Source organism: Grampus griseus (assembly GCF_964374135.1).
Source record: "Grampus griseus genome assembly, chromosome: 15".
NCBI classification, from domain to species: domain Eukaryota; kingdom Metazoa; phylum Chordata; class Mammalia; order Artiodactyla; family Delphinidae; genus Grampus; species Grampus griseus.
The window spans coordinates 29,269,650-29,341,738 of record NC_139009.1 but is presented as its reverse complement, the minus strand read 5'-3'; the positions used below and the strand labels follow the sequence as shown (position 1 = coordinate 29,341,738).

The following is a 72,089-nucleotide window of genomic DNA, read 5'->3' as shown; positions in this document are numbered from 1 at the left end:
CCATCATAGCAAAAGTTAGCAGGTTAGCAAAGTATAAGACAGAACAGAGAATTCACCAAAAGATAGTATATATGCAGCCAATGATATATTGAAGAAGAGCAAACTTAAATTTCAGAATGATATGGATCTGCACAAATAGAAATTATAGTACTATAGCCATACACTGGGAGGAAATATAATTGTTAAGGTTCTGGTGTTAGTGACAAAATTGAGAGGAAGGGGGTGAGTCAAGAATGTTGAAAGTCATCTCTTAATTTTAATTTCTTAAAACAGTGAGTGTATATGATTTGTAATATGCCATACAAAATCCCATGTAAATATCTCTTCGGTCTTTTCTAGATACCAGTGAGCCCACTGGTAATGCACTTACTTGATGAGAGGTTACATTCTAGAGTCATAAGTCTTCATTACAGCTCCGATTTATTGAGTGCTTGATAAGTACCTTACAGACATTATCCCACCCAGCTTCTCAAGGTCGGTGTCCTCATCTACAAACAGGAATAACTATCTCCAATAAGTAACTCCAGGGTTGTACAGCCATTAGGTCCCAGAGACAGGATTTTAGGCTAGGGCCAACCAATGCCAGTGGGCTTCAACACTCCTATACTACCTATCAGGAAGAAAGACCTCCTCATTCTACTTGTCATAGAAAAGACATCAAATTGCCTTTTCAACAATGCTAGTTACTCCATTAAATCTTTCCTACTCAGCAAACCAGATAGAGCAAAAAAATCATTAAGCAATTGGTTACCCCATTCTTGCTTTTTTCCTTATCAGCCTTAGATAGGGGAACACATGATAGACAGAGCATCTGAGGAGCATCCAGAATCTCCTCTGTGATCAAAAGAGACATCCTTGGACTCCTCTGTTTGAGTTCAAGACTGACCTCATTGTTGCTGATAACACCCTCCAAACTGATTATATTTTTGATCTTATTTTATTTTATTGTAAAGATGCTACTAGACAGTTTCTGGAAGGAGTGAGCTATTGAATGAGGAATGAGCTTGGAGTGCTAAAGATTTTCTCTCAGTTTCATGATTTAAACCTTGGGATGAGAAATGGGGGGTGGGGTGGGAAGGAAGTCATTTTAAATGTCCTGAGACTAACCGAATAATAAAAAAGGATTTATTCTTATCCAATGTTATTATACTGTTGGGTAATATACTTATGAAAAAAATTATTGGAGTTTGAGAGGATCCAATAAATCACACACTCTCCTCTGCCAGAGTTCTAAATTTATAGAGAGAGACAAAGGAGTAAAGCACATGGAGAGCATATTAACACCTCTATTATTAATAAAGGCTCTGTTGAACAATGACAGTTTTGCCCCCAGAAGGCTCTAAAATAGGCCCTAGGAGTTCACCAAGTAAACTGATCCCAATGCACTTTTCTTTCCTTTCTTTTTTTTTTTCTAATTTAATTTATTTTTTTTATACAGCAAGTTCTTGTTAGTTATTTATTTCATACATATTAGTGTATATATGTCAATCCCAATCTCCCAATTCATCCCACCACCACCACCCCACTTCCCCCTCTTCCCATGCCACTTTTCATCCAAGAGAGAACATTCATACCTTATTCTATTTTCCACTTTAAGCTAGTCCATCCACAGTGTCCAAAATATCTTATCAGCTGTTTTGCAAATAAATAAATAAACACCCTATGTACAAATTTAAGCCTGCTTACCATCATGTTCCTAGAAAGAAATTTAAATCCTCAAATGAAATCTCTTTACAAATTTAAGGCTTACAAAAGGAAAATTCCAAAGAAATTCATGTTTAATATCAAATTCACATTCCTCTGTATGTTAAAAATTCAAAGAAACCCAGGGAGATTGGTTCAAGATGGCAGAGTAGAAGGATGTGTGCTCACTCCCTCTTCCAAGAGCACCGGAATCACAACTAACTGCTGAACACTCATCGACAGGAAGACACTGGAACTCACCAAAAAAGATAATACTCCACATCCAAAGACAAAGGAGAAGCCACAATGAGACGGTAGGAGGGGTGAAATCACAATAAAATTAAAACCCATAACTGCTGGGTGGGTGACTCAAACTGCAGAACAATTATACCACAGAAGTCCACCCACCGGAGTGAATGTTCTGAGCCCCACGTCAGGCTTCCCACCCTGGGGTTCCGGCAACAGGAGGAGGAATTCCCAGAGAATCAGACTTTGAAGACTAACAGGATTTGACTGCAGGAGTTTCTCCCTTGACTCCACTCTTAGAGGGCACACACAAAGTAGTGGGCACATCAGGACCCAGGGGGAAGGAACAGTGACTCCACAGGAGACTGAACCAGACCTACCTGCTAGTGTTGGAGGGTCTCCTGCAGAGGCTGGGGTGGCTGTCGCTCACCACGGGGGCAAGGACACTGGCAGCAGAACTTCTGGGAAGTACTCCTTGGCATGAGCCCTCCCCGAGTCCACCATTAGCCCCACCAAGGAGCCTGTGGGCTCTGTGGTGGGTCGCCTCAGGCCAAACAACCAACAGACTGGGAACTTTGCCCCACCCGTCAGCAGACAAGCAGATTAAAGTTTTACTGAGCGCTGCCTACCAGAGCAACACCCAGCTCTACCCACCACTAGCTCTTCCCTCCCATCAGGAAGCTTGCACAAGCCTCTTAGATAGCCTCATCAACCAGAGGGCACACAGCAGAAGCAAGGAGAAGTACAATCTTGCAGCCTGTGGAACGAAAACCACGTTCACAGAAAGACAGACAAAATGAAAAGGCAGAGGGCTATGTACCAGATGAAGGAACAAGATAAAACCCTGGAAAAACAACTGAAAGAAGTGGAGATAGGCAACCTTCCAGAAAAAGAATTCAGAATAATGATAGTGAAAATGATCCAGGACCTCAGAAAAACAATGGAAGCAAAGATGGAGAAGATGCAAGAAATGTTTAACAAAGACCTAGAAGAATTAAAGAACAAACAAACAGAGATGAACAATACAATAACTGAAATGAAACTACACTAGAAGGAATCAATAGCAGAATAACTGAGGCAGAAGAACGGATAAGTGACCTGGAAGAGAGAATGGTAGAATTCACTGCTGCAGAACAGAATAAAGAAAAAATAATGAAAAGAAATGAAGACTGCCAAAGAGACCTCTGGGACAACATTAAACACACCAACATTCACATTATAGAGTTCCCAGAAGGATAAGAGAGAGAGAAAGGACCCAAGAAAATATCTGAAGAGATTATAGTAAAAAACTTCCCTAACATGGGAAAGGAAGTAGCCACCCAAGTCCAGGAAGAGCAGAGAGACCCAGGCAGGATAAATCCAAGGAGAAACACACTGAGACACATAGTAATCAAACTGACAAAAATTAAAGAAAAAGAAAAATTATTAAAAGTAACAAGGGGAAAAACGACAAATAACATACAAGGGAACTCCCATAAGGTTAAAAGCTGATTTCTCAGCAGAAACTCTACAAGCCAGAAGGGAGTGGCATGGTATATTTAAAGTGATGAAAGGGAAGAAGCTACAACCAAGATTACTCTACCTGGCAAGGATCACATTCAGATTCGATGGAGAAATCAAAAGCTTTCCAGACAAGCAAAAGCTAAGAGAATTCAGCACCACTAAACCAGCTTTACAACAAATGCTAAAGGAACTTCTCTAAGTAGGAAACACAAGAGAAGAAAAGGACCTACAAAAACTAACCCAAAACAATTAAGAAAATGGTAATAGGAACATACATATCAAAAATCACCTTAAATGTGAATGGATTAAATGCTCCAACCAAAACACACAGGCTCGCTGAATGGATACAAAAACAAGACCCATATATATGCTGTCTACAAGAGACCCACTTCAGACCTAGGGACACATACAGACTGAAAGTGAGGCAATGGAAAAAGATATTCTGTGCAAATGGAAATCAAAAGAAAGCTGGAGTAGCAATACTCATATCGGAAAAATAAACTTTAAAATAAAGAATATTACAAGAGAGGAGGAAGGACACTACATAATGATCAAGGGATCAATCCAAGAAGAAGATTAACAATTGTAAATATTTATGTACCCAACATAGGAGCACCTCAATACATAGGCAAATGATAAGAGCTGTAAAAGAGGAAATTGACAATAATACAATAATAGTGGGGGACTTTAACACCTCACTTTCACCAATGGACAGATCATCCAACAGAAAATTAATAAGGAAACACAAGCTTTAAATGACACAACAGAACAGATAGATTTAATTGATATTTATAGGACATTCCATCCAAAAACAGCAGATTACACTTCTCAAGTGCACACGGAACATTCTCCAGGATAGATCACATCTTGGGTCACAAATCAAGCCTTGGTAAATTTAAGACAATTGAAATCATATCAAGCACCTTTTCCGACCATAACGCTATGATATTAGAAATAAATTACAGAGAAAAAAACATAAAAAACACAAACACAAGGAGGCTAAACAATACGTTACTAAATAACCAAGAAATCACTGAAAAATCAAAAAGGACATCAAAAAATACCTAGAGACAAGTGACAATGAAAACACGACAATCCAAAACCTATGGGATGCAGCAAAAGCAGTTCTAAGAGGGAAGTGTATAGCAATACAATCGTACCTCAAGAAGCAAGAAAAACCTCAAATAAACAATCTAACCTTACACCTAAAGGAACTAGAGAAAGAAGAATAAGCAAAACCCAAAGTTAATATAAGAAAAGAGGCCATAAAGATCAGAACAGAAATAAATGAAACAGAAACAAAGAAAACAATAGCAGAGATCAGTAAAACTAAAAGCTGGTTCTTTGAGAACATAAACAAAATTGATAAACCTTTAGCCAAACTCACCAAGAAAAAGAGGGAGAGGACTCAAATCAATAAAATTAGAAATGAAAAAAGAGAAGTTACAACAGACACTGCAGAAATACCTAGCATCATAAGAGACTACTACAAGCAACTCTATGCCAATAAAATGGACAACCTGGAAGAAATGGAAAAATTCTTAGAAAAGCACAACCTACCTAGACTGAACCAGGAAGAAATGCAAAACATAAACAGACCAATCACAAGTAATGAAATTGAAACTGCAATTTTAAATCTTCCAAGAAACAAAAGTCCAGGACCAGATGGCTTCACAGGTGAATTCTATCAAACATTTAGAAAAGAGCTAATGCCCATCCTTCTCAAACTCTTCCAAAAGTTGCAGCACAAGTAATTCACCCAAACTCACTCTATGAGGCCACGATCACCCTGATACCAAAACCAGACAAAGATACTACAAAAAAAGAAAATTACAGAACAATACCACTGATGAATATAGATGTAAAAATCCTCAACAAAATACCATCAAACAGAATCCAACAACACATTAAAAGGATCATACACCATGATCAAGTGGGGTTTATCCCAGGAATGCAAGGATTCTTCAATATATGCAAATCAATCAATGTGATACACCATATTAACAAACTGAAGAATAAAAACCATATGATCATCTCAATAGATGCAGAAAAAGTTTTGACAAAATTCAACACCCATTTATGATTAAAAACTCTCCAGAAAGTGGGCATAGAGGGAACCTACCTCAACATAATAAAGGCCATATACAACAAACCCACAGCAAACATCATTCTCAATGGTGAAAAACTGAAAGCATTTCCTCTAAGATCAGGAACAAGACAAGGATGCCCACTCTTGCCACTATTATTCAACACTGTTTTGGAAGTCCTAGCCACAGCAATCAGAGAAGAAAAATAGATAAAAGGAATCCAAATCAGAAAAGAAAAAGTAAAACTGTCACTGTTTGCAGATGACATGATACTATACATACATAATCCTTATGATGCCACCAGAAAACTACTGGAGCTAATCAATGAATTTGATAAAGTTGCAGGATACAAAATTAATGCACAGAAATCCCTTGCATTCCTATACACTAACAATGAAAGATCAGAAGGAGAAATTAAGGAAACAATCCCATTCACCATTGCAACAAAAAGAATAAAATACCTAGGAATAAACCTACCTAAGGAGGTGAAAGACCTGTACTCAGAAAACTATAAGACACTGATGAAAGAAATCAAAGATGACACAAACAGTTGGAGAGATACACCATGTTCTTGGATTGGAAGAATCAACATTGTGAAAATTACTATACTACCCTAAGCAATCTACAAAGTCAATGCAATCCCTATTAAATTACCAATGGCATTTTTTACAAAACTAGAACAAAAAATCTTAAAATTTGTATGGAGACACAAAAGACCCTGAATAGCCAAAAACAGTCTTGAGGGAAAAAAACGGAGCTGGAGGAATCAGACTCCCTGACTTCAGACTATATCACAAAGCTACAGTAATCAAGACAATATGGTACTGGCACAAAAACAGAAATACAGATCAATGGAACAGGATAGAAAGCCCAGACATAAACCCACACACCTACAGTCAACTAATCTATGACACAGGAGGCAAGGATATACAATGGAGAAAAGACAGTCTCTTCAGTAAGTGGTGCTGGGAAAACTGGACAGCTACATGTAAAAGAATGAAATTAGAACACTCCCTAACACCATACATAAAAATAAACTCAAAATGGATTAAAGACCTAAATGTAAGACCAGACACTCTAAAACTGTTAAAGGAAAACGTAGGAAGAACATTCTTTGACATAAATCACAGTAAGATCTCTTTTGACCCACCTCCTAGAGTAATGGAAATAAAAGCAAAAATAAACAAATGGGACCTAATGAAACTTAAAAGCTTTTGCACAGCAAAGGAAACTATAAACAAGATGAAAAAACAACCCTCAGAATGGGAGAAAATATTTGCAAATGAATCAATGGACAAAGGATTAATCTCCAACATATATAAACAGCTCATGCAGCTCAATATTCAAAAATCAAACCACCCAATCCAAAAATGGGCAGAAGACCTAAATAGACATTTCTCCAAAGAAGACATACAGATGGGCAAGAGGCACATGAAAAGCTGCTCAACATCACTAATTATTAGAGAAATGCAAATCAAAATTACAATGAGGAATCACCTCACACCAGTTAGAATGGGCATCATCAGAAAATCTACAAACAATAAATGCTAGAGAGGGTATGGAGAAAAGGGAACCCTCTTGCACTGTTGGTGGATTGTAAATTGATACAACCACTATGGAGAACAGTATGGAGGTTCCTTAAAAAACTAAAAATAGAATTACCATATGACCCAGCAATCCCACTACTGGGCATATACCCTGATAAAATCATAATTCAAAAAGAGTCATGTACCACAATGTTCACTGCAGCTCTATTTACAATAGCCAGGACATGGAAGCAACCTAAGTGTCCATCGACAGATGAATGGATAAAGATGTGGCAAATATATACAATGGAATATTATTCAGCCATAAAAAGGAATGAAATTGGGTCATTTGTAGAGACATGGATGGACCTAGAGACTGTCATACAGAGTGAAGTAAGTCAGAAAGAGAAAAACGAATATCATATATTAACGCATATGTGTGGAATCTAGAAAAATGGCACAGATGAACTGGTTTGCAAAGCAGAAATAGAGACACAGATGTAGAGAGCAAACGTATGGACACCAAAGAGGAAAGTGGCAGGGGAAGGGGGGAAGGTGATGGTTGTGGGTGCATTGGGAGATTGGGATTGACATATATACACTTATATGTATAAAATAGATAACTAATAAGAACCTGCTGTATAAAAAATAATTAATTAATCAAAAGTACCTTCTGTATAGCACAGGGAACTCTACTCAATACTCTGTAATGACCTATATAGGAATACAATCTAAAAAAGAGTGGATATATATATATATGTATAACTGATTCACTTTGCTGTACAGCAGAAACTAGCACAACATTTTAAATCAACTATACGCCAATAAAAATTAATTTAAAAAATATTCAAAGAAACCCTTCAAAACTTCTCGTTCTGGCAATATAGCTGACTAAGTATAATGAAAATTTCTCCTAATAAAAGACACTTTCTAATGCTGAAAAAAATATACAAAGCACTTTTTTTTTTTTAACATCTTTACTGGAGTATAGTTGCTTTACAATGTTGTGTTAGTTTCTACTGTATAACAAAGTGAATCAGCTATACGTATACTTATATCCCCATAACCCCTCCTTCTTGCGTCTCCCTCCCACCCTCCCTATCCCACCCCTCTGGGTGGTCACAAAGTACCGAGCTGATCTCCCTGTGCTATTCGGCTGCTTCCCACTAGCTATCTATTTTACATTTGGCAGTGTATATATGTCCATGCCACTCTCTCACTTCGTCCCAGCTTCCCCTTCCCCTTCCCCTTCCCCGTGTCCTTAAGTCCATTCTCTACATCTATGTCTTTATTCCTGCCCTGCTCCTAAGTTCATCAGAACCATTTTTTTTTAGATTGCATATATATGTTAGCATACAGTATTTGTTTTTCTCTTTCTGACTTACTTCACTCTGTATGACAGATTCTAGGTCCATCCACCTCACTACAAATAACTCAATTTCATTTCTTTTTATGGCTGAGTAATATTCCATTGTATATATGTGCCAAATCTTCTTTATCCATTCATCCGTCGACGAACACTTAGGTTGCTTCCATGTCCTGGCTATTGTAAATAGTGCTGCAATGAACATTGTGGTACATGACTCTTTTTGAATTATGGTTTTCTCAGGGTATATGCCCATTAGTGGGATTGCTGGGTCATATGGTAGTTCTATTTTTAGCTTTTTTTTTTTTTAACTTTTAAAGGAACCTCCATACTGTTCTCCATAGTAGCTGTATCAATTTACATTCCTGCCAACAGTGCAAGAGGGTTCCCTTTTCTCCACACCCTCTCCAGCATTTATTGTTTGTAGCTTTTTGATGATGGCCATTCTGACCAGTGTGAGGTGATACCTCATTGTAGTTGTGATTTGCATTTCTCTAATGATTAGTGATGTTGAGCATCCTCTCATGTGTTTGTTAGCAATCTGTATATCTTCACAAAGCACTTCTTTAAATGCCTAGCACCTGAGTTGGCAAGAAAGTAATGGAAATCCTTCATGGTCAAAGCTGTTTAAAAAAAAAATGCACAAATTCAGCAAGATAACTAAACATTGAAGCAAACAGCTGCCCCCAAGGATCTACTGATTTCTGGTAACCTAGAACGTAAGTTTCAATGAGCTATAAGCAACAAGGCTTATGTCCTGAGGAAGATAAGATGCCAGATGAAGGTCTCCTAATAAAGGCTGGACACCCATAGGATGATACCCTCAGAGAAAAACAGCAATAACTCACAGAGATAGACCGTAAAGAACCTTGACTCTTAGTAATGGACCTAGAGGGAAAAGGCATATTCTCTGAGAATTCATATCCATAAACTGATTCCAAGTTAGATCTAGGACTTGAATTTATAATATGCATGTGACCAAAAAACTCCCAAGTTAAAAATTTAGTTTAAAGTTGTCCCATATTGGTAGTGCCACAAGTGACATAAAAGAACCAAGTACCAATCCTCTCTGAAGGAATGCAACATAATCCAGTCCTCAAAGAATTTTCACAGATAAAAGTTTTCAGGAATACAAGTTCATACATACAAATCACCAAAAAATAAAAATAAAACCAAGAAAACAAGCCAATGAAAATGAGAGTTGATAGAAAAACAAACCACTGATTCACACCTACAATTAACATAAGTATTATAATTATTAAATATCAAATATAAATTATGTTAAATATGGTTAATAAAATAAACAATTCTGAAATTATGATAAAGTCAAAAAAAAAGATTAGGCAGCCTTGAAGATAAAATGGCTATTATCTAAAAGGCAAGAGAAAATTAATGCTGGCAAGTATGCAGAGAAAAGGGAACCCTTTTCTTGTTGGTAGGAATATAAATTGGTGCAGCCACTATGGAAAACATTATGGCAGTTCCTCAAAAAATTAAAAATAGGTACCCAGCAGAACTCAAAACTTACGTCCACACAAAGTCTTATTCCCAAATTTTCATAACAGCATTATTAATAATAGACAAAAAGTAGAAACAACTGAAATGTCCATCAGTTGATGAATGGATAAACAAAAAATTGAATATTCATACAATGGAATATTATTTAGTCATAAAAAGGAATAAAGTACTGATACATGCTACAACATGAATGAACATTGAAAACATTATAGTAAGGAGCTAGTCATGAAAAGCCACATATTGTATGATTCCATTTATAGGAAATGTCCAGAATAGGCAAGTCCGTAAAGTCAAAAAATAGATTTGTGTTTGTCAAGGACTAGAGAAGGAGGGAATGGGAAATGATCCTGATGGGTATGGGATTTCCTTTTGTGCTGATGAAAACGTTCTTAATTTGTATAGTGGTGATGGTTACACAACTCTATAAATACCACTGAACTGTACACTTTAAAAGGATGAATTTGTAGTATGTGCACCATATCTCAATAAAACTGTTATTTAAGAAGATAAAAGAGAACCTAATCAAGCTGTCAGTTGCTAAAAAATTCAAAATATTTTTAATGATATCTAAAACATTTTAATATTATTGGTTGAGGTAGATAAAAGGACCAAAGTCCTGGAAATGAAAGTGGACCATTTCCACACATTTATGCATAAGAAAGGGGTAGCTTTTGCATAGCATCTAGATAAAGACAGGGGACTTGAATCCTAAGTCTTATGTTGATATGCAATCTGAAAATAGTATATATTGAAGATTTTTATACACGTCAACATTTTCTGTGTAAGGCCTTTACATTCTTAGTTATAGGCAAGAGTCCAAGTTTTCTGAGATTCCATAGCCAAACCATCAGTGAAAGAGGAGGAAAAATAATAGCCTATATATTGGGAAGAGTTCAAGAAATTGAGTGACTTGCATATAACAATACTTGATCCACTCTTCTATTTATTTATATGAATAAAGTTTCTCAGTATTTAAAAGTTATAAACATTTGCTCATTAAAAAAACTTTATTAATAAAGCTACAAATTAGGAGGCGAAATTTTGCAAATTGTATATCTGGTAAAGGATTTCGGTCTAGGATATGTAGAGAATTCGTAGAACTCAATAATAAGACAAACTGCTCAATTTCCCCAATTTTTAAATGGGGAAAAGATTTCAATGGACATTTTGTTAAAGAAAATATACAAATTGCTAAAAAGCACATGAAAAGATAATCAATATTGTTAGTCATTAGAGAAATGAAAATTAAAACCAGAATATACCTGTACAAACCCACTGGAATAGCTATAATCCAAAAAAAAGACAATAACAAATATTGGTGAGATTTTGTTGAAAATACTGGAGTCACGAATGTATAAACAAAATGTAAAATATCCATATAATAGAATTTTATCCACCAGTAAAAAGTAAAGAACTACTGACACACACCACAACATGGATGAACCTCAAAAACATTATGCTGAGAGCTTCCGGGAAGATGGCGGAAGAGTAAAACGCGGAGATCACCTTCCTCCCCACAGATACACCAGAAATACATCTACACGTGGAACAACTCCTACAGAACACCTACTGAATGCTGGCAGAAGACCTCAGACTTCCCAAAAGGCAAGAAACCCCCCACGTACCTGGGTAGGGCAAAAGAAAAAAGAATAAACAGAGACAAAAGGATAGGGACGGGACCTGCACCAGTGGGAGGGAGCTGTGAAGAAGGAAAAGTTTCCACACACTAGGAGGCCACTTCGCGGGCGGACACTGCGGGTGGCGGAGGGGGGAAGCTTCGGAGCCGCCACGGAGGAGAGCACAGCAACAGGGGTGCGGAGGGCAAAGCGGAGAGATTCCCGCACAGAGGATCAGGGCCGACCGGCACTCACCAGTCCGAGAGGCTTGTCTGCTCACCCGCCGGGGCGGGCAGGGGTGGGAGCTGAGGCTCGGGCTTCGGTCGGAGCGCAGGGAGAGGCCCGGGGTGGCGGCGTGAACACAGCCTGCAGGGGGTTAGTGCGCCACGGCTAGCCGGGAGGGAGTCCGGGGAAAAGTCTGGACCTGCCGAAGAGGCAGGAGACTTTTTCTTCCCTCTTTGTTTCCTGGTGCGAGAGGAGAGGGGATTAAAAGCGCTGCTTAAAGGAGCTCCAGAGACGGGCGCGAGCCGCGGCTAAAAGCACAGACCCCAGAGACGGGCATGAGACGCTAAGGCTGCTGCTGCCGCCACCAAGAAGCCTGTGTGCGAGCACAGGTCACTATCCACACCCCTCTTCCCGGGAGCCTGTGCAGCCCGCCACTGCCAGGGTCCCGGGATCCAGAGACAACTCCCCCGGGAGAACGCACGGCGCGCCTCAGCCTTGTGCAACGTCACGCCAGCCTCTGCCGCAGGCTCGCCGCGCACTCCGTGCCCCTCCCTCCCCCCGACCTGAGTGAGCCAGAGCCCCCGAATCAGTGGCTCCTTTAACCCCGTCCTGTCTGAGCGAAGAACAGACGCCTTCCGGCGACCTACACGCAGAGGAGGGGCCAAATCCAAAGCTGAGCCCCTGAGAGCTGTGAGAACAAAGAAGAGAAAGGGATAACTCTCCCAGCAGCCTCAGAAACAGCGGATTAAAGCTCCACAATCAACTTGATGTACCCTGCATCTGTGGAGTACATGAATAGACAACGAATCATCCCAAATTGAGGAGGTGAACTTTGAGAGCAAGATTTATGATTTTTTTCCCCTTTTCCTGTTTGTGAGTGTGTATGTATATGCTTCTGTGTGAGATTTTGTCTGTATAGCTTTGCTTCCACCATTTGTCCTGGGGTTCTATCCGTCCGTTTTTTTTCTTTGTTTTTTTAACTTTTTTTCTTAATAATTATTTTTTATTTTAATAACTTTATTATATTTTATCTTACTTTATTTTATTTTACTTTATCTTCTTTTTTTTTTTTTTTTTTTTTGCTCCACAGCACATGGGAGCTTCCTAGACCAGGGATCAAACCCGTGTCCCCTGCATTGGCAGGCGGATTCTTAACCTCTGCACCACCAGGGAAGTCCCAACAATGTGAATATACTTAATGCTGCTGAACTGTGCACTTAAAAATGGTTAAGATGGTAAATATTGTTATTTGTATTTCACCATAATTTTCTTTGAAAAAGTGGTTTCATGAAGTTTTAAATGGGCAAAAGCATGGTTGGACTGCATTTAAGTGAGAAGGGAAGAAGAATTGGAGAATCTAGATAAAGTCAATCATTTGAAACCTTAAAATATATACGAAATCAACAAAAAGCATTTAAAAATTCATGTATATGCTACTTAAAATTAAGCATTGTTATTTTTATATATTTTCTTCATATATGTGTATATTGTTAAAGAAATTCATGTCATTAAAAAATCCATAGGAAACATTTTCCCCCTTAGTATTCTTTTACATTTTTTTTAACATCTTTATTGGAGTATAATTGCTTTACAATGGTGTGTTAGTTTCTGCTTCACAACAAAATGAATCAGTTATATATATACATATGTTCCCATATCTCTTCCCGCTTGCGTCTCCCTCCCTCCCACCCTCCCTATCCCACCCCTCCAGGCGGTCACAAAGCATCGAGCTGATCTCCCTGTGCTATGCGGCTGCTTCCCATTAGCGATCTACCTTACCTTTGTTAGTGTATATATGTCCATGCCTCTCTCTCGCTTTGTCACATCTCACCCTTCCCCCTCCCCATATCCTCAAGTCCGTTCTCCAGTAGGTCTGTGTCTTTATTCCTGTCTTACCCCTTGGTTCTTCATGACATTATTTTTCTTAAATTCCATATATATGTGTTAGCATACAGTATTAGTCTTTCTTTCTGACTTACTTCACTCTGTATGACAGACTCTAGGTCTATCCACCTCATTACAAATAGCTCAATTTCGTTTCTTTTTATGGCTAAGTAATAGTCCATTTTATATATGTGCCACATCTTCTTTATCCATTCATCTGTTCACGGACACTTAGGTTGCTTCCATGTCCTGGCTATTGTAAATAGAGCTGCAATTAACATTTTGGTACATGACTCTGTTTGAATTATGGTTTTCTCAGGGTATATGCCCAGTAGTGGGATTGCTGAGTCATATGGTAGTTCTATTTGTAGTTTTTTAAGGAATCTCCATACTGTTCTCCATAGTGGCTGAACCAATTCACATTCTCACCAGCAGTGCAAGAGGGTTCCCTTTTCTCCACACCCTCTCCAGCATTTATTGTTTCTAGATTTTTTTTGTTTGTTTGTTTCTAGATTTTTTGATGATGGCCATTCTGACTGGTGTGAGATGATATCTCATTGTAGTTTTGATTTGCATTTCTCTAATGATTAATGATGTTGAGCATTCTTTCATGTGCTTGTTGGCAGTCTGTATATCTTCTTTGGAGAAATGTCTATTTAGGTCTTCTGCCCATTTTGGGATTGGGTTGTTTGTTTTTTTGTTATTAGGCTGCATGAGCTGCTTATAAATTTTGGAAATTAATCCTTTGTCAGTTGCTTCATTTGCAAATATTTTCTCCCATTCTGAAGGTTGTCTTTTGGTCTTGTTTATGGTTTCCTTTGCTGTGCAAAAGCTTTGAAGTTTCATTAGGTCCCATTTGTTTATTTTTGTTTTTATTTCCATTTCTCTAGGAGGTGGGTCAAAAAGGATCTTGCTGTGATGTATGTCATAGAGTGTTCTGCCTATGTTTTCCTCTAAGAGTTTGATAGTTTCTGGCCTTACATTTAGGTCTTGAATCCATTTTGAGTTTATTTTTGTGTATGGTGTTAGGGAGTGATCTAATCTCATACTTTTACATGTAGCTGTCCAGTTTTCCCAGCACCACTTATTGAAGAGGCTGTCCTTTCTCCATTGTACCTTCCTGCCTCCTTTATCAAAGATAACGTGACCATATGTGTGTGGGTTTATCTATGGGCTTTCTATCCTGTTCCATTGATCTTTCTGTTTTTGTGCCAGTACCATACTGTCTTGATTACTGTAGCTTTATAGTATAGTCTGAAGTCAGGGAGCCTGATTCCTCCAGCTCCATTTTTCGTTCTCAAGATTGCTTTGGCTATTCGGGGTCCTTTGTGTTTCCATACAAATTGTGAAATTTTTTGTTCTAGTTCCTTGAAAAATACCAGTGGTAGTTTGATAGGGATTGCATTGAATCTGTAGATTGCTTTGGGTAGTAGAGTCATTTTCACAATGTTGATTCTTCCAATCCAAGAACATGGTATATCTCTCCATCTATTTGTATCATCTTTAATTTCTTTCATCAGTTTCTTATAATTTTCTGCATACAGGTCTTTTGTCTCCTTAGGTAGGTTTATTCCTAGATATTTTATTCTTTTTGTTGCAATAGTAAATGGGAGTGTTTTCTTGATTTCACTTTCAGATTTTTCATCGTTAGTGTATAGGAATGCCAGAGATTTCTGTGCATTAATTTTGTATCCTGCTACTTTACCAAATTCATTGATTAGCTCTAGTAGTTTTCTAGTAGCATCTTTAGGATTCTCTATGTATAGTATCATGTCATTTGCAAACAGTGACAGCCTTACTTCTTCTTTATTATAATAACTTTATTATATTTTATCTTATTTTACTTTATCTTCTTTCTTTCTTTTGTTCCTCCCTTCCCTCCTTCCTTCCTTCCTCCCTCCCTCCCTCCTTTCTTTCTTTCTTTGCTTCTTTCTTTCTTTCTTTCTATTTCTACTAATTCTTTCTTTCTACTTTTTCTCTCTTTTATTCTGAGCCGTGTGGATGAAATGCTCATGGTGCTGCAGACAGGAGTCAGTGCTGTGCCTTTGAGGTGGGAGAGCCAACTTCAGGACACTGATCCACAAGAGACCTCCCAGCTCCACATGATATCAAATGGCAAAAATATCCCAGAGATCTCCATCTCAACCACAGCACCCAGCTTCACTCAACAACCAGCAAGCTAGAGTGCTGGACATCCTATGCCAAACAACTAGCAAGACAGGAACACAACCCCACCCATTAGCAGAGAGGCTGCCTAAAATCATAATAAGTCCACAGACACCCCAAAACACACCACCAGACATGGACCTGCCCACCAGAAAGACAAGATCCAGCCTCATCCACCAGAACATAGGCACTAGTCCCCTCCACCAGGAAGCCTACACAACCCACTGAACCAACCTTAGCCACTGGGGACAGACACCAAAAACAACGGGAACCACGAACCTGCAGCCTGCAAAAAGGAGACCCCAAACACAGTAAGATAAGCAAAATGAGAAGACAGAAAAACACACAGCAGATGAAGGAGCAAGATAAAAACCCACCAGACCTAACAAATGAAGAGGAAATAGGCAGTCTACCTGAAAAAGAATTCAGAATAATGATAGTAAAGATGATCCAAAATCTTGGAAATAGAATAGACAAAATGCAAGAAACATTTAACAAGGACCTAGAAGAACTAAAGGTGAAACAAACAACGATGAACAACACAATAAATGAAATGAAAAATACTCTAGATAGGATCAATAGCAGAATAACTGAGGCAGAAGAACGGATAAGTGACCTGGAAGATAAAATAGTGGAAATAACTACTGCAGAGCAGAATAAAGAAAAAAGAATGAAAAGAACTGAGGACTGTCTCAGAGACCTCTGGGACAACATTAAATGCACCAACATTCGAATTATAGGGGTTCCAGAAGAAGAAGAGAAAAAGAAAGGGACCGAGAAAATATTTGAAGAGATTATAGTTGAAAACTTCCTAATATGGGAAAGGAAATAGTTAATCAAGTCCAGGAAGCACAGAGAGTCCCATACAGGATAAATCCAAGGAGAAATACACCAAGACACATATTAATCAAACTGTCAAAAATTAAATACAAAGAAAACATACTAAAAGCAGCAAGGGAAAAACAACAAATAACACACAAGGGAATCCCCATAAGGTTCACAGCTGATCTTTCAGCAGAAACTCTGCAAGCCAGAAGGGACTGGCAGGACATATTTAAAGTGATGAAGGAAAAAAACCTGCAACCAAGATTACTCTACCCAGCAAGGATCTCATGCAGATTTGATGGAGAAATTAAAACCTTTACAGACAAGAAAAAGCTGAGAGAGTTCAGCACCACCAAACCATGTTTACAACAGCTGCTAAAGGAACTTCTCTAGGCAAGAAACACAAGAGAAGGAAAAGACCTACAATAGTGAACCCAAAACCATTAAGAAAATGGGAATAGGAACATACATATCGATAATTACCTTAAATGTAAATGGACTAAATGCTCCCACCAAAGGACACAGATTGGCTGAATGTATACAAAAACAAGACCCATATATTTGCTGTCTACAAGAGACCCACTTCAGACCTGGAGACACATACAGACTGAAAGTAAGGGGATGGAAAAAGATATTCCATGCAAATGGAAACCAAAAGAAAGCTGGAGTAGCAATTCTCGTATCAGACAAAATAGATTTTAAAATAAAGACTATTAGAAGAGACAAAGACAGACACTACATAATGATCAAGGGATTGATCCAAGAAGAAGATATAACAATTGTAAATATTTATGCACCCAACATAGGAGCACCTCAATACATAAGGCAAATACTAACAGCCATAAAAGGGGACATCGACAGTAACACATTCATAGTAGGGGACTTTAACACCCCACTCTCACCAATGGACAGATCATCCAAAATGAAAATAAATAAGGAAACAAGCTTTAAATGATACATTAAACAAGATGGACTTAATGGATATTTATAGGACATTCCATCCAAAAACAACAGAATACACATTTTTCTCAAGTGCTCATGGAACATTCTCCAGGATAGATCATATCTTGGGTCACAAATCAAGCATTGGTAAATTTAAGAAAATTGAAATCGTATCAAGTATCTTTTCCGACCACAACGCTATGAGACTACATATCAATTACAGGAAAAGATCTGTAAAAAATACAAACACATGGAGGCTAAACAATACACTACTTAATAACGAAGTGATCACTGAAGAAATCAAAGAGGAAATACCTAGAAACAAATGACAATGGAGACAGAACGACCCAAAATCTATGGGATACAGCAAAATCAGTTCTAAGAGGGAAGTTTATAGCAATACAATCCTACCTTAAGAAACAGGAAACATCTCGAATAAACAACCTAACCTTGCACCTAAAGCAATTAGAGAAAGAAGAAAAAAAAAACCCAAAGTTAGCAGAAGGAAAGAAATCATAAAAATCAGATCAGAAAGAAATGAAAAAGATATGAAGGAAGCGATAGCAAAGATCAATAAAACTAAAAGCTGGTTCTTTGAGAAGATAAACAAAATTGATAAACCATTAGCCAGACTCATCAAGAAAAAAAGGGAGAAGACTCAAATCAATAGAATTAGAAATGAAAAAGGAGAACAATTGACACTGCAGAAATACAAAAGATCATGAGAGATTACTACAAGCAACTATATGCCAATAAAATAGACAACCTGGAAGAAATGGACAAATTCTTAGAAATGCACAACCTGCCAAGACTGAATCAGGAAGAAATAGAAAATATGAACAGACCAATCACAAGCACTGAAATTGAAACTCTGATTAAAAATCTTCCAACAAACAAAAGCCCAGGACCAGATGGCTTCACAGGCGAATTCTATCAAACATTTAGAGAAGAGCTAACACCTATCCTTCTCAAACTCTTCCAAAATATAGCAGAGGGAGGAACACTCCCAAACTCATTCTACGAGGCCCCCATCACCTTGATACCAAAACCAGACAAGGATGTCACAAAGAAAGAAAACTACAGGCCAATATCACTGATGAACATAGATGCAAAAATCCTCAACAAAATACTAGCAAACAGAATCCAACAGCACATTAAAAGGATCATACACCATGATCAAGTGGGGTTTATTCCAGGAATGCAAGGATTCTTTAATATACGCAAAACAATCAATGTGATAAACCATATTAACAAATTGAAGGAGAAAACCCATATGATCATCTCAACAGATGCAGAGAAAGTGTTCGACAAATTTCAACACCCATTTATGATAAAAACTCTGCAGAAAGTAGGCATAGAGGGAACTTTCCTCAACATAATAAAGGCCATATATGACAAACCCACAGCCAACCTCATCCTCAATGGTGAAAAACTGAAAGCATTTCCACTAAGATCAGGAACAAGACAAGGTTGCCCACTCTCACCACTCCTATTCAACATAGTTTTGGAAGTTTTAGCCACAGCAATCAGAGAAGAAAAGGAAATAAAAGGAATCCAAATCGGAAAAGAAGAAGTAAAGCTGTCACTGTTTGCAGATGACATGATACTATACATAGAGAATCCTAAATTGCTACCAGAAAACTACTAGAGCTAATGAACAAATTTGGTAAAGTAGCAGGATACAAAATTAATGCACAGAAATCTCTGGCATTCCTCTACACTAAAGATGGAAAATCTGAAAGTGAAATCAAGAAAACACTCCCATTTACCATTGCAACAAAAAGAATAAAATATCTAGGAATAAACCTACCTAAGGAGACAAAAGACCTGTATGCAGAAAATTATAAGAAACTGATGAAAGAAATTAAAGATGATGCAAATAGATGGAGAGATATACCATGTTCTTGGATTGGAAGAATCAACATTGTGAAAACGACTCTACTACCCAAAGCAATCTACAGATTCAATGCAATCCCTATCAAACTACCACTGGTATTTTTCAAGGAACTAGAACAAAAAATTTCACAATTTGTATGGAAACACAAAGGACCCCGAATAACCAAAGCAATCTTGAGAACGAAAAATGGAGCTGGAGGAATCAGGCTCCCTGACTTCAGACTATACTACAAAGCTACAGTAATCAAGACAGTATGGTACTGGCACAAAAACAGAAAGATAGATCAATGGAACAGGATAGAAAGCCCAGAGATAAACCCATGCACATATGGTCACCTTATCTTTGATAAAGGAGGCAGGAAGGTACAGTGGAGAAAGGACAGCCTCTTCAATAAGTGGTGCTGGGAAAACTGGACAGCTACATGTAAAAGTATGAGATTAGATCACTCCCTAACACCATACACAAAAATAAGCTCAAAATGGATTAAAGACCTAAATGTAAGGCCAGAAACTATCAAACTCTTAGAGGAAAACATAGGCAGAACACTCTATGACATACATCACAGCAAGATCCTTTTTGACCCACCTCCTAGAGAAATGGAAATAAAAACAAAAATAAACAAATGGGACCTAATGAAACTTCAAAGCTTTTGCACAGCAAAGGATACCATAAAGAAGACCAAAAGACAACCCTCAGAATGGGAGAAAATGTTTGCAAATGAAGCAACTGACAAAGGATTAATCTCCAAAATTTATAAGCGCTCATGCAGCTCAATAACAAAAAAACAAACAACCCAATCCAAAAATGGGCAGAAGACCTAAATAGACATTTCTCCAAAGAAGATATACAGACTGCCAACAAACACATGAAAGAATGCTCAACATCATTAATCATTAGAGAAATGCAAATCAAAACTACAATGAGATATCATCTCACACCAGTCAGAATGGCCGTCATCAAAAAATCTAGAAACAATAAACGCTGGAGAGGGTGTGGAGAAAAGGGAACCCTCTTGCACTGTTGGTGGGAATGTAAATTGATACAGCCACTATGGAGAACAGTATGGAGGTTCCTTAAAAAACTACAAATAGAACTACCATATGACCCAGCAATCCCACTACTGGGCATATACCCTGAGAAAACCATAATTCAAACAGAGTCATGTACCAAAATGTTCGTTGCAGCTCTATTTACAATAGCCCGGAAATGGAAACAACCTAAGTGTCCATCATTGGATGAATGGATAAAGAAGAAGTGGCACATATATACAATGGACTATTACTCAGCCATAAAAAGAAACGAAATTGAGCTATTGGTAATGAGGTGGATAGACCTAGAGTCTGTCATACAGAGTGAAGTAAGTCAGAAAGAGAAAGACAAATACCGTATGCTAACACATATATATGGAATTTAAGAAAAAAAAATGTCATGAAGAACCTAGGGGTAAGACAGGAATAAAGACACAGACCTACTAGAGAATGGACTTGAGGATATGGGGAGGGGGAAGGGTAAGCTGTGACAATGGGAGAGAGAGGCATGGACATATATACACTACCAAATGTAAGGTAGATAGCTAGTGGGAAGCAGCCGCATAGCACAGGGAGATCAGCTCGGTGCTTTGTGACCGCCTGGAGGTGTGGGGTAAGGAGGGTGGGAGGGAGGGAGACGCAAGAGGAAAGAGATATGGGAACATATGTATATGTATAACTGATTCACTTTGTTATAAAGCAGAAACTAACACACCATTGTAAAGCAATTATACTCCAATAAAGATGTTAAAAACAAAAAAACATTATGCTAAGAAGCCAGACAGTAAACACTACATATGGTATGATCCCATTTTTATGAAATGTCCATGAATGGAAAACCTATGGAGACAGATAGCCGATCAGTAGTTGCCTGAGGCTGAGGGTAACTGATGGAAACAGCAAACAGGTGCGAGGCAATGCTTTGGGGTGATGGAAGCAGTCAAAGTCTGGCTTATGGCAATGGTTGCACAACTCAATAAATTTACTAAAAATTATCAAATTGTACACTTACAATGGGTGAATTCTCTGGTATGGATGTAAATATACCTCAATAAAGCTGTTTTTAAATAGCTGGAAAAAAAGTCAGCTATCTATGTTTAAAATAACTTTTTTTTCCTCTCCCTGTTATTTAATCAAATGGTTATATTTTTTCCCCTGTTATTTTCTGGTCACCTATTATGAGACAAGTGCTAGTTATCTCACCTCTTGTTAGTAACATGTAATATTCACTTCAAGTCTACGAAGTTGGTGTAAATACACCCATTTTTCAGACTTCAAGCTTAAGTCACTTGGCCAGGATCAGACAGATCAGCAGTAGCAGAGGTAGAATGCAAATCTAAACCTGTCTGACTTACATGCACAGGCCCAGTCCGTAAGCCACGCTGCTGATCTGCTAAGGAATTAAAAGAGTTTCAAAGAATCTTTTTAGCAAAAGAAAGGAGAGTGGTTGCCCAGGCAATAAAGTTCTCAATTTCAAAACGTATCATATGCTCTGAGCCAAGCCACCCTAGAGTATTTCAAGACCTTTGCTGCTGACATAAAATGGGGACTGCACAAGTGACTCAAGACTCAGACCACCCAAGGTCAACCCAGCCTCTCTAGTCATGGCTTCTAGTTGGTTCAGTTAGTCACTTAACAGATGAAATGGGCATTTCCCTTTACTGCCCATACAAATCTCCCAAGGAGGTCATTTATATGCAAAGTCTAAGCCCCTGGGCCCAGATATTCTAGTCCAATAAGCTTGGGACGGGGCTTAGAATCTATATTTTTTAACTAGAATAGGAAAATTGTTAAAATTACAGGCTTCAGAAATAAATGTACCTGGGTTTGAATGCTGCCTTAGGCCATTAACTAGTCATGGCCCCTTGGCCAAGGTAGCATCTCTGAGCCTCAGTTTCCATATCTAAAATAGGGTGTTGATAATCATTATCTTTTTTAATTGTTGTGAATTTTTAATTAACCCCATGCTTTTAGAAAGCAGTAGCGCTTTTTCCACACTTTTGTGTGTTTTTTTCCCTAGAGAGTCTAACAGGGTGGCGCTTTGCCGACAATCCAGATGGCAAGCTTTTTCTTAGAATCAGGTCAGAAGCAAACATGCTGCTGGGTTGGATGAAATGAACCCAACAGAGAAAACAAAATAACCAGGCCTGCAGCCCTCAAGGCACTGTTGATTTGTGTCTCTTGTGGGAGACTTTAATATTTGGAGTTGAACTCCATTGACTCACAAATGTATTCTATTCCTGGCCTTCAAAAACAATGCTGAGAAAAATAGGTAAGAGCAGAAACCATGAGGCAAAGATGACACCTACTGGCAGAACAAGGCCCCTGCAAAAGCCCTTTCTGTTGCTCAGCTGCTTCCAACAAGGATTAATCCTTGCTATTCATCCTGCTGCCCTCTTACATTGGAAGTGTTGCCAATGAAATAAACAGAGATGTGGACAAAGGTTCACATTCAAAAGTTTTCATCAGGTATTATTTATAAAATGAAATGTTGGAAAGAGTTAGTCCAACATTTGGGAAATGGGTTCAATACATTTTGGTATATGCATATAATGGGCCATTAATCATCCATTTTAAGCTGTTTTCAAACCATTTTAATGACATGAGGAAATGCTCACATAAAGATTTTAAATGCAAAAGTAAGATTATAAAACAAACATATATAGAATATTGATTAAGTAAAATTGATGTATTGATATATGATCATAGGAGAAATCTAGCTTGAAATGTAAAAATGTTAATAGCAGTCATTTCTGAGGTTAGTATTTTCTTCTTTATATATTTGTGTATTTTTCAACATTTCTGCAATAAGCATGTATTACCTTAGTGAATAGAAAGCAAAGGAATAAAAATTATTTTTTAATTTTTCCATCTTTATAGAGATATAATTGACCTATAACATTGTGTAAGTTTAAGGTGTATAACTTGATGATTTTATACACATATATTGCAAAATGATTACCACAATAATGTTAGTTAACACTTCCATCACCTCACATAATTGCAATTTGTGTGTGTGTGGGTATGTTGTGAGAACATTAAAGATCTACTCTCTTTTAAAAATATTTTTTAAAAAAGAAAAAGACTCTCAATGCCATTTTAAGTGAGAAGAGGGGCCTCAGAAGAGATACAGATGGAAAAGTGGCAAAGATCAGAGGTGAAGAGTTGAGTCTCAGAACTCGGGAACTATGATCAGAGAGGCTGATGAGAAACAGTCTGATCCCCATGATGACATTAGCAACATCCGATACTGCAATGTGTCAGGACAGTGGAACAACAGAAGGAGAGAAAGAGGCTATTTCATTGTCTGAAAAGTAGAAAATGTTTTGTTCTCCCTGACCTCATCTTCAGGCTTTTTACAACTGGCTCTCCTTTGATATAATCTCTGGGGAATTTTCTTACATAAATGACTGTGATTGAAGATCTGTCCTGCTGGGTAGGTGAGTACAGCTCCGCCTCCTCGATGAATGCCTGACCGATGCACTTCTTGCTTCCCCACCATACCTGGCAAGGCCCTGGTACTGTCACAGACCAGCTCTGTGAAATCACCTGACTTCTCTGCACTTCACTCCTCTCACTGATAAAATACAGATGACAATAGCCACCCTGCTAATGTTCCACAGCTGTGAGCTTTGCATGAGATCATGTGTTTTGAAAGCAATCCCATGCAAATTACAACCAAGATCATAGTAGCCAACATCCCCCATTGAGTGATCATGTGTCAAACACCCCACAAGGTGTTTTATCACCTATTTCATTGAGTCATCATAAAAAGCTTGAGTGAGTGTGAAACCCATTTTACCCACAAGAAAACTGAGTTTATAACCTGCTCAAAATCGAATGCCATTTACATTGCAGAGCCAGGATTTGGATTCAATTCCATCTCCAAAGGCTGGGCTCTTAAACACTATGCTGTACTACTGCATAGAATCTTAGCACTCGAAGGGACCCAACAGATCATTAGGTTAAATCCCTATAGTTTACGGATGAGGACACCAAGGCCCAGAGAGGGGGCATGACTTGCCCATATGACCAACAAAAACGCCACAAACTTCACAGAACACCAAGATCCTCTGCACAATCTGCGAGCCAATGTGGTTCCTGGTCACCCAAGCCCAAAGAGTGGGCTGAGGCTTCTGTTCTCGGTTAGCCCTGCTTCTCTGTTGCTGGTAACTGGAAACTTTTGGATCCACCCTGTTATTCAATGGCCAAATTACATATTCTGAACTGAGTGAAATTTTGAATTTCTGGAGAAAGTGAACTTCCACACCATCAAGTTTTCACCACAGCCAAAGCCAATGGGAGGGGGCATAGGGGCAAGGGGCAGAGAGGCCACCAGAGGAGGCTCCAAGGTTACCAGGCAATCTGAGCTCTAGACGTAGGATGTTCCCCCAAATTATCATCTTAAGTAAGTCCCTTGAGAGTGGAAGGGGATGCTACTGATAATTACAGTGACCGTATCCACAGGGTAAAGCAGAACTGAGTTGAAGGAGAAGCTAGCAAGGGGAAGAATACCAGAAATCAAAGGGTCTGAGACTAGAGGCAGAAAGATGAAGCTGGGTTTGGGCATCCCTCTAAGTTGTCCTGAAACAATCAGATGATTTGTTCTTCATCGATACATCACTGTCACTTCTCTGATGCTATGCCCTAGCCCATAGGCTGTGGCAGAAGTGGCTGTAGTATATGCAGAGATCACAAACAACTTAAAAGTCAACTTATACACCAAGTACATATGGGAATCAAACTCACCACAAAAAAATTTCCATTTGGTTTACTCCAGCTCCAATTCTATGACTGCAGCATTTCCCTCTGAAACCTTCACTTTCCCTTCCATCTTGTATGTCTGTGTGAAAGTGAGAATATATAACAGGTATCCATTTCCATATCCTAATCAAGAATCGTATTAGATTATTTTGCATCATGAAATATGATGCAGCTTTCCAATAACCAAGGTGAGGAGAAAGACTAATTTACAAGTCATGTCTCTACATGGGGACTAACTAGTAGGATGACTAATTTTGCTTTTAGTCAATTGGCTTATTATCAATGACCATGAAGCAGACCCCAGAGGGTTCCTGAACTGACCATTCTAGCCCATAGCATTGTCTCCAGTTACAACCTTGAATCTTTCTGGTCCTCAACCATACCTGGCCACAACTTAAACTCCTGTGTTCTGTGGCCTCTACTGCTCACTTTTCATTTGGCTGCCTTGTAAGACTGTTCTTGTTTCCACTGCATTTCATTCATTCATTCATTCATTTAACAAACCCACCATATGCCAGGTACTGTTCAGATGAACAAAGATCCCTGCCTTTGTGGAACTTACATTTTAAAAGAGGAAAGCAGACAATAAAAAACAAACATATTATGTAAATTGTACAGTATGTTAGAGGGTAATCAAAGAAAATATAGAACAGAACAAGATTAAAATTTTAAATAGAGGGGTCAAAGAAGACTTCACTGAAAAGTTACATTTTAGCAAAGCTTGGAAGAACATAAAGAAATTAGCCATGAAGGTATCTGGGGGAAAAGTACTCCAGGCAGAGGGAACAGCCCGTGTACAAGTCCTGAGATAGAATCCAGTCTGACATGTTCCAGAAACATCAAGGAGACCAGTGTTATTGAAGCAAAGTGAGCAAAGGGGAAGACTGGTCAGAGATGAGGTCAGAGTGGTGTTAGGGCACAGATCACAGGGGGTCAAGCAGGCCACTGTAAGGATGCTGGCATTAACTTTTGAGTGAAATAAGAAACTGTTGTAGAGTTTTGAGCAGAAGAGTGACACGATCTGACCTACTTCCTTAAAGGATCACTCTTGCTGCTACATTGAGAATAGATGGCTAGGGTAGAAGCAGGAAGACTTGATGAGGGCATCTTACAGTCATCGAGACAAGGGGTAATGATGGCTTGGACCAGTGTGGCAACAATGCAGGTGATAAAAGGTGATTGGATTCTGGATGACTTTGAAAGTAGATTTGATCTGGCTATTTCCTGACTAATTGGATGTGGTATGTGAAAGAAGGTGAGAAATCAAGTGTGACACCAATGGTTTTGGCTCAGCCACAGGAAGAATGAGGCTACTGGAAGAAGGCCATAGGCGGAGCAGGTATGTGGGGAGAAGACCAGGAGCTCATTGAAGGCATGTTGAGTACGCCCTCCAAAAGGAGCTGTTCAATAGGCAGTTGGGGGTCTTCCCTGGTGGCGCAGTGGTCGAGAGTCCGCCTGCCGATGCAGGGGACACGGGTTCGTGCCCCGGTCCGGGAAGATCCCACATGCCGTGGAGCGGCTGGGCCCGTGAGCCATGGCCGCTGAGCCTGCGCGTCCGGAGCCTGTGCTCCGCAACGGGAGAGGCCACAACGGTGAGAGGCCCGCGTACCGCAAAAAAAAATAGGCAGTTGGATACACGAGACTGGAAGGCAAGTTAGAGGCCTGGAAGTCATCAATAAGTAGGTAAAGACTTGGAGCTGGATGAGGTCAAGAATGGACGAAGAGAGATAGAGAAGAAAAGAGGACCAACAACTGAACCCTGGGCCCTTCAATATTAACCAGACTGGAGACGAAGAGGAACCAGCAAAAGAACCTGGGAAAGATCCATCTGGGTTGGAGGAGAACCAAGAAAGCACAGTAAGACAAATTCCAGTTTCAGTGGACACACAGGCCAGGAATATTCTGTTCTCCAATAACTTTTTTCTTTAGTTCCCTGAACCAATGCAAATAAATCCCACACCTCTGAGTGCTTTTTCTTTTGCACTTGATGCCCAACCATTTCAAGCCCTCTCCACATGATTACTGTGTAGGTCTGAAAGCAGCCAGAGCAGTAGCCCTGATGTCAGAAAAATGGCTCAGACAGGCAGCCTGTCTGCTGCTTTGATACGACCCGTGTCCAGAGGGAGAACCACCAATCCAAACAGATCCCATGGATTGTGCCCTAACCAACACTGTCAAAACACAGCATGAGAGAAACTCAAGCCAGCCTGCCTGGGGCAAACTGTCAGGGTGTCACACAGCTTGTGGGAGCTCAACCGCATATAAAAGGTGAGGCACTGAATTCGGGGAAGGAGACACATAGACTCAGGGGCCCAGAGCAACCTACAACTTGAGCCTTGTAGCCTATTGCCTCTGCAAGGGTCCTGCCTTTTATCTTCGTGAGTAACATGCTGAAGTTGCCCTAAGGAGGAAACAATGTCTAGGAGTTCACGTCTGCAATTCTGAGAACGTGGAAATATCTTTAAAGCATCAACTCTACAATCTGATTTATACACTGACTCATGTATGAAATTCAACTGTTATCAGAGTTTAATCTCTTGATTTAAAAATGTTTTCAATAAACACTGCTATCCATCACTCTCAGCTCAAAATGGAAACAGAGTTTGGTAGAGAGGAATGGGAAGAAGGGAGAGGGCATGGGACCATGAGGATGCAGAATGCCCCCTCCACTTCCACCCCACCTCTCAGGGAGGAACGTTGTCCAGAACAGGGAGGTAGGAAACAACCTCATCCCTGGAGTTTTCTCTGTTGGCAGATGTAGGAGGGAGTCAGAGGGATAAGTCAGAAACTTTTGAGTTGATGCTTTAGTGTTGCCTATGCAAATTTTCTTGGACCTTATTTACTACCACAAAGGAACAACCTAGGCCCAGAGGCCTTGCTAGTACACAGAAGCCTAAAGGAGATGGAGTATGATTATTCTGAGGATATGAGGACAGGTTTCTCACTTAAAGCCTAAAGGAACCTCAACTGTCCCTTCCTCTCTTTTTCCCTCTATCATCTTCTGGCCTTTTGCTCCCCAACCAAGTATCATCCAAAAAACATGACCCAATGCTGAAAAATACACAATAATGTGGTTCTTCATTCCACTTTATTTATATCCCATATTTCTCATATCTCTTCCCTGGGCTTTCTTAAAATATCCATCTTTTGAAGGAGAGAAGGGAAGGGAGGCAAGAGACAGACCTAGGGAGTTTTCTGGACCCATTGAGAATTCTCTGGACACATTGAAACTTGTTGCTGTTCTGTTTCTAAGTCAGCCTCATCTCTAAGGGCAGCACTCTCAGAACCTGCTGGAAACTAATGGCCACAGCCCAGCATTGAGCCCAGAACCTCTTCAGTTGGCCTTGGGAAATAAGACCAAGTGCAGACCGCTCACAACCCAGCTTCAGGCTCCTGGCTGGTGAGACTTCATTTATTGCTACATCTGCTCCCCAGGTGATTCGGGAATATGCCCAGCTTGTTTAGGAAAAGCCAGGAAGTCAGTGTGACTGGGGTGAAATGAGTGAGGAAGAAAGTGGTAGGAGGTGAGATCAAAAAGGTAAAAGAGGTCAGGTCCTGTGGGGCCTGGACAGCCCCACAAGAAGGCACTGGATTCCCTTTCAAGTGAAAGGAGAAGCCATTGGAGGGTTTTAGGTAGAGCAGTAACGTGACATGACTGTAATTTGAAAGGAGGGCTCTGGCTCCTGTGTGGAGAAGTGAAAAAGGAAACAAGGATGGAGCAGGGAGGCCAGGTGAGAGAGGGATGATGGTGGCCTGACCCAGAGTGGGAGCAGTACTCAAAAATGGACAGATTTGGGACATGGTAGAAAGAGAGTCAACAGGATTTGCTAACGTGCTGAACTGAGAGAAAGAGGAGTCAGTAAATGGGTCAAAATTTTCCATTTACTGAGTTGAATCGATCGCCAGTGGCCAATGATTTAATCAATCGTGCCTATGTGATGAAACCCCTAAAGGACAGCATTCTAGAGCTTCCTGGTTGGTGATGAACACATGGGGATCTGGAGAGAGAAGCATGCTCAGAGAGGGTATGGAAGCTCCGCCCTCCTTCCTACATGCCTTGCTCTATGCATCTCTCCAATCTGGCTGTCCTGAGCTGTATCTTTTTATAATATACTTGTAATCTAGTAAGTGAAATGTTTCTCTGAGTTCTGTGAGCTGCTCTAGCAAATCAGTAGAACCCAAGGAGGGGGTAGTGGGATCCTTTGATATATAGCCAGCTGGTCAGAAGTCCAGGTAACAACCTGGACTTGTGATTGGCATTCTGAGTTGGAGGGTGTCATTGGAACTTCCAATCTACTGCCAGGGGGTCAAAAACACAGGTGATGATATGGGCTTTAGACTGGCATCTGAAGTGGGGAGAAAAGGGGCCAGTTTGTGAGACTGAACCCTTGATTTGATGCTACCTCCAGGAAGATCGTGTCAGAATTGAGTTGAATTGTAAGATACTCAGCTGGTGTGCAGAGCATTGCTTGGTTGTGTGGGAAGCTCCCCTTTCACCCCTGCACAATGGAATTGGGTCCAGAATCCCAAATAGTAAGTGATCAGCCAAGTCATTGTTTCTAAGTACTGAGTCAAAGAAGACTGAGAATGAAGTCATAATTCCAAGCTATGCTCTGCAGAACCCTAGGTTTCATGGAGTCCCTGTGGGGTTAAGTAGAGATGTTGGGGGAGGCAGGTGGTTACTGAACAAGGCTTAGCTGACAAGGTTCCAGGACTCTCTCCCCGCTTCAGTCAGACCTGCTCTTTTAGCTTTAGGGTTCCATGTGAGATCTCCTCTGAAGAAAGTGTTCTACTATTTCATACACAAACTTTAAAATCTGTTGGAGCCCATTCTATCACTGAGACGGGGCAAGAATGTGGAGAGGAGCTCTTTCTGCAGTACCACCTGCAGGGAAAAATCTAAAGCTGAGGGCAAAAAACCAGAGAGTAGATGATTTCTATGGCCTTTTCAGCTCTAAGAGATTGGAATTCTACTCTCTTATTCCCAACCCCTGAACAACAATCTCAGTTCAGACTCCACTCATGCCCTGGTCTGATAATGACTTTGATGGAGACATATGACCTGGCTAGCCCTAATACATGGGTCTGATAACATTTACGGGCCTTTGAGGAGGGGTATAAGAAACATCTATTTGATCAAAGTGCCTTGAACCTTTTGATTTTGAGAACTGCTGGACTGAAACATTCACTGTGAGTTAACAAACCCTTCCTTCTGCCGCCCCTGATCTTCATGAGTTTCACAGTCTTTAGGGCCTCAGGCAGTGTCTGGACAAGGTCTCATCCATGACTGCCAGCCTCCTGCAGCACGGAAGTTTACCTTTCCTGGTCAATTTCTCAGTACTCTCAATTTTTCTTGGTTTCTCAGATAATGTCATTACTCTGTCTTTTGCCCAGAGGAAGTGTTAACAAATTTAGGTATCCAGAGATGCTCTTCCCTTGAATGTAACTTTCTAAGCTCTACCAATTTGCAGTATAGGTCTGGGGAAGAAACACAATGATCTTGAAGAAAATCTGATTTTAGGGAAAGCAACGTTGTTTTCCTATGACAAACTCTCATTTCCAACACTAGGGTCCAATTGCAAAGAAATGAAGCATGAGCAGCTGGATTTAGGAATCTTCTAAATCCAGATGTTCAAAGCCTGAGGTGAAAGCATACTGCATAGAGTTAACAGAAGCTGATAACTATAGAAATTCTTGAGCTTGTCTTACAGAACAACAGATGAAGGAACAGTTTGTTAAAACCCCTTGGCTTATAAACTGCCTTCATTGATTAAGCTCACTTTAGTTATTTTCCTTTCCTTCTTTCTTTCTTTCTTTTCTCTTTAATTACATACCTTCTCAGCTTCACACAGCTCAGTTGTTTTATAGGAACTTGGAGTCAACTCTTGTCCAGTGCAAGGCAGTTGGAACTGGTTGGGACCACCGACCCTAAAACAGGGCCTGCCCAGGTGTCCTGTCAGACATCAGTGGGCTGGAAAACTCCACCCTTTCATCAAGCTAAGTGCCTCTATTTTGAACATGCAAAAGCATGTAACCCAGATGCACCTGCACAAAACACCGATTACCTCATCTTTTCCTGACCTCCAATCACCTTTCCCCATGCCTAAGACACTCTGCTTATCCAATAAATATCCCAACACCCTTGCCTTCCAGGAGGCAGATCTGGGACTTATTCGTCAGTCTCCCGATTGGCTGCTTTGTGAATAAACACTTTCTCAGCTGTAAACCTCAGCATCTCAGCATTTGGCTTGCTGTGCATCAGGCAAATGGAACTGGTTTGATAACAGAGCCATAAGATACTCTTATAACATCTGTGCTCCTCTTCCAAGATTTTCACCCTATATTTTAAGAACTTTGATGGAGGATCAAGTACATCTTCATTCTAGGGGAACATTATAATGCCACATCCTTTGTAAGACAAGAGAATGGCAGCATTGTGCATAAGTCACCTAACTCATTCGCTCACCATGGTGAACATTTGTTGCTCTTATCTGTACAGCACCATTATTTTTCTAGACCTCTTTAATTACATCTCCAGTAAGAGCAATTGGCTTAGGAGATGGGGGGGAGGCATGCATTCATTTTTTTTACAAACAAATGAGTTTTACTACTTTCCAAGTGTTAGTGCAAGGATGACTAGAGAATAACAATGAAATTGATGGCTGGAAGCCAGCTAGGCTCATCCACTTCTCCATGCTAATCTCTTAGCTCAGATAATTCACTGCATGTCATTCTTTGTTCACCAAAACCACAAACGTTAAATCCTTGACTGCCAAGGACCTCTTGTACCCTGTAGTAATCTGTAAATATAATAGTGCAAAGTTTTCAGTGCTATTTATAATTTAACAGCTTTAAAATCTATTTTTAATGTTACCTTTGTAGGGTTTTAATTTGGTTGGTTGGTTGGTTGGGATTTTTGTTGGTTTACTTGCTTGTCTGTTTTTTGCTTTAAGTCATGTTTTTTTTCTCTTCTTGACAATTCTGTGCTCTTAATATTAATTCTTAAACAAATGGTCTAAATTCTCCCTGGCAAATTTGGATGTGTTGGGAGATTGGGCTACGTTCCATGTGTTGCCTTTGAAATATGGGCAGAGTAAGATGATTTCACATCACGTGAGCACACCAACCAAATTCAGGCTGAGGGCTACAGCCATGACACAGTCCTTTCATATCAGCCGTCTTCAAAACTGCCATAAATTATTGCTGCTGGTTGTAGTGCCAGGATCCTAGGGCCCATTTTCATGTTTAAGAGGATTTGAAGGGTGTCCCATACCACCCTACTGGCTCAACTAGCTAATGACGTCTCCTCTCCACCTCAGTCCTTCCGTGAAATATGGCGGTGACTTTCCACAGTGGGACCTGCTCCTCGCAACAGAGCAGTAGGTTAGCTATTTGAAGGCTGAGAAAGATGTAGCAGAGACGACAGAGAAGGGAGACAGAAGGGAGAAGGGGAGGCCATTAAACCACTTCAAATGACTTTTAGAGTTTGAGACTGCGTAGAAAGTGGCTCTGAAACTCAGAGTGAAACCTCAATCTTTCGTACATTCATCTTTGAAGCCAAAAGTTGGTGAAAAGACGGGCTATGAAAGCAAGCCCCATACTTTCATAAACAGCAAATTTAAGTAGTTTCCCCAAATTTCCTATGTTAGCTTTGCTTTAAATTACTAGGGCTGCCATAAATAGTCTCCCGCATCTTCTCTTTATATCCTTTATCCCCACACCTTCTTTCCTCAGGTTTAGGGCTTACAAAGAAACTGAGATTTCATTTTCAGCAGAATATATCGTGATCAAGCCTCATGTGGCACGTCTGTACATCAGAGAAATAGAAATGTCTTGCGGCTTGTCCTCCCCTCCTTTATAAGAAGTAATCACCTCCAGCTGAGCCAAGTTGAGCAAATGCTCAGTTTTCACATGATCTTGCTACAGCATCATAATGAATGCACCTCTTTGATGGAAGAAAGAAGCTCCGTGGAAAAAACAACTTAAGGATTTGGAGTTGGAGCTGAAAACATGGGCTGCTTTGTTCTTACGACAACTGCTTCACCATCTAAAAAATTTCTCCAGTTTGAAGGATCTGTCTTTCCCAGCCACAACCCTCGAGCTACAATAACAGACTCATGATTTTTTTAGATGCCAAGGTTATGAACACTCTTTTATGAATATTTTCCTTTGAACTCATTTCTTTGAAGAAGAAAAATAGCCCTGTGTGTTGCAGGGTTGACAGTAATAGACAAAACATACAAATTGTTCTCTTAGGGGCAGTAAAATGCTCCAAAATGCATATAGAAAAATTCCAAATACAGCATAATGTTTATGGAACCCTGCCTTTGTAGCTATAATTTTTAAAGTAATATTTCTGACTGGCATTTTTATACAGAACATATTTCAGGGATTAATATCAAGATTAATGCCTTAAAATGTCTCCCTTTCCAGTATCATGATTGCTTTTCCCATATTAGTACAAACTCTTAGTGAGTAGAATTTTAGAATATGCCACTTAGAAGGAAGGAAACTTTCATTGAGTTAATCTGCTTATGTTTTTATTTTTCCTTTTATCTCATTTCAACATATCCTCCAACTTCCTCCTCTAAAAATGATTCAACTGTCAACCCAACAGATTATAGTAGATCTATTTATTTCATTCTGCCTCAAAAAGAATTTATTATTTAGGCTTATAATTATATATGTAGTACTGTCAACTAATTTTTAGGTTCCTTATTAAAACTTCTTTTCATTCTGTTTTTTGGTTTTTTTTGCAGTACGCGGGCCTCTCACTGTTGTGGCCTCTCCCGCTGTGGAGCACAGGCTCCGGACGCGCAGGCCCAGCAGCCATGGCTCACGGGCCTAGCCGCTCCGCGGCATGTGGGATCTTCCCAGACCGGGGCACGAACCCGTGTTCCCTGCATCGGCAGGCGGACTCTCAACCACTGCGCCACCAGGGAAGCCCTCATTCTGTTTTAATATCATCAATTAAATCATTTCTTTTCTGGTGTTTAAAAAAAATGTTTTCCCTGAACCCCTTTCACTCATCCAAAAATTAATCCAGAAAACTCAGCCTCTTTTAATCCTGCTTTGTGGCTTAGATTCTTTAGCCCTGGATCCATTCATGTTGATTTCTGTTATATGCATGCTTATGTAAAAATAGCCTTTGATATGGCAGAGAAATAATTCTATCACAAATGACGTGCCTCTGAAGCCTAACATTGTCAGGTGAACCCTGGCAGCAGTGATTTAAGAATGCTCTCCCAGACTGAGTGAATGACCTATAAAAATTTCAAGACACCATTGTTGCTTTGCACTTGGCATTAAGAACTTTCTTCAAAGGTCTTTTCATGTAAAGAGGCAGTACTCTAAAGTGCTTCAGAGGATGAGCTTTAGAACCAGCCTGGTTGGGTTCTAAACCCAGCACTGCCACTTACTAGCTTCATGATCTTGAAGAAGAGCCTTAACCGTTCTGAGCATCATAAAATGGGGTTAATAATACCCCTTACCCCTTAGGATTGTTGTGAGGATTAAGTTGGTAAAAACATATAAAGCACCTATGACACTGACACTGAGTTAGTACTCAATAAGTGTTAGCTGTTCACATTACTTAACTCACAAAGGCACGACTTCCCTTTATATAATTTTAGAAGATTTGTAAAATAAAAAGAAACCTATAAAAATCTAGTTCTATAAAATTTACCAACATGAGATTATAGACAGATATTGTTAGATATAATTGTCTATAACTGGCTATTCTTTTATAAAATTGTATCAATTCATATAGATAAAATTATATTGATCCCTTTTTTTAACCTGGAAAGTTTGTTTTCATAAGTAAATTCCTTTTCCAATGACTTTCTTTGTTATTGAACTTAAGGTTGCCATCGCTTTCCCACTCAGCTTGTCTATCTCACTCCCTACCCAGCCTCAGCACATTAATTCAGTGAGGTTTATTAAATGTCTGCTCAGAACAGATAGCACATGAAAAACAACAGCCCCCAGCTAACTTCATCTATATGGCAGGATCAATTTCCTAATTGTTTAACTGATCAAGTTTGTATTTTTAGATAACTGTTTCCCATAGCCAAAGAAAAATCCATGAATTCCTATGTGTTTCCAGCCCAAACAATTTTGCTTCCATGAATCTCCTGAAAGAAATAGGCTATAAGTAATTAAACAAACTTGAATACCATATAATTTACCTACACAAAAATGATCCTAATTTCTGTCCTCCCAGTGTGTTACCTTCATATTGACTCTGGAGGACACACTCAACAGTCTCTGTCTTCATCTCAACCCAAGATCAAAACAGCAAATAAATGTCTGGTAATTATGTAATTTAACAGAAAAAAGGCCAAAAACTTGTAGGTAGTTTGATTATAATGACATAAAAACTGCATTGAAAATATGTGAGGGAAAACTAGAGTAAATGGTTACTCTGCTAATATAATGAAATTATAGGGTTTTTTTCTTTTCTCCATTTTCTAGATTTTTGGTACTGACTATATTATTTTACAATAAAAATGTTAAATTTGTAAAACTCTATAAAAATTGAGCTATACTTTAAGTTATACAATTTTTCATTCATATATTAAAAAAGACATTCACAACATGGCATTTAATTCTGATTTAACTTCCATGAAATAAACCATACAAAGATTTCTCAAAGAAATTGAGTCTTCAAACTGCATCTCTGTTTTGTATTATATGCAATAGATTCCCAAGTATAAGAAAATCATAAAACTAAGGCTACACTTTGCACATGACCATCATATTTAAGTACTATTTAGAAAAACGTGATACTGACTATACACATCTGATTTAGCTTCATAGTTTCTTATCTAAAGAAGTTCTTAAAAGATATTTACCTTCAGTTTTTCTTACATTTCCCTTTCTTTATCACTAGATGAAAATGAATAAGCAATTTGGACATGACATAAATCTAGGATATTCAAAGATACCTATAGAATGAATCTATAGGATAGAAGTTTCCACACAGAAGTTTCCACACAGCATCTGGAGTCAGATTATTTTAAAGGGTGCCTTGACTTTTGAATATAATACTAGATGCAATTATCATAAACTAAACCAGAATATTACAAATGAAGATATTCTAACACAAAGACTTTTAGGATTTTGTTTAGATTATCAATGGTTGTTTTATCCAAATTTTCTTCATTGTCATCCATGGTGTGCCAGACTTCAGGGAAAGGAGATGGTATCAGATGCAAAACTGGAACACCTAACAAGATGAAACAACTTGTAATTAAGTGCATATTTCCCATGAGTAAACTAGAAAGTATCATTCTTCAAGGAAATTTGAGTAGGACTGTACTATATACTGTACTATACTATATTATATAAACACAGCTGATCGTTCATCATCTTTTGTGTACTTCCCTGTATCTTACCCTTATACTCCAAAGTCATTCATTCGTTAAACAAATGTTAAGTAATTCAGTAAATAATTAAAAAGCACTTACTATGTACCAGCCCCTATTCTAGGAATTGAGGGTTCATCAGTGAAAAGGCAAAGCCCTGCTCATATGAAGCTTACATTCTACTAGAGAAAGAAACAAATAAACAAATACAAAAAATAATTTTAGAAAGTGAGAAGGCTTATAACGAATAGTAAAACAAGGTAAGGGAATAGAGAATGAGAGGCAGAGAGTAGGGCCAATAAAGAGGTATTTAAAATCAGGGAAGGCCTCTTTGAGAAGCTAACATTTAAATAGATGTAACAAAGGAGAAAGCAAGCTGTGTGAAGATCTGGGGATGAGCATTCCAGGCAGCAGTTTTAGCAAGTGCAAAGGTCCTGAGGTAGAAGTGTGCTCGGCCTGCTTGAGGAATGGCAATGTGTTCCTCAAGCAATGTGGCTGGATCAGAGCAATAATTAGAGAGAGAGGTAGGAGGTGATGGTGAGGGAGAAAAGAGGTATAAAATGGAGGCCCTTGTAGGTCATGATAAAGACTTTGGGTCTTTTTCTACTTGATGGCAAGCTACCAGAGCTTTAGAGTAGGGAAGTAACATAATTTGATTGACATTTTTTAAAGATAACTCTTGCTCCTATGTAAAGAATAGGGAGGCGGAACTTCTCTAGTGGTGCAGTGGTAAAGAATCCGCCTGCCAATGCAGGGAGCATGGGTTCGAGCCGTGGTTCAGGAAAATCCCACGTGCCGCAAAGCAACTAAGCCCGTGCACTTCAACTACTGAGCCTGCATGCCTAGAGCCCGTGCTCCATAATGAGAAGCCACCGCTATGAGAAGCCGGCGCACCGCAACCAAGATTGGGCCCTGCTCGCCACAACTAGAGAAAGCCCGCGCACATCAACGAAGACCCGATGCAGCCAAACATAAATAAATTTTAAAGAAGAAAAAGAATATTTCTTCTTTATTAGCAGGAAAACACCACAGTTACACAAACTATAAGAATACAATCTAGCTCTATGAAAGGGAAGGCAGGATGTCAGAGGTATATGAGATTTGATAAATATTTAATGTGTAGGAAAAAATGTAAAAGTGTCCTCAGGGATTTGGAATGACTTTCATAAAAAAAAAATAGAAGCCACGAGATGATTGGTGAATGATTTACTTAATCAGTTATTAAATTTAATGGTTCTTCACACTTCTAGACTGTCGCAAATGCATATAAAATACAATAAATATAATAGGTGAAAAACACACATGTGCAGGCATGCATACATATATACACTCATACATTACCTTTTCTTAAAAATGGAATATGGTCATCCTGAATCACACCTCCATAACCATAATTCTGGAAATACTGCCTCTCCCAAGAGTGATCCTTGAGCAAACCTAATTCATGGAGTTCATGTTCTGCAGATGATAATTAGACAGCAGATGAACATATCCTTTTATCTGATCAACAGTCAGATGCATAAGGAGTTTGAAATCTTGACACTTGGTTTTAAGACATTATGCAGTAGTACACCCATGACAAAAACCTCTGAGCTGCAGGAGTCAGGCCTCCCCAGAGGGCCCGGGGCCTCTGCCCTCACTGCCCTGGAGGTGGGCGGTGAGACCCCAGGACAGGAACCCAGCCTCTGGCTCCAAAGAAGAATCAGGCCCTAAAAGAGAGCCCTAACAAAATTAGACAATCGTTCTCCTCTGGTTCACGATTTTAAAGCTGATTTTGCTGCCACGTTTGGCAAAGCAAGGGCCACTCTGTTCTCCCAGCAGTTCCAAGTCTGGGCCACACGCCTGCTTTTGAGAAGGAGAGACCCTATGGGAGCAAAGACGCCCCCAGGCCACTCAGCAGGTCATCAGGGCCGTCACCACCTTGTCCCCTGAGGGCAGGCTGCCGGCTTTGTTTACAACCAAAGATGGTCAAAAGCATCATTTGTACCTTCAATCAAATCAAGCACTCAAAGACACAGTCATATTTTGGTAACATTTAAATATTCAAAGTACATGATGAATACGAGTTCACTGTCAGAAATCCTCACAGCATCTCACATGCCTTTCATTCTACAGATGACGCAGGAGGGAGAACATTTCAACCGAGATTTTTAAAAGCCTTTGTTGTTGGCGTCTGTTTTTTTAAGTTTTCAAACTGTAAATGTTGGGCTTTGTATTTTGATGTAAACTCAGAATAGTGGCATTTGGGGCCAGTGACCAAAAACCAAACCAAACTTGTAACTGACCATGGATCTTAATAAACCTGTTGGTAAAAAAGAAAAAAAAAACCCTCTGAGCTGAACTTGGGTATGGACATTTTGGAGTCCTTCTAAGAGTCACACATGATTCTAGCTTTACAGGTGAGAACCTCCTTAGAATCAGAAACTCAACAGAACAATAGAGAGATGGAGAATGAGAAAGCTAGAGGAAAATGGAGAGAAAAAACACAGGTGTAGATACTTACAGATCCTCAATCCTGCATGAAGGATGCCTTACGAGGAGATGCAGAGCTTGAAAGGGGAATCCTTAGAGAGAACAGGTATGAAGTACTAGACTGAGTGACCACTCTTTGGGAAAGGGATACCTATTATGACTTGCATCAGTGGTTCTCAAAGTGGTCTCTCATCAGCTGCATCAGTACCACCTGGGAACTTGTTAGAAATGCAAATTATCTGGTCCCACCTCAGACCAACTGAATTAGAAATTCTGGGGGTGAGGTCCAGCGATCTGTGGTGTAACAAGCCCTCCGGGTGATTCTAATGCACACTAAAATTTGAGAACCATCGGCCTACTTTCCATCAGTCCTGTCATCTTGCAATATAGAACCCATGTATTACATACAGGATTACATATAACATGAGCCTATGTTACAAGATGATAAGAGATCACAAGAAGAGTTTAAGACAACTGAATGAAACTTTCCAGGATTGGTTATTTTAATTACTAAATTTAAAGGGTAAAATTAGACCGAGTGGTAAGCATTCACATGTAATGTGATTTTAGGAACATCAAGAAAGCCCCTACTATGACCAAAACAATATTCCCATCCGTTTATTGATAATTATAATTCCTTTACCTTAGGCTACAACTTTTCCTTATACAATTACAGATATGGTTTGAAGTGTAAGTATCACTCAGTGGGTTATACAATGGGTTAAAATTGTATTAAGATGTGAGTTACTGATATAAATTCATTCCAGTGGAGGAAATAAGAGAAGGGAATCAAATCCTTGACAGAAGGCCAAACCCAATTTCTTGAGGCTACTCAAAGTAAGGAAAACATGCTGTAAGGAAGTGTCCCCAAGAAGCTTACATTAATAATACCATAATAGCAATTCTTGCAAACTAGAAATTTAAATTTGCCAAAGATAAGCGTCTGAGGTTCAGGTAAAAGTTTCTTTCATAATATTCTAGATCTGGATATAAGCACGTTCTGAACTCGTGGCAAAAGCATGAGTTGAGATGGCAGCATTTTCCCCACTGCTGAGAAGAAAGTACAACCCTATCCTACTCCAAGAAGTCTGTGTGGCTAGAAAGGAATTCTTAGCCTGATGTTCTTGCCTCAAAGCAGGGCTCCTGGCCTGGATTCTATAATAAAATTCTATCGCATGCTCACCTCTCCCTGAGGCCAATTTTTTGTGCTTTGTTGTGTTTTGTTTTGGGGTGTTCGTGTGTATGTGTGTGGAGAGGGAAGGGTGTATGGAGTGGAGGTACAAGAGAAAGAAGTTATTCTCCTTTTCCTTCTGCAAGCCCCAAGCCTCTCTCCTGAGCCATAGATATCTTTGTTTCCTTGGCTGGTCTGGCCTAACCTTATCTGGTCCCTTCCACTCATTTATTTGACACTGAACCTTCTCTTAAATGACTCTTGAAGGATTTTGGCTTGCTCTTGCATCGCCATCTCTTACACCTTTGGAAAGTAAGCAGAGATTGTACTAGATTTAAAAGAAAATCACATCTGCATAAAGCAGAAAAGAGAAGATGACAAAGACTGAGATGGAAAAGAAAGAAACATTAAAGAATATCTTTTGGTATCATTATGAGGACATAACATTCATCATTATCCAACATGCTTTGCTGAGTTTTCCCTAAAAATGCATTCCATATGCTTCAAACAGGACTCTGAGAAAATATTTCCAAGCCATTTCTAAGGATATGCAAATATGAAATGTAGTATTTTATGTTTCCGTTTCAAAATTCAGTTTCATGCAGGAAAATAAAGTGGGTCTTCTAAAAGAGATGAATAGGAATAATAAACTAATCAATAAAGCAAGAAAAAAAGCCAGTAAAGTATATTGTGTACTCAAATCACACACTTAAATCATAAATTCTGAATTTTAAAACTCAGTGTTTGTCAGTGGGAAGAAACCAGGTTTGACTCTTTAATAACCGTGGTGCTTACCAATTGCTTGAAGTCTATGAAACCATCTGGCAGTGTTTGGGAAAAAGTTGGGAAATGTTGGGTTTGGAGCTCCAATTAAATCCAGTAAGATCAATAAGTCCTAAGGGAGAAAAAATATTGTATAATTACTGTCGCCAAAACACATTTCATACTCATCAATGGAAAAACAAAAAATCAGTCAAAACTAACTGCACGGGGCTTCCCTGGTGGCGCAGTGGCTGAGAATCTGCCTGCTAATGCAGGGGACACGGGTTCGAGCCCTGGTCTGGGAGGATCCCACAGGCCACGGAGCAACTAGGCCCGTGAGCCACAACTACTGAGCCTGCGCGTCTGGAGCCTGTGCTCCGCAACAAGAGAGGCCACGATAGTGAGAGGCCCGCGCACCGCGATGAAGAGTGGCCCCCGCTTGCCACAACTAGAGAAAGCCCTCGCACAGAAACGAAGACCCAACACAGCAAAAATAAATAAATAAAATTAATAAAAGGCAGAATAGGTGAAAAAAAAAACTAACTGCACTTTAATAACTGAGAATAAAACGCGGAGCTGTATAAATGAACAAAAGGTTTAATAACATTGTAAGTGAATCCTTTGGGGAAAATTTTTAAATCTTGCTTATGCAATGTGGACAAATGGCAAATTGTAGATTCTTTTTGTCTGTAACCCCAGAAGGATATCACTAAGGATAAATTAGAAGGAGGACATTTGGATAAATATTTCATAAGAAAAAAAAAGAATACATTTGCTTTATTTTCAGGTAGGCATGCAAGCCTGTCTGATCTTCTATTCCATTCTAATTAGCCATTTTATCCCCAGTCTATCATAACACAGCTGCCAAAGGAGAGCATTTGGATAGTAACTATTTATTCCTTAAAGCAGCATATAAGAAAATTTCCTTGACTAGAAGCTCTATGAGCTTAGTCCCTGGATATCCATTTCCTTTTCTATCAAACAAGAAGCTCAAGCTCGCTGATCACTAAAGGTCCTTTCTGGCTATAAGCCTCTATAATAAACCAGTGTTTCTTAACTTATTTGAGCCATAAAGCATCAGCAGGCTTGAGGACTCCCTGAAGACTAACCCCAGATTAAGAACTCCTGATTTATATACGTGAGGTAAGGTATGGGTAAATATCTAGCATTGATCCTGACATGCAATAGATAAATATTTTCAGAGTCTATATGACTCTAAAGACATAGTATCTACTAACTCATGAATGATGATTAAATATATTCACTGGGAAAAAATAGGCTTGTTTGAAATAGGAGTATATTCATAAGGTTGGATAAGCGCCTAAGAGTTTGTTTCTGGGGGAAAAAAATGGTCTAACTATCACTATGGATTCATATATTTGGACTGGTAAACAAATAACTTTGTTCCTCCTGCCGATCAATCAGCTCTCTTCTCCTCTGAACCCTTTTTAGCCACTTGAGCAAAAGTGATTAAATGAGGTACCAGTTATGTTCTCCTAACCCCTTATGAGCTGCCAGTGGGCAACGGGACAGAGAGAAAGCCAACATGAGATGTGCTGGATTCACAGAGGACATTGAATGTGGCCATTTGGACTCATAGGGTGAAGGTCAGTGATAGGGCAAAGGACAGGGATGAACGGAGAGGGTTAGAAACAGGCTATCAGTTCACAGGTAGGGTGAGGGCCAGGGATGGATGGAGTCACAGGGAAGAATGAAGTCTCAGGGGTTCCATGCTGCGGTTAGTGAGGACTCAAATACTGAGTGAGTCAAATATGGGAAGAGAGCCAGAATAGGAAGGAAATTCAAAGGTGGAGTAAGGGACTAGGTATGGGCTGTGGGGTCAGAATGGGGGATGAGTAAGGGGCCATAAGTTGCACCCATTACTTGGTAATAGGAGCAGGGTTTTAAGGCAGCACTGAAATGTGTCCACCACCATGCCAAAACACCACATCAAAACTGACACATCAAAATGTCCTGTACACACTTGGAGTCACTATAATGCTTTGAAGCCACCGAGGAAATTCTTCACTCTCATCCCCATACTACGTTCCACTCTTACTCCATTTCCCAAGACCCCAGCCTCCTCTGGCTTGACAGAGGCCTCAAAGATGGGATTTGCTCTCTCCACCTCTAATATTTAGTGGGGGAATGTGCTCCCGTGGGACTGAAATGAATCTGATGTTTCTTTATTCTGAATTTTTACATCATTTTAATTGAGCTCAGTCAAACATAACTTCTAACCTAGAATCATTCTTTTTTAGCTCTGGGATTCCTCAAAAACCCAACGCCTGCCAAAAAAATGTTCTATTATAAACACTCTGCTCCAAGAATGCCTTGGCATTTTTAGGTCTTTAATTGGCTTCCCCTCCCTGCCACAGGCTTCCTTTGAAGCAGAGTCTGTAGCTGCAGCACCGTGAAAATTACCTGGACTCACCATGCCGTGCAATTGGTTGGTGTCCCTCGCTCCAGGTGGATGTGCAGTTGATGCCATCTTGGAAGCTAAGTGCCGAGACCCATACAGAGAATCTTGAGGAGACCAGTGAAGAAAAGCCTCTTCTCCATCAAAGAAAATTAGCTGGAGTGAGAGATCTGGCTTCGAGTCTGAAATATTCTGATTTAAAAAAATAAACAGTAGAAAAAGAGCAAAAATATGAGAACTAAAAAATAGCACGCTTTCCTGTTAACTGGACAAAAAGACAGATGTGCCGTGAAGAAAAGGAAGAAGCCAAAGCAAGTGAAAATATGCCAAAATTTATTTTGCACCATTTCCTCTCTGAAAATCATCACGGGTCCCACAGTCTTCAGCCACAGAAATCTCACCTTCTTCACTCCCTCTGAAAAGAGAAGTCTTACACTTTTTTCTGACTCCTTAGAGAACTATGGAACTATGGAACTGCAGTGGCAGACACTGTGACACAACACCCAGGTCCCTTTCAGAAGGGTGCGTTGTCCCTGTTGCCAGTAGAGGTGTCCGCAGAAGGCCTTCAGTTGTTTGTCCCTTTAAGGACTGGCTCAGCCATGGGGGTTCCTACGTCCAATGACTGGCCTAAGCAGGTGCTGGGGGCTCTCTAAAGGGCCATGCTACCTCCAGAGCTCCCCAGGGGTTGACTGAGGCTGTTGTTGAACCTGCATGGCAGCCCGGCTTCTCCCTCTGCCTACTCCCATTTCTTTCCCCTCCCTGCCACAGGTGGTGAGCCAAGGCCACTCCCTACTATGTGATTGAAAGGCTAACCTCCACGTCAGAGTGCACCTCCCAGGGAATCCAACCTGAAACAACGCAAATCTTTCTTGCTTCTCACCTTATGTAAGTCTGCAATGTTGTACTGAGTCTAGGTTCAAGAATCTGCCCTTGGAATGCAACAGAGATACAAAGAATGGTAATTACAGCCTCTTCCTCAGAGGAACCTACACTTCAGTTGGGTTAGGGAAAGATGAAACAAATACACGGGTATGGCAAAATGTACCAAGGGTCACAAATGTAACACAAAACTCCTCTGGAAATTGGATAGATTGAGAAGTGGAATCCTTGGAGTGTCAAGGAAGACTTCATGAAAGAGACAGCATTTGAGTGGAACTTAGAAGGGTGAGTAGGATTCTGATTGATTTTATACTTTCCACTGTCTGACAACAACTCTCACCTTTCAGATTAGTTCTTCTGGTACCCTATCCTCACAATCCTTCAACCCCATTGGAATCCATAATCTTTTGAAATGTTCACCTTTTCCCAGTCTTTCCTTTACCCTTATGATGTCCTCACTTCACTATATATTCAGCTTAAATTCCAGAGTCAATCATTCTAATTGCTCCCTGCGTACACACTCAACTCCTGTGCCTCTCTCTGCCTTGGTCAAACTCACATGGCAAAAACATAATATTAAGTCCAACTCTCTGCCTGCTTTGTGCCTGCACTCAGGCAGCTGAACATGGATGAAGAAAAATACACCACCATTTGCTCTCTCCGCCCCTGTGCAGTACTGGGGAATGTGCTCCCGCTGGAGGAACTGAATCTGATGTTTCCTTAATCTGTTATGGATAACACTTCTCCTCTTATCTCTCTAAGGATATTAAAATAGTGTTCTTTAAGTTATTTTCTGCTCCTGTACACTATTTCTTCTGAGTTCATTTTTCAACTTGTATTATTTGTTTTGTTTTCTTTCTTTCATGCTGGAGATGGCCCTCAAATATCTGATCATCCTTTGTGTTCATTTGCATTAAACAATAAGATACTAAAACACTGATTAGAGACACAGATTGGTTGGCTCCACTGCAGGGCAATCTGATGCCCAGTGAGTGTTTTCACTGAGGATCCCCAAATGTCACTGTCTGTGGGTCTTTTCTATGAGGTGGTTCACATTCTCCAGAGAAGGATCCTCCAGGTTCCTGTCTGATGGGTGTGAGCTAGCCGCTGTCTTTCTCGTGCTGGAAGTGAGGGAAGGCTAGGGAATCTCACTGCTCAGTGTGTAGTCTTTCCCCTAATCTCATTGATTTCCATGAGGCACATCATTACTGCCCTCCTTTATATCTGATGTCCCAACATCCAGAACTTCCCTGGTTCAATTTCTCCAGAAAAATATCGTGTCATCTCCTACAAGGGTACAGGTGGAATACCTACCTGCCAGCTGTGGGGTAGAAATCTTATATACCTAAGTACTCCTTATACAGACTTAAAACACTCTCCTCCTCTGCCCTCTGCCTCACTTCTGCCTTCCTTACTGTCCCCTCCCATCCCTGAGGCAGTCAGGATTTTTCAGGGGACCACTGGCTTCCTTTTTCCCCTCTGGGGAATGTGACGTCTCTCTACTCTGATATGTCGTCTGCCTTTTCTCCATTCACCTTCTGTCTTCATATGGTGGTTTCCAGATGTTCACTGGATTCTTCAAAGATGGAATTTTTCTTGATTGTTTTAGGGTGATTTCATCAGAAGGAGGAAAATGTCTTTATCAAGTGAAAAGTAAGTTATCTTTGCATGGTAATCATTTCAATTGTCTTAATATTACTCCTTAATTAGGCCCCAAGAAAAGGACAGTTTATTGTATTTTGAGTCTCTCATAGCTCCTGACAGTACTAAGCACAGGATGTGTCTATCTGTATACTATATATGCTTTCAGGGTTTAATAAGAACTCAGTAATGAAACAGATTGTCTCACTGGCAACACGTGTATAGTGCATACATTAGTGGAGACAGTCTAAGTTTCCAGTTGTCTAAAGGGCCTTGACTGGTTCCAAAGTTCTAATTCCAAATCAAACAGAACACCAGGGCAGAATAAGGCTGCTTGGGACCGGAGACATTCTGTTCATGCCCAGGGCAGAAGCAAAAGGAGGCAGTCTTCATATTCGGCAAGCTTGAAGGTTCGGGTGCCTCAGAAATGTCAACAGCTTGGCGACTCCAGTGTTCAGTGCAATGACTTCCTTTCATTCTCTTCTCTTAGCACCATTTCATTTAGATAGGCATAGACCGTTCTGGACAATTACTCTGAGTCCTGTGAGGCAACTTGCTCTTTTTACTTCTTTTTAGGATTGGCAGAAAAATAACTGTGGCCTTCAACTTCTAATAACTCAGCCTAGTATCTCGGAGCTAGAAAATCTGCACGGCTAGATTTTCTTCTAGTCATTCTTCCTGGCAATATGACAAACGCCTAGTAACCAGTGTTAACAGGGTCAGTATGTTACCTGCAGTCTTTCCCCAACCAAGGCTGTATCAGCTAATGTCACAACACTAAGGTGTAACTCAGTGGCCTAAAACAACAATCATGAGTTCTGTGGGGTCTGCAGGTCAACTGGGGACAACTGGTCTAGGCTGGAGAAGCTCTGCTTCACCCTGCAGTCATCTAGCTTGGCTCTGCTCCACAAGCCTCTTAGCCGCCTCCTGGGACTGGCAGGCCAGCCAAGGCACGGTCTCCCCATGACGATGGCAAAGACATGACAGAGCAAGTCCAATTGCACAAGCACATTTCCAACCTCTGTTTGTGTCATCTACTAGCATCCCATTGGCCAAGGCAAGTCAAATAACCAACTCCAGAGACAAGAAATGAGGAAGTACCACCTGCTAAAGTGGGAGGGCACAGCAAAGTTACAAGACAAAAGAGGTGAATGTATAATTACAATCTTATTGCTAGAGGAGGAAGACTGCAAAGAATTGGAACCATCATCCAGTCTCCTATCCAGTCTTCTCCCAGGTCACATTCTTCCACCCCTTACCCAACCCATGACAGCTGAAGGACATAAAATATGTCCTTAATACAAATCTAGTTAAAGTACAACTGGAAGAATAAAACTGATACTCTCAAAGTTTGCATTCAAAACCAGTCTTTATTTTTAATTGTCCACATCACTGCTTACCTCTATTAGAAAAGATAATTAAAAGAATGTATGTGTATTTTGTTAATGGAGATCCCCACTCCACAACTCATTCAGTCCTTTCTATTTCTGTTCACCAAAAGCAGGTGTGAATTACATGGAAAAAGGTAAAGGAGCTCACCAAGAGATTGTGAGCCCACCACACAGATTGTGTCTTTAAGTCATACTTCGCCTCACTTCATGTCCCTACACTAGAAATGCAAATACGAAAAATTAACCTTTTATATCAGCTTCTGAACTCTCTCACCCAATTGCTGGGAAAGGATGCTAGTTAAAAGCAGGACAGAGCATGGGACAAAGACATTATAGAAGGTTCAGAAAACAAAACAAAATGAAAAAACAGTGAAAAGGATACTGAGAGGTTATAAACAATTCTTGCTTTCTTCAAGTTCAGCATCTAAAGCAAAAATAGAACCAAATATCTCTATTACTTCCATTACAAGATAAATCTTTTACTTCTTTACCCCCCTTGTATCAAAAGCTGGCCCCTTCATAAAGCTTTGAGGGGAAAAAAAGGTATTTGTTGCCTGCGAACAAAGTTTTTTGTTTCTGCTTTGTTGTGTTTACTTGGTTATGAGTGATATCTGAACAAAGTGTCTTCATCTAGCTTAGCACTTTTTTTCAATATACATGTAAGAACACAGAGACTGAAATAACATCTGAGAGTCCCAGAAGTATTCTGAGCTGAGAATGTAACAAAAGCTCTGCTATGCTGCATAAAATTGAGCCAAGATTCACAGATAATAACAATAATACATTTCTGCTTCATGCTTTTCATCTTGATGTGTCTGAATTACCCACTGTCTACTTCAGAACCACTAGCAGAAACTCCCTCCTTGACTCAAGGCCGCCACATCTCAGTATAGAAGGCTGTGATGTTCCATGACTATATAAACAAGAAGAAATAAACATAATTCTCCTACACATGCCTGTACCAACCTTCCACCTTCTTCATTTTTTGCAAAAAAAAAAAGAAAATTTTTTTTTAATTTGATATGTATTCATAACTAAGGAATCAAGTGCCAATCAATGAATATACTGTCATGTACTTATTGCCCATGGTGGACATTTTACTTTTTTTTTTTTTTTTTGCATTACGCGGGCTTCTCACTGTTGCGGCCTCTCCCGTTGCGGAGCACAGGCTCCGGACGCGCAGGCTCAGCGGCCATGGCTCACGGGCCCAGCCGCTCCGCGGCACGTGGGATCCTCCCGGACCGGGGCACGAACCCGTGTTCCCTGCATCGGCAGGCGAACTCTCAACCACTGCGCCACCAGGGAAGCCCAACATTTTAAATAATATAATCTTCCAATTAATATTATTTCAACTTCATTTCATTTTGCAACAAATTAGTACAAATTGTACAGAAAGTCTACACTTCTAAATGGCTTTCTCACTCACCCAAGGATTCTAGAATTCACTCTGAATTACTGCTAACACGTTTTATCTCAGGAATCTACAAGAGGGAAACAGATACCTTCAACGAATGGAGTTGCTTGTCTACGGCCCGGGCAAGTTCCAGTATCATCGCACACGGCACAGCTGAATCAGTGGCTCCCACAAACACTCTGTTGTCCCAATGAGGAAAATACTTGGAGTCATAGTGACAGGAGAGGACCAAGTGTCGTTTAGCAGTGGGATTGAGGGTGCTGATAATATTTGAGAAAGACCGGTACCCATAGGGTGTCTGACTCAAGAAGGTATCCACTTCCAAGACCCAGTCAGCTTGAAGTCTCTGAATTCTCTGCATGATGTGCTGATCAAAACAAAAAACAAAATTTCAGCTCTAGACAGTTAAATTTTATGTAATGCCTTTCAAGCTAAAAATGCAATCCATGCTTATTATGTGAAGCAAGGATGTTTAAAGGAAAAGCTAATCATCTCCCTCTCCCTTAACCTCCCCCTGCCAATCCAACTCAACCAACTGTTAATATTACCAATGTTAAGAGTCTGCTGTATATCTTTCCACACCTTTCTCCTATTTATACAAACATGTACTAGCACTCAAACATGTATATTTGGCCGAGGGATGTATATTCTTATAAGAATAGAATCCTACTCTATATTTGCTCTGCTCCTTGCCCCTCTCACTTAACAGTGTATCATGGACATCTCTGCACATCAGGAGAGGGAGCTCCAGTTCAGTATATATTAAAGCCCACTTTTAATATTTCTAGGAGGATAACAAGACAGGTTTGAGAAATTAGATATACTAGGTGGGTCGTACAGGTCATAACTTCTACTCTAAGCTCTTTGAGGGTGAGAACTGCACATGGCAGCTCTTTTTGTCCGAAGCACTTAGTATGTGCCCCCAGTCAGCAAATATTTCATAATGTAACAAACACTAACAAAAAATACTAATGCTCACCTGTTAAGGATAATTCACAGAGAGTCCCGTTACAAGGGGATGGTTGGGGGATATTTGAGGTTCTGCCCGCTCTAATAATCAATAAGCAACTCTGAACCATAATGACATATCAAGCAGTTTTCCCTTTGCATTCCAGGCAGGTCCAGACCCACTGCAAACGCTGGTGAAAATAAGGAAGAATCTATTTTCCCATCTCTCCTGGTCATCTTGGGCTTTGTGAGCAACATGGTGACTGACAGGGAAAAACAGCAGATGGAAAAGAAACACCACTTCAGGGACTGGAGGTGTCTTCTTAAAGAATCTAGGGCTACCCTGGTGGCACAGTGGCTAAGAATCCGCCTGCCAATGCAGGGGACACAGGTTCAAGCCCTGGTCCGGGAAGATCCCACATGCTGCGGATCAGCTGAGCCCGTGAGCCACAACTACTGAGCCTGCGTGCCACAACTACTGAAGCCCATGCACCTAGAGCTGGTGCTACACAACAAGAGAAGCCACCGTAACGAGAAGCCCGCGCACCGCAGTGAAGAGTAGCCCCTGCTCGCCACAACTAGAGAAAGCCCGCACACAGCAAAAAAAACCCAATGCAGTCAAAAATAAATAAAATAAATAAATTTATTAAAAAAATAAAAAGAATCTAGAGTTTGTGGTGTGAAAAGCTACAGGTGAGTTCATTGCTGTTCCATTTGCCCTTTCCTATCTTTATTTTCCCTTTGCTTTATTTTCCTCACTATGTTCCATTTATTTCATTTTGAAATATTATACAGATTTTTGTGAGTTGCCTTAAAAAATTATTTTTAAGTCACACAACAAACTAACCGTCAACACATCCGGCAGTTTGTTCCACAATGAACATCCAGTGGGGATGGACCTTGAGGTGATAAACAAATAACTTATAATGACTGGAAAAGAATGGGAGATTCCCCTCCACGCACGACTTTCTAGCCTAGCCAAGTCTTGTGTGACCTGCCCTAACTAATGTGACATGACACGTAGGCAAGGGCCTTGGAACAACTGGGGCAGGAAGCTTCCAGGAAGAGGAAAACTAAGCCAGAGGGAGGACAGTGCTTCTACAGTCAGCCCTGCAAAAGCCAAATAAACAAACAGTTTCCCAGATATTCACTCCTTGCTCTCTGTCAGGAGGTGGACTTTGGCCTAAAGAGCATGTATACACAGTACCTTACCTTTTCTATTACACATTTACAGGTTGCCTTTTCATATAAAAATAATTTTTAAAACTTTAGAACCTTTTTGAAATTATCACTCATATCTCATTTATTTTGTTATTCTCCACAATTCTTAGCACTGAGCTTTGTACACAGTAGGCTATCGGTAAATATGGGTTGATTATAACAAATAAGTTATTCTCAATGAGATTATATAAAATTATATGATATGGAACATTAATAGTTTGACTAGAGAGAAATCACTGCATCTAAGACAAGTTTTCCAGAGAATTTGAAAATAAGTTATCCTCAGACTTTGGTGAAAAGATATTTTTCCATAAAAGGGGTCAATCTTAAAAAAAAATAAAAAGCACATCCGCCAGAACATCTGGTATCCAGATGATGAGCTGCTCCATAAAATGTGTTCAATACCAATAGCTGCCTGCATGCTTACAAAATGAACTGGGATTTTAAAAGATATATCTGTTAGCTTTGCTCAGCTGAAGTCTCACACACAAACTCATTCCTCATCCAGTGAACAGGTTTTGGCCATAATTTCTGATATCTGTGTTGACACTAAAATCCACAAAAGCATCAGCAAATGCCCCCAAAAAGAGTTCTGCCTGAACTAACATTTTTTATTTAGTATAAATATTTTTATTTATCTTAGCAACTAATTTCTTTATAAACAATCAAATTGGCTGCATAATCTAATTAGGTCACCAATATCCCTTACAGTTGAGCTTTTGGCTTGCTGACTTAGTCTGCAAGTTCCCACTATAATTCTCTAGAGTAGGCTCCAGAAGCTACTGCTCTTCTCACTAGAGTGCCCCTAAACAGGGAGTGCTTGGCTATGAGAGGGCATAAAGCAGCTGTGCTTCTCTAACTACAGGTAGCAAAAGCCTCTGCCTACCAGGCATGCTAAAATGCAGTTTAGAAATACAGACTGTATTTTGGATTTCTATACATCTATCTTTTTAAATAGAGAAGGCAGAAAAGAGACAAAGAGAGATGGATAGATTGAGACAGAGAGAGATGGAGATTGAAAAGAGAGACAAAGAAAAGGATATGAAAATAGAGGGGGAGACAAGGAGAGAGAGACAGAGACAGGCCAAGAGTGGGAGTGGAGAGACAGAGAGGAAGAGAGAGAAAGATAAAAGTAAACATGGCATTCTACTTCCTGGGGAGGAAGGCCCCAGGGGATTTTAGGTTAACACTGGTGAATGATCCTGGGTCAAATTAATTAAACTTACATTCTCATTTCCAAGTTCTGAGAAACACTGTCATTAGTAGAGCAGATTTGTTTGGAGGAAGCAGATCCTGTGATATTTGCAATAAGTCTGAAAACAGACCACTGTCTGGATGCTGAACCCTGCCACTGGGGACTTCAGGGTCCTCCTCCCTCTTGCGAGGACCATATATTAGTCTCTCAGGCTCCAAGCTGAAGGCCCTCCACCCAGAGCCCTCCATTCAGGGATACACATACCTTTCAACGAAGAAGCCCAGCTTTAGCTACTCAGATGCACTGGACATAGGGGATTTTAACCACCAAGTTTCTAGCTTGCCTCTTTTAGACAAAGTTTCTGGCTTGCTCCTTAGTGAGACTTTACCACCCTGATTTTTTAAATTTATTTTTTATTCCTCTCTCAGCTAGAAATCACTGAAATCCTCTAAAAATTAATACTGTCAAAGTATTAAATTTACAAATAAAGTATCTTCTCTAATAAAAATATTCTAAAAATCCAACAGGCAGCTTTAGGCCCATTGATCGGAGACAATAAAAATGCAGACTATGGGATATTGTTCCCATATTATCTTCTGAAAGGGAATTCATAGCAATGCACATCTTTATTGATAACTGATAAAAGTTAAATCACTAACCAATTTTATATCAAGTCCACACTTTTTTTAGATTTTAGAGTCTTCTTTAATTATAACCCTGAAACTCTATGAATTATAAAACATCTGATCTAGTGCTCAAAAATGCCTTAGGAGAAAAAAATAATTTTCCACCATTCTTGTCAAAATGTAGTTCAGAGTAAAAGGTACTGATCCTAGTCAAATTAAAGCCATTAAGTGTAGTTCCCTCATAATAACTCAGTGTCATCTACCTCATCTTCAAAAGAGGGAACCATTTATCTTCCACAGCTTAGGGGACAGCTCTCCTAAAACTCATGGTAATTTTCTTTCCCCAAAATTATAAAATCAAATCTCTTAAGTGGGATTTCTAACCCAACCATCCTGTTAGGACTACTACTTTGTCAGCCAGCCCATGTGCAGGTAGCCCAGCAGCTACTCCCAGCACATTCCAAAGCACCGTCAATAAATTTCTCACTTGCCTCCACCCCACATGACATGGAAGATGTTATTATGGATTCCGTAACACTTTTAAATGAATATGAATTTTTTAAACCACGACAGAACCTATGTGTATTGTTTGTGAAATCTATTCTGTTGACGTTAAAGATCAAATAGCAATATTTGTTGTCTTTATGGCTTTCTAGAGGTCACAGGCAAGGAACCTCAGGTCTGAAGTATGCACATACATTTCTCAGTATATACTTGGCCTTCTGAGCAAATGGTACCGGGAAATGAAAAAAGTGGAGATAAGTGAGCACTACAGACCTAGATTTTTTCTAATGAGGAACTGAGGATTTGGGGAAGACCCAGTAAGTGCCCTGAACTTCTTTTAGAAAATGCTTGGGAGACGAGGCCCAGGGGAGGTCACTGAAATGAGTGGTATGCACCTCACTCTCCGACCCAGGCCTGAGAAGATACAGAGCTGGACACATTTGTAAGCACACACCACAGAGCTGGTCTCTCCCTGCTACCACTCTCCAGGGATTGGATGGAGAGGTCAAGCAGATACCAGTCCAGGTTCTGGCCTCATCACTGCTACGTGTACAACCTTGAGCGAGTTAATTTGCATACTTAAGCCTCAGGTCTTTTTTTTTTTTTTAATTTTATTTATTTTTGGCTGCATTGGGTGTTCGTTGCTGCATGTAGGTTTTTCTCTATTCGCGGCGAGCAGGGGCTACTCTTCGTTGTGGTGCGCAGGCTTATTGTTGTGGCTTCTCTGTGGAGCACGGGCTCTAGGTGCACGGGCTTCAGTAGTTGTGGCTCGCGGGTTCTAGAGCGCAGGCTCAGTAGTTGTGGCACACGGGCTTATTTGCTCTGTGGCATGTGAGATCTTCCCAGACCAGGGCTTGAACCCATGTCTCCTGCACTGGCGGGCGGATTCCTAACCACTGCGCCACCACAGTAGCCCCCTCAGGTCTTTTTAAATCTGTAGCACTGGGAGAACAACTGTACCCACAATTATTGTGTGGACGGAATGAGACGATCCATGCAAAGACCTCTGTAAAGTGGCTGACCTGAAAAAAGTGCCAGATGAACATCAGCCATCATCAGTATTATTCCTCACTCTGCCTAGAGCTTAGAAAGAACTGAGGTGCTCTTTGGGTCTCTGCCACCTAAGTCCTTAGGGGAAGCAAGAGCTGTTTGGATAGAAGACAAGAGGCTAACGGGGCAACAGACAATGGCATCTGGGCTCAACTTGAAAAGCAGAAGCCAAATACTGGATAGAGAGGAAGAGCCCACCAGCTGTGCTGCCAGGACTTGCAGGTGTCACTCTGTCACAGCAGCAGAGTGCCAAGGTATTTGCCTGAAGTGTTAGGGCAGGTGGACTACTCTCAGAGGAGGATATGAGAGGCCAGCCTCACCCCATTCCTTCCCAAGCTGCCCCTTAAAATGGGGCTACTTTGAAAAAATAGTCATTCAGAGCTGGGGTTTCAAATTGCTTAAGAGGACTGACACTAAGGAGACAGAGAGACATTCAGGTCTAGCCCACCTTATGGCTTAATCTACCCTCTATAGCAGTGCCTTTCAAACTGCAGTGTGCAAATCAGTGTGCCTTGAAAACAGATTAGTGGGTCATGACCGGCTTTTAAAAAATCATAATAATAAATAGTAAAATAGAATTAATATCAGGGTAGATTGCAGGTAATAGGAGTATTTTTCATGAAACTTTTGTATCAGTTAACTCTATGTTTGTGTGTATAAAACGTAAAATATATATATTTGTTTACCATGGGCCAGAGTCAGAAGCCTGAGAAGCATTGTACTGGACAGAGTAGCTTATCACTGATCTTGACTCTCCCTCCTGGGAGAATACAATTTCCCAAAGGGGAATAAAGGTTTGTTAGGACAATAACTCACTCTTGACCCAGAGCCGTTAAGAAAGAAATGTCCAAGCCTGTTGATATTGGGTGTTTAGGGTCCAAGAAAACTCGGTTGGGTACCTGGGGTTGTGTCATAGAAATGATCAAGAGTTGAGTACTTAGTACCCTGTCTGATGTTGCACCCCAGACAGAGATTTCACACATAAATTGATTTAGGTTAACATGCAACTTTTAATTCAGAACAGATATTTGCTCTCAGTTGTTTGGTTTTCTGGGTGCTTATTTTAGTGAAAAAGATGAGATGACAGATCTGAATATCAGACAACTCGGCACTTCAGGCATAATGTTATCTCTCATGTGAAAACAAAGTGTTCGACAGCCTTCAGGTTTGTGTGCTGTTTTCTCACCTGGCGAGCAGCATAGCTTCCAGGGGATCCGGGATATCGCTCAATCAGCAACGGTAGTAAGTCATTTTGCCACATTTCAGAAATACTGGTGCCTTCTGCAACTTGTCGAAGAGATGATACATTCAAAAGGGCTGGTTGGTGATAATTCTGAGGATCAAATAAAATTATTTAACTGGCTATCATTTCATAATATGTTTAAGACTTATCCTGAGACACTTGCAATTGTAAAATATTCGCTTTGAACCTCAAAATAAAGGGATAGCTCTTACGTTATACAAAGTAAATTAAACTACTCAACTTTAAAATTGGCCTCTTAGATCTAGAACTGTTTTGGTGGCTTGTTTTTAAAACAGAATTAATATAATGCTTTGAACCTGAGAATTAATATTTAACACTTATAGCCTGTGTAATTTTAATAACTTTTGTACAATTGCTTTGTAAAACTAAGGTTTACAAATAACAATTGATATCCTAGTCTTAAGAAAACTTAATATTTCAAAAACTACAGCCAAAAAACAATATAATTTGTTAGCATAATTGTTTTATAAAAGCCAGTGAGGTGTTACAGAATAAGTATATTCTTGGGGTGAAATGAGTGGTATGAACCTCACTCTCCGACCCGGGCCTGAGAAGATACAGAGCTGGACACATTTGTAAGCACACACCACAGAGCTGGTCTCTCCCTGCTACCACTCTCCAGGGATTGGATGGAGAGGTCAAGCAGATACCAGTCCAGGTTCTGGCCTCATCACTGCTACGTGTACAACCTTGAGCGAGTTAATTTGCATACTTAAGCCTCAGGTCTTTTTTTTTTTGAAAAAAGATTCAAAGTTTGAATCTAGAAACTTTGAAACTAGATTCAAAGTTTCTGGCTGCCATTTATAGGTTGGATGACCTTGGGCAGGTCCCTTAAATTCTCATTCCCCTCAAAATACCAATAAAGGAATTTGAGCTAAATCTACACTGTCCAATGTGGTAGCCACAAGCCACATGTGCCCATTAAGCTCTTGAAATGTAGACAGTCAATGTGTGTAAATACACATATTGAATTTCAAAGACCTAGCATGAAAAAAATGGAAAATATCTCGCTAATAATTTTTATAGTGATTACACGTTGAAATGAAAATTTTTGATATATTGAGTTAAATAAAATATAGTATTAAAATTGGTTTCACCTATCGCCTTTTACTTTTTTAATAGAGCTACTAGAAGATTTTAAATTATATATGTGCTTCACATTATATATTGCTATTGAATAGCACTAACCTAGATGATTGCTGCAATTGTTTTCAGCCAGAGCTTGATGATTCTATAACCCACTAAATAGTACACCTTTTGCCTTCAGTGAAAATTATTTTAATATTCTATTAATGCTCACACTCTTTGGTACACTTATATATTAATTAAGTGAACCTTAATTTAAGCAGCTGAACAAACATAACATTCAAATTTGTATTTTGGATATGACTTTACATGTGATACGAGTAATGATGAATCATTCATTCATTACATGTTTGTTTTTTTGGGGTTTTTTTGTGGTACACGGGCCTCTCACTGCTGTGGCCTCTTCCGTTAAGGAGCACAGGCTCCGGACGCTCAGGCCCAGCGGGCATGGCTCACGGGCCCAGCTGCTCCGCGGCACGTGGGATCTTCCCAGTCCAGGGCACTAATCCGTGTCCCCTGCATCGGCAGGCGGATTCTCAACCACTACACCACCAGGGAAGCGCCCATTCATTACATGTTTATCAGGTACTCAATGATGGAATGTGTTACTCCTCCCCATAGGGATCAGTGTGATTCGTTGATCAGAGGATTTCTTCCCTAAGGGGAATGTTGAAGGTAACATAAATTCTTTGGAATGCAAAACAGAGCTCAGGGGAGCCCTGTCTACTTTACAGCTTTTTCCAAGACCTGTGTAAATTGACTATGTCTAAGTTACCACATGGCTATCTTCACTCCATGGGACACTGTGGAATTAGAGAATGCTTGTTGCCTAATTACTTATACCCATCTACACTTTGCTATGCTTCAGCGTCACTCTCAGGTATTATGCAAAGAGCGTGAGCTGTGGGTCCAGGCAGCCCCCCTTCAACTCAGCCTCTCAACTCAACTCCCCACCACTTACTAGCTGGCCAGGTTACTTAACCTTATTAAGGCTTAACATTCTCATCTGTAAAAGGGAGGTAATAACACCTACTTCCTCGGGTAATTATAATTGAGCTAATACATATAAATTGCCTCAGTAACTATTTGGAAAGTTTTATTAGTTCTATTACCGTCTATCAAACATTAAGAGGGATAGAATTCCAAGCTGGAAAGGCCACTGAGAGATGATTATCATCCAATCTCTTTGCTTTCTGTCAGTGGAAACTGAGTCAGAGAAACCAACTGATTTTCCCAAGGTTGTAGGAGAGTTACAGGTAAGTTCGAGAGAAAGGATCCTGGCCCTGTAGACTCCCCATCCCATGCTAGTTCTCCTCTGCCTTCCTACACTGTCTGTGAACTTCCACTGTTAAACACAATGTACCAATGCTGTATCTGGAACATCTCAAGGTTTGTGTTTATTTACTGGTAATACATTTTAAAATATATTTCCTTAGTAAATTTGTTGCTGCAGCCTTTAAACTCCTTGGTACCTCAGATCTAAGTCCTCCTGTTAACTCTCAAACAGCACTTTGAGAAGGAAGAAGGAGCTAAAAGACAACAATAGAAATGTGAGAAGTGAAAAGAGAATGGAGGCAAGAAGTGGAAAACTTACATGGTTAATTATTACTTAATACGGGCCAACAAGAGCCTCCGGTCTCTCCTGCTGCCTCACAAGCCCCATGCAGGGCCATTCACCCCCCACCCCACCCCACCCCGCCCCCACCCGGGTTCACCATGCTTCAGTCACCTGGCATCCTTCCAGGACCCAAAGCAGTGTGAGGCTCAGGCCTCCTGGGGCCTTTGCCTTGTGGTGCCTTCTACCTTGAAGGCTTTCCCCTTCCTCTTCACCTGGCTAACTCCTGCTCATTTCGGGTCGTAGCCCAGAGGCCTTGTGTGTTTACTTGTTTAATGTCTGATTTCATGCAAGAGGCAACTCCAGGAGGACAGGAACTATCTCTCTTACTTTCCACTCTCTCCCCAGAACCACACAGTACCCAGCTCACGTGGCACACTCAATAAATACTGGATGAATTCATCAAATGTGGAATCGACAGATGAACTATTTTTCTAAAATAGTTCAACTTCACTAAGATTATGTTTACATAATAATAAAGTAAAATGGGCATGTTTGCCATCATATATACCAAATCAGTTGAATGAACAGAAATTATAAAGTCAGGAAAGACAAGTGGCTGCCTGCTGCAAAGGGCCAGGAAGTGCTGTGGGTCAATGTTGGTGGGCTTTGTTCTTTTTGAATTTCTGAGAGTCGATGCTTGTGATGATTTAGAGTTGAGTTGGCCCAGTAGTCATTGTGACAATCAAGCACTGTTGTGTCAAAGGCTGTTTGGCCAGGGGCTCCTTTTCTATGCACTATCTATTACTCCATCCCAGAACCTACCTGGTCACTGTGGTCCTTCACTCCATGTCCACAGTGAAAGGAAATCAAGCTGATGTGTAAATGGGCAATTTATATTAAAGATTGCTGCCATGACCTCCCCCCGCCGCACTGCCCACCTGCCCAGTGGGGTGGAGTGTCACTCCAGGACCCTTTGTTTTGGACATGTAAGATCCCCCTGTCCAATAAATCATTGATGTCTCTATCACTGTCACCGGGCTCTTTCTCTGGCCTTGAAACTAGGCAACTACAAGGCTTGCAGGCCTGCAGGGTACAGTCCAACAACTGGTGGGCCAAACAGGAGGCCAAGGAAATTCCCGTGAGCCCCGAGATGTTGGGAAATAAGGACGGGGAGGAAGAAGATAGATATATAAATAGGTGATTTATGGAGGCTTGAAAGAGTTCTTAAGAGATTTAAGAAAAAATGGGAACAAAATAAATAACCCTCCAGCATCTCTACCTGTAACAGATATCGTGGATGAAACACAGTTGACAAATAGCACCAAAAAATGCTTAATGGATGCATAAAGGGTAAGCTCAGCAGACAGGCCCATCAGTGCGCCTGAGTACAGACACTGACCTGTGTTGATCCTCAATCTCCTGGGCTCACCCACTTAATGAACATACTTCAGTAAAGTGCCCTCCTTCACCCTGCCTCCCTGGGAATAAAGATGCCCCTGTGAAATCACAGAGATCAAAAGCTTCCCAGTCAGTGATGGATAGAGAAGGGGAAACAGTCACATTCAGTTAATTACTTAAGCCTTTCTATTGATATTTATTAAAGCCCTGAATGGAAAAGCATTCGCTTTTTCCAAACTAAATGGCATCCATTCTATTTTTGTGGAGGCTAACTCTCAGAACCCAATAAATCTAAACATCTATGTGGGGCTGAGAGGAAGGAGGAAGAGGGGAAACCTGGAAAGAAAGTGTGGGCTGGGCGTGAGGAGAGTAAACAAATGAGGCAAAACTATGTTGAGCCCAATGTTAAATGCCAACCCCCAATTATTCTAGGTTTATTTCAGTTAAAAGGCATGTAGGCAATTTTCTATTGGGACAGGCATTCTCAGAGGAATGAGTCTCTATTACAGCCCCTGCCTTGTCTTTCATCCAGGCAGAAAGGACAATAAGTCTGCTCTGGGTGACAAGAATCTTTCAGCTAAAAAAGTGTGACCCAGATATCCTACAGCATCTCCTCTGGACTAATCACATGGTGCCAGGCCAAAGAGGAGTTTAATTACATAATTTGTAGAGCTGGCCCAGCTTGCAGAGGGATTTGAGGTCCCAAACCATTGAATTAAAGGGAGAACATTACAGAAGCATAGCCAATTCAATTCTAGTTTCCATCCCATATGAGCGTCTCCCAGACAGCACTCAGATTAACACCTGTGTCTACGGCAAATTCAACCCAGCCAGCATTTACTGAACTCTTTCTGTGTCAGATGCCACTGATATTACAAATGCAGTCGTGGAACAGTTGGGAAGTGAATAAGATAAAGTTCTGTCTTCTTTAAAGGCTAGCAGCCCTCTATCTAAAAGCAAAGTAGTGCAGGCTTTGAAAACAACAATTTAGGGCCAAATCGCAGCTCCCTCACTTACTAGCTGTGACTAGGAAAAGTTTCCTTATCTGTATAATGGATGTCATAGTACTTACCTGCCAGATGGTAGAAGCTCAAAAATGGCACATTTTCTTTATCCCTCTGCCACCAATACCCAGGCTACCACTGGCCCCCTGTCCCTTCCTTGGAGTCTCCATTGCTGCTTCATGATTCATAAGAATCATGATGGGTAGAGGGGTAGATGGCTAAGAACTTTTCGAACCATGGAGGAGGGGAACCCTAAGATTTTCTAGAATATATGTGGCTCCAGAAGCAGAAGAATGTGAAATGCTGTGAGAGCAGTAATTGTCCTCCAGAACTACCCTGGAGGAGGACTTTTAGGTGAGGCCAACTTTCCTGTTCAAGGTTCCTCTGTTCAAAAAATCTGTCCCTCCACCCTCAATATGACTCAAATAATAAAGGAAAATTCTACCAATTAAAATATGTTGGGTCCCAGCTTTATAATAAAGTTTGGAAACAACCTAACTATCCAATAATAAAGGGATAGTTAAACTAAAGAAAGATGAGGGCTCTTCAGTTCGCTGCTGTAATGGTGGTCAAGTTTCCTCATCTGTAAATTGGGGATGAACGTACCCTCCTCACAGAGGCACAGTGAGATTCAAGTCAGATGCTTATATATAGAATCCTGGTACCCAGATGCCAATGCCCCTAAATATATACCTGTGGGCCCACCTGTGAATCTAACAACTTATAATATTACTTCTTTGGAAAACAATGTTTACAAGTTTCAAATAAGCAAATCACGGTCTTCTAAACACAACCAAAAATTAGGGTTGAACTGTTCTTACATATTAGATCCCACTGTTAGAGACACACCTTTGTTTCAAAGCAAAGAAAATGGATTTCAAAATCAATGCTTCCTTTACCACACCTCACCTTTCGGCAGACCAGTGTGCCAAGGGCACACCCCACGTGACTAAAATAGCTAAATGCCATTCAGAGCAGGAAGGCATGTATTTTAGTGTGGATTAATTCATTTCCCAGGCTTCAAACTGTACGTGACATCTGGAAGACTTTATGAAAGCCTGGAGAGTAAGGGAGGGCAGGGGGAACCAGAAATCAGGAATTGTCATGGTTGATTTTGTCATTTGCTTCTTTAGCTTGCATCACTTTAAAGGAAACAATTTCCCAATAGAAAAGCGATCAGAAGTTTCTTAAATATAAAAGGGATGCATGCTTTAAAAGACATTTCTCAAAAGTTAGTCTCATTCATTTAAAACATTGTAAGAATCCAGCACCTTCTCCCACCCACAAATACATCCTGCCTGTAGATGATCCCTTCAGAGCAGGTCCCTCAAACAGTCCCCACCTCATTTAGTTCCATTCATGTCCACGTATCATAGACACATTTGGCGGCTCCACATTTCGGTAGTTAATGCCCCTTCCCAATTTCTGGTCAGGAAGGAGAAGATTTAAGTCTGTGCTGAATCCCCATGGGAAGCTTTTCTTTCTTTTTCTTTTTGCTAAGATTTTGCTGATTTATTTTTTTAATAGATCTTTATTGTAGTACAATTGCTTCACAATACTGTGTTAGTTTCTGTTGTACAACAAAGTGAATCAGCCATATGCATACATATGTCCCCATATCCCCTCCCTCTTGAGCCTCCCTCCCACCCTCCCTATCCCACCCCTCTAGGTCATCGCAAAGCACGGAGCTGATCTCCCTGTGCTATGCGGCTGCTTCCCACTAGCTAACTGTTTTACATTAGGTAGTGTATATATGTCGATGCTACTCTCACTTCGCCCCAGCTTCCCCCCTCCGCCCCCCCACACCATGTCCTCAAGTCCATTCTCTACGTTTGTCTTTATTCCTGCCCTGCCACTAGGTTCAACAGTACCTTTTTTTTTTTTAGATCCATATATATATGCATTAGCATACAGTATTTGTTTTTCTCTTTGACTTACTTCACTCTGTATGAGACTCTAGGTCCATCCACCTCACTACAAATAACTCAGTTTCGTTCCTTTTTATGGCTGAGTAATATTCCATTGTATATATGTGCCACATCTTCTTTATCTATTCATCTATTGATGAACACTTAGGTTGCTTTCACGTCCTGGCTATTGTAAACAGTGCTGCAATGAACATTGTGGTTCATGTCCCTTTTTGAATTACGGTTTTTCTCAGGGTATGTGCCCAATAGTGGGATTGCTGGGTCTTATGGTAGTTCTATTTGTAGCTTTTTAAGGAACCTCCATACTGTTCTCCATAGTGATGGAAATAAAAACAAAAATAAACAAATGGGACCCAATTAAACTTAAAAGCTTTTGCACAGCAAAGGAAGCTTTTCTTATAATGAAGTTATTCTTGGGTTGACTACCCTCATCCTCCCCAGGTTCCCTATGGCTAGTGGTGTCCATGTGTAAGTGGGGCATGTTGTGGCCCTCGAATGGTGAAGCTGTAAGTGTCACCCAGGGAGCTGAAGTGGGCTATTCATACACATCGCCTGTGGCTGGGCAGGAGACGCATGTGGACCATGAGAGGGCCTATGCATTCACCTTACGTCCTGGATTTCCAAGCTGCGAATCAATACTGGCAGACTGTAAGCATTTAAAAGATCTGTTCAACAACACTGTCAAAGTTTATATCCCTTTACATTGCTGCTTTTCTTAGTATCTTTAAAAGTATACCATTTACTCCAATACCATTAACCTTTGCTTAAGTCCCTAGCAATTTCAGGATTTCAAAACTGTTACACAAGAAAGGGAAATAATTGTGAACCTATATACTTCACACAAAGGGAACTTGCCAATCACTTTTATCCTAAGTTCCTCATGTGAAATCTCCAACTCTATACATTTCTCTGACAATTGCATTTTACTGTCTTTTGAGAAATATATATATATATATATTTATTTAAAGTAAAGCATGTCTCCAGTTAAGCTCCTTCGTTCGGAGCTGATCCGCTTAAAAATCTAAAACAGACTGACAGTGACAGGACCGTGCTGAGACTGCATGGAGACCTCAACGTCGGGAGGGCTTCCTTGGATGCCGCGGCGAGGGAGCGGTGGGCACACCGCCAGACGCGGCCAGCACCCCGGCGGCCAGGAGCGCAGAGACCGCTGGCCTCGCGTGTCCCGAGCGGGCGGCGGCGCGGCGATGCACCCTCACCTCCCGGCTCCGCCACCGCAGGCAAGTCACACTTCCTGTGCCTATCAGTACCCGCATCCGACCGCAGCCGAGCGGAGGCCGGTGACATCACCCAGCTCCCGTGGCATCTCCAAAGCATCCCCGCGGCCAGCGAGGACGCAGAGCCCCGACTCCTCGGGGCGCAGGGGCCGGGGACTTCGGCTCTGCCCCGCCTCCCATCCTACCTAGGTGGGGGTCACGGGACTTTTGAGTCCCCGCACCCGCAAGAGCCTCCCAGGTACAATCGCCCAGCAGCAGCCCCTCACCTTCTCCTGGGTCCAGTCTGCCGCTCCCCGACTGACACCCCGGGACACCAGGGGCAGGGCGGCCACCAGCAGCAGCAGGCGGAGGGTGTCCATGACGCGCAGGTCCCCGCCGCCTGCCATCTCTCCTGGGCTCTCTGAGCGCCGGTTCCCCGAGCCGCCGGCGGTCACGAGCCCGGGAACGCGCGTCCTTCGCCTTCCCCCTTCTCCACCCTTGGGTCGACTGCGCCCGCCTCCCCATCGCCTCCCGGTCGCCGCCCCACTGCGCTGCGCAGGCCGAAGCCGCAGCTCTCCACCACCACCCACCACCTTAGCAACCCGGGGTCTGGGCTGTCCTGAGAGGCACAAGCTTCCGAATCCATGGGAACAGAGACGGCCACTTCCTTGTCTAGGAGAGGAAGAAAGGAAGGAGGGAAGAGACATGGAGGAAGCATTTTTATGATCTCCACTGCCATGACTGGGAATAGAAAGGGGAGGGAGGGTTCATCAAACCCTGTGAGGTTAAGAATTATTTTCCTACGGCTCATTAAGAAGGGGTGGCCAGGGATCGATATTTACCGGATACTTCTGTACCAGCCACTGCCCTAGGTGCTTTTCCTATGTTCCCATATTTACCCTTCCTAACCATGTGAGGTAGGTATTAATCCCATTTAACAGATGAGCAAACAAAGCCTGAACTGGGACCCTCAAAATATTTCCTTTATAACAGTCCACCATATCTTTTCTCTTTTTTTCTCACAGATAGTTACCTTGCCTTATAGGGGACAGACTATCATACTCCCAAGCTGAGAAGTATGGTTGAAGTAACTGTCTGATATACATGAGACCTAAAATGTTCACAGTGGAATCCATGCCCCCCAAAGGAAAAGCTAAATAAAACTGTATTTACTCTGTAACATCCAAGATCACTGTTACCTCATGCCACAGGGAGATCAGCTAGGTGGTTTGTGACCACCTAGAGGGGTGGGATAGGGAGGGTGGGAGGGAGGGAGATGCAAGAGGGAAGAGATATGGGAACATATGTATAACTGATTCACTTTGTTGTAAAGCAGAAACTAACACACCATTGTAAAGCAATTATACTCCAATAAAGATGTTAAAAAAATCACTGTTATCAAGATAATTCTAGAAACAAAATGGTATCTCAGTTTGGTCTGTACCTTTCTAGTCTAAGTTGTCTGGACAATTACTTCACCATCTTCTTTTTCTTCCAAACTAAGGATCAGGGTGTGGCTTGCCATGAGTCATCTAGTAACATATAGATCCCTGAAAAAAAACAAGGACACTGAAACAGACCTGTTTGCCAGACAGCAAAAGTCTGAAGGTAATGCAGTCAGCCTGAAGGCTCACCCACTCTATATTCTTAGGCTTGGCTATAAGAGTAAATTTAAAGAGGGAGAGGGCTGACGTGAGAATAATGTCTGCCCTCCTCTGGAGCTATGGTGGAAGACAGGATGGAAATACACACTTCCCTGATGTTCAAAATTGCTAATCCTATTCACGTCTAAGAATTTTGAGTAACAATTCAAATCTTCCGGCTCAAACAAAATTAAATAGCTTCTTTAGTACATCCATGGTCAGTTCTGATAATCGGACCACCCCAGAATTGTCCATTGGTTTGTATTCAGAACAAAACCACTATCACATCTTCCAATATATTTTTCCTCTTTTGCTGCTTAGGCCAACCTTGAAATTGTGGGTTTCCTGAGTGGCTGGGTAAGAAACAGAGTAATTGTTTTTCTTATCCTATTAGCTTTTTATCTTTCCACAGTGTGATTTCTATAAGAAAGGGAAGGTGGAAATAGCAAACCTACATGAAACAAAATGTTAAAGATAGCATGCTAAGTATGAGCAATTCAAAATGAGAAATACAGAAATGCTTGAGTTAAAAGGTTAACACATAATTTTGACAGTTTCCATTGCCTAAGTTCCCCAATCTTCTCCAATTTTGATTATACTTAAGTCAGTAAGATGCTGTTGCAGTTTGAGATCTATAGGAAGTAGACTCTGGAACAGAGCTTAGCATTCAGGATGTGTATTAGGGAGTGCCCTTGGGACAAACCCCTGTGGGAGGCAGAGAGAGCAACCAGACTGAGCAGAGGGAAGAGTCAGCAGAGAAGCGGCCTCCTCCTCCACAGCTTCACCCAGCCCCATGGAGAGCCCTGGAGCTGAAAGCGCCTGTCAGAGTTGTCCCACAGTGACCCCAAATGGTTGAAGCTTTGTACCCTCACCTCAGTGGGGTGACTTCTATAAGCAGTTCTCTGCAGCCAAAGGAGCTGACAGCTAGAGGCTGTCTGCCAGCGACACTCCAACAGCTGGAACAGAGTCCTTCACTGAAGGGAATATGAACAGTACATCTCTGTATCCACTACTCATGTATCCGTGTGATGTATCCCATACATCTAAAACATTTTGCATAGTATGTGAAACTGATTTTAGTAAATCGTTTTTTACACATGCGGGCTTTTCTGACAACTTTCCATAAATCTACGAATCCAATACAACTCTCTATTTATGTGTCCCTTCCCTCTTTATTTTTATCTTTTCTTATGCCTTATACCCTAAATATACCCTTCCCCTTTTCTTCATTCATTCTTTCCTCTCCTCCTTCATTCTGGAGACTTTCAGAAATGCCTTCTATCTGCTATTTTTTTCCCTACTACAACTTTTTCTGTCTTCAAACTCTTTATATGGAAGATAACCCATGACTATTACATTTAACTAAACAACCGCAGGCCCCATTTTTCATCATGGAAAAAAATTATTTGTGTATGCAGTGATAGCATTAGTCACAAGTGGAATGGTTATCATCTTTATTATGGTATAGATTCTATACTGTGATTTGAATCACATTAAGGACTCAACTGCTAATAAAGGTCTTACCCATGCAGTTTTGGTGGCAGGATTTTCATATACCTAGTCTTACCTTTAAAGACACACTATTGAACTAAAGCAGTAATAACCAGAAAGTTGTATTAAGACAGTAGTTCTCAAAATGTGATCCATTGACCCCTGGGGATTGCCAAAGACCCTTTTGGATGTCTGCAAGGTCAAATCAATTTTTACAATAATACAAAAGCAAGTTTTACTTTTTTACTGTTATTAACTTTGCACTGATGTTCCTAAAGCAATAATGGGTAAAACTTCTGGCACCTTAGCACTTATCAAGACAGAACACAAAATTGCACTATTTTAAAAAAAAAACAAAACCTACTTCACTGCCCTGCACAGTAAAAAAAAGAAAAAGAAAAAAGTGATAGAAAGACAAGAGAAAAGAAAAAGAGCCAGTCTCACTTAACAATATCATTGATGAAGAAATAAAAATTGTGGTTATTATTAAATCTCAACCTTTGAGCACATGTCTTTTTTTAACAACTTTTTTGAGATAGAATTAGAATATGTTAAACTGTGCATATTTAAGGTATACAATCTGATGAGTTTTAACATATGTTTACACCCATGAAACCATCATCACAATCAAGAGAATGAGCATATCTATCTTTACTCATATCCATCTTTACCCATGGGTTATTTAGATTATATTATTTAGTTTCCAAATAGTTGAGGATTTCCCTTATATCTTCTTGCTATTGATTTCAAATTTAATTCCATCATGGTCAGAGAGTGGACCTGGTATGGATGAATCCTTTAAAAATTTTTGAGAGTTGCTTTATGGCCCAGAGTATGATCCGTCTTGGTAAAGGTTCCTTCTGACATGAAAAGAATGTGTATTCTGCTGCTATTGGGTAGAGTGTTGTATAAATATCAGTTAGGTCAAGGTAGCTGATCATGTTCCCCAAATCTTCCATACAATATCTGATTTTCTGTCTACTTGTTCTATATATTACTAAGAAAGTGGTGTTGAAATCTCTAACCATAATTATGGATTTGCCTACTTCTGTCAGTTCCACTAATTTTTATATCATGTATTTCTAAACTTTCTTATTAAGTGCATAAATATTTAGGATTGCAACGTCCTTTTGAGAAATTGACCCCTTCGTCATTGTGAAATGACCCATTTTTATTTGGTAACAATTCTTTGCTCTGAAATCTACTTTTTTCCTAATATTAATATAGCCACTCCAACTTTCTTTTGATCAGCATTAGCATGGTGTATCTTTTTCAATCCTTTTTACTTTTAAACTATTTTCTTTTTTACAAATAAAGTAGGCTTCTTATAAGTAGCATACAGTTAGGTCTTGTATTTTTTAGCCAATTGGAAAATCTCTGGCTTTTATATGGGGTATTTAGACTATTTATACTTACTGTGGTTATTGATATGGCCAAGTTTAAATGTACCACTCTGCTGTTTGTTTTCTATTTGTCCCATCTGTTCTTTGTTTTTACCACTTTTTCTCATTTATCTTGGATTAATTGATTGTTGTTTATTATTCTACTTTATCTCCTTTGTTAGCTTGTAAGCTATACCTCTGTTTTGTTGTTAGTAGTTGTTTTAGGATTTATAGTATACATCTTTAATGTGTCACTATACACCATCAAGAATTATTGTATCAGTTAGTGTATAGTACAAGAATGTTAAAATAGTTTACTTCTATTTCCCCTCTTAGTCTTTGTGCTATTGTTGTCAGATATTTTACTTCTAAATATGGTATTTAGATATTTACTTATAAATATGTTATTAACCCCACAATACATTATTATTATCTTTGCATAAAAAAATTATCTTTCAAAGAGATTGTTAAAATAAGGGTTTTTTTTGTTTGTTTGTTTTTGTGGTACGTGGGCCTCTCACTGCTGTGGCCTCTCCCATTGCGGAGCACAGGCCATGGCTCACGGGCCCAGCTGCTCCGCGGCATGTGGGATCTTCCCGGACCGGGGCACGAACCCGTGTCCCCTGCATCTGCATGCGAACTCTCAACCACTGCGCCACCAGGGAAGCCCAAAATAAGGGGTTTTTTAAGTCTTCTTTTTTCCTTTCTTTGTGTAGATGCATATGTTCACCTGGTCTCATTTTCCTTCTGCATGAAGTATGTCCTTTAATATTTCTTGTAGTGAAGGTATGGTGGTGATTTCTGTATGCTGAATACAAATTTTTTATTTTGCCTTTGTTTTTGAAAGATATTTTTTCTCAGCATGGAATTCTATGTTGACAGATCTTTTTCTTTCAGTACTTTAAAGATGTTGCTCCAGTGTCTTCTTGCTTGCTTGTTTCTTATGAGAAATCAGCTGTTATCCTAATCTTTGTTCCTTTGCATGTAACATGCTTCTGTCTTAAGATTTCTCTTTATCCCAGTTTTTAAACAATTTGATTATGACATGCCTTGGTGGAATTTTCTTTATGTTCTTGTGCTTGGGGTTCATAGAATTTCTTGGATCAGTGGGTTTTAAGTTTTCATCAAGTTTGGAACATTTTTAGCCATTATTTCTTCAAGTATTTTTATGCGCCCTCCTGCTTTGGGGACTCCAATTACACACATATTAAGTTGTGTGAAGCTTTTCAACAGTTCACCAGTGCTCTGTTTATTTTTCCTGTTTTTTCTTTGTCTATTTCATTTGTATTTTTTCTATTCCTGTCTTCCAGTTTACTAAGATTTTCTTTTGCAGTGCCTAATCTTTGTTGTCACCATTGTTAATTCCATTCAATGTACCCTTCATCCCAGACGTGCTTTTTTCTTTCTCTGGATGTTTGATTTAGATTTTCTTTATACTGTCCATATCTTTCCCTAACATGCTCAACCTTTCCTCTTCCTTCTCGAACATATGGGATATAGTTATGACAACTGTTTTAATATCCTTGTCTGCCAGTTTATCATCTGTGTCATCTCCGTGTCTATTTCTATTGATTGGTTTTTCTCCTCATTATGGGTTCCTATTTCTAATGCATGCCTGGTAATTTTTTTATTAGATACCAGATGTGAATTTTACTTTTTTGGGAGGTGCTGGGCATATTTGCATCCTTTAAATATTCTTGCTCTTTGTTCTGAGACACAGTTGAGTTGGAAATAGTTTGGTCCTCTGGAGGCTTGCTTTCCAGTTTTCTTAGACTGGAGCAGAGCAGCCTGTAATCCTGGTATAATTTGACACTTTACAGAAGTGATACTCTCTGGATATTCTACTTTTGCCCTGGTATTTTGAGGCTTTTCCACTTTAACTGGTGGAAACACAAAATACTCCTAACCTTATCTGTGCTCTCAGGCTTGTTATGCTTGCTCCTTTTCAGTAGATCTTTCCCCCACCTTGAGTAGTTTCCTCACATGCATGTGCTGATCTGAACTCAGCTGAAGACTTATGGAGAAACCTTTACTGATCCCTGAAGCACTCTCTCCTGGAAGCTCCCTCTCTCTCCTCCCATACTCTGCAAATTCTAGCCACTTGACCTTCCCAAGTTCTCAACTCTGTCTTTTCATCTAATAGAGACCACCCAGCTCTGTTTGGATTCCTCCAACCTGGGAAATCTCTCAAGACAGCAAGATGGGGAAAGCATCCAGCTCATCTCATTTGTTTTCCTTCTTTTATGACTCTCCTGTGATGTCTGTTTTCCAATATTTGAGCATCACTGTTTGATATATATATTTGAAGATAAGATAATAAATCCAGTCTGTTACTCCATCTTGACCAGAAGCAGAAGTTGAGATTATGAATCTTTTAATATTCCGCATGACAAAATGGGAGATACAAATAAAGTACTTCTACCAGATGCTACATACTGAAGGACAAATATTGTCTCAAGGAAAAGCACGTGTACAATTGTTTGAGATGTGAGATGAGCTACGTGCTTTTTCATAAAATTCTACTTTTACTTGAAAGAATAATTGACTGATATCCTGATTATTCAGACTTGGCTATTTGGAAGACATTTGTTTGAAAATGAATAAAGTGTGCCTAGGCCTTCAAGGACCATAACTGACAGTATTTTTTGTCAGTGATAAAACTGCATCTTTCAAGTGAAAAACTGGAATTTTGGAAAACTTGTATCTGCTTCCATAAGCTTGACAGTTTCTTGACATGTAACAACTTTGCTGACAAAGTCAGTTATTTTAACAAATGTGATTTTTAAAATAATTTATAATAAAGTGTTCAACATTTGGAATATCTGTATAACTCAGTGAACAAATGTTTTCCAAATGCTCCATGCCCAATCACAGAGAAAAGGTCCATTCAAAGTATAAGAGAGACCAATGGATTTTAATGTAATGGAGTAAAAATGTTTATTTATACAGTTTCAGATTCTGTATTACAACTAACTTTTATGACATTATTATTTGTCATGTTTTGTTTTAATAAGAAAAAAGATTATCCATAATTATCTGAAGAGGCGATTAAAATACTCCTTCCTTTTCCTACTACATGTCCACGTGAGGCTGCATTTTCTTCATATACTTCAACCAAAATAACATGTCATAGCAGATTGAATGCATAAACAAATCCAGGTGTTTTCTAATAAGTCGGTAACACTTTTTAAATGTTAAAAAATGCCAATCTTCTCATGAAATCCTTTTTGTTTTAGAAAGCGTAACAATATTTTTCATAAAAATGTGTTATTAACTTGTAATGCTTTTGTTGTTTTAAAATAAATCCATAATTAAATATTTATAAAATGCCTGTTTTAATTTTCAATACAATAAATATTAATAGACATAACCCATGTAAATGAAAGCTATTAGAGGCCCTCAATAACTGTTACTGATGTAAAGGAGTAAAACATTTGATAACTCCTGTGTTAAGGCTATTTTACCCAGGAGAACTAAAACATTAAGCCAATGGTTTTAACTTTGACTACACATTGGAATCATCTAAAAAGCTTTTTTTTTTTTTTTTAAATGAAGATGCCTGGTGCTCGCTTCGGCAGCACATACATTAAAATTGGAACAATACAGAGAAGATTAGCATGGCCCCTGCGCAAGGATGACACGCAAATCGTGAAGCGTTCCGTATTTTTAGCTGCGAGGTCATCGGAATCCCAACCCCTGTCCTCAACTGGAACAAGGTTAAAAGGGGTCACTATGGAGTTCAAAGAGCAGAACTCTTGCTTGGTGACCGAGGCAACCTGGCCATTC

The 72,089-nt window shown here is 40.2% G+C and overlaps 1 protein-coding gene across 1 annotated transcript; it reads right to left on the bottom strand.

Annotated features, from left to right (window-relative positions):
- Nucleotides 1-35,805: 35,805 nt before the first annotated feature.
- QPCT (glutaminyl-peptide cyclotransferase) lies at nucleotides 35,806-64,254 on the bottom strand. The gene is made up of 7 exons (XM_082672682.1): nucleotides 64,075-64,254; nucleotides 55,522-55,668; nucleotides 48,880-49,158; nucleotides 43,482-43,658; nucleotides 41,081-41,180; nucleotides 37,984-38,100; nucleotides 35,806-36,503 (listed from the first exon to the last, which is right to left on the bottom strand). Exons 1-7 carry the CDS (start codon nucleotides 64,192-64,194, stop codon nucleotides 36,358-36,360), a joined length of 1,086 nt encoding a protein of 361 aa, XP_082528808.1. The 5' UTR covers nucleotides 64,195-64,254; the 3' UTR covers nucleotides 35,806-36,357.
- Between the last annotated feature and the right edge of the window lie 7,835 nt (nucleotides 64,255-72,089).

What these genes read in the sequence shown, in the direction of transcription:
- QPCT (XM_082672682.1), bottom strand. Translation starts at nt 64,194, where the DNA reads ATGGCAGGCGGCGGGGACCTGCGCGTCATGGACACCCTCCGCCTGCTG. An exon ending in AGCAACTCCATTCGTTGAAG is followed by an intron (nt 43,659 to 48,879) that starts GTATCTGTTTCC and finishes TTTTTAAATCAG; the next exon opens with AATATTTCAGACTCGAAGCC. An exon ending in TCATAGACTTCAAGCAATTG is followed by an intron (nt 38,101 to 41,080) that starts GTAAGCACCACG and finishes TATCATCTGCAG; the next exon opens with AACATGAACTCCATGAATTA.